General features: G+C 39.3%; 2 protein-coding genes across 2 annotated transcripts; both read left to right on the forward strand.

The window, feature by feature from the left end:
* The first annotated feature begins 22,050 nt into the window (after positions 1–22,050).
* On the forward strand, positions 22,051–29,995 carry LOC133823022 (uncharacterized). Its single transcript, XM_062255585.1, has 4 exons — positions 22,051–22,217; positions 27,031–27,806; positions 28,763–28,803; positions 28,891–29,995. Exons 2-4 carry the CDS (start codon positions 27,485–27,487, stop codon positions 29,752–29,754), a joined length of 1,227 nt encoding a protein of 408 aa, XP_062111569.1. The 5' UTR covers positions 22,051–22,217; positions 27,031–27,484; the 3' UTR covers positions 29,755–29,995.
* On the forward strand, positions 22,235–25,890 carry LOC133823023 (putative pentatricopeptide repeat-containing protein At1g26500). The gene has a single exon (XM_062255586.1). The coding sequence runs from the start codon at positions 23,295–23,297 to the stop codon at positions 23,739–23,741; it is 447 nt and encodes a 148-aa protein (XP_062111570.1). The 5' UTR covers positions 22,235–23,294; the 3' UTR covers positions 23,742–25,890.
* Positions 29,996–72,089: the final 42,094 nt, after the last annotated feature.

Genomic DNA, 72,089 nt, shown 5'->3' on the forward strand with positions numbered 1-72,089 from the left:
CATGTAATAGCTCATGGATTAGTAGTACCTAAAACTGTCTGCACTGGCTTAGGAGGTGTGGCTTCTCCAACAGGAGGCTCGTAACATGTGGGGAGAATGTCGTACTCTACATCCTCTGCTGGAGTAAGTGCAAGAGTAGGTATACCACGAAGTGTTGCCAGCTTCTCCAATACGACTTCTTGATTCTTAAGGACGATACCTAGATTGGCCTTAACCTCATCCACTGCACCTGATAGTCTGGCCATCTCATCCAACACAACCTCATAAGCCCGAGGAGCAGGAGCATAAGTAGGTTCTGCACTAGTATTTGGAGCAGTCTCAGTCGGGGCATCCTCCACAAATATGCTAGCCTCCACAGCTATCTCAGCCACCACAGTAGCCTCTACCTCAGGATCGTAAGGTCTTCCATCCTCTGGTGCAAGCTGAATCATATCTTGCAGCATCGCATACCTAGGAGCATCCCCCTCTGTCCTCTGATATATGGTGCCGAAGAAGTCTCGCTCGTCTGGTTGAGGCCTTAGGATAGAAATGCATGACATCTGTAATGGAAACAAAACAAGCAAATTAGAAACGACATAGGTTGATTAGTAATTCAAATTTTTTTGAATTATTTAAATTTAAAATAACTTACAAGTCTCCTCGCAAGTACATCCTTCATAAGCGAATGCTTCCGCTGGCCTGTGCTCTCCCACTGTAGCATCCTACGGATTTTGAATCCACAAGGCTTGGCGTATTCCTTCTGCAAATCAAGAATCGTCTCGTATGCTCAATATTGCAAGGCTGGTGGATACCCCTTGCAGGTGTACTTTGCCTCCACCTAAACACCCTTAGAAGACTCCACCTCAGTGGTATTCTTCGCCTTCTTACCAGGTATTGTAGCACCAATCACTTTCATATCTCTACTGAATTGTTTCACAATTATATTGAATGAAAGGGATCCCCATGGATACTTCTCAAAATAATCTAAATCCTTGACCATCGACAATGAATCTCGCCAAATAGCATTTTCGTTCTCAGCAGCCAATAGTATCCCCTCCACAAAGTAAACCAAACTGAGCTTGTACAAACCATCAGGTACAGCACACATACTAAAAGCACATTCCAACATATTGAACCTAATGTCTTTCTCGGGTTCCACATTGAAATATGTATCAAGTAGGCGGGAGGACATAAGGTGAGGTTGAATGTCAGGCCAGTCATAATGGCAAACTCGTGCACCCCAAACTTACATAAGTTTGGGCCCATCAAGAAGTGCACCTCATTGCAACGCGAAGACTTCACCTTCTGCAAAAGTAGTGTGTGCACCAATGCCCAAAGAACAAAAAGGCAGGAGTTGTGAAGAATGGTCCAAAAACAGACTCACTCACCCTCCCCAACAATCCATGCTCCTCAAACCTTTTCTTCAATTTAGTTAACCTCTCGGAACCCCTATAGGTCATACGACCGACATAATGATCCTCTATGAGGATCTCAAGTGGGGGGATACATTTGGGTGGCATCTGCAAAATAACCACACAAAAAGAGAGAGAGAGAGAGAGAGAGAGAGAGAGAGAGAGAATTAGTTGAATTCACAAAAAAAAAATACTCAGTCTGCTGTTGTCATCGAAATGCCATCAAATTACCATCGATTTGACATCGAAGCAAAAAACAAAAATCAACATATACAAGTATGCATCAAAAAAACATCAAAATACTATCGATATACCATCGAAACTGATTTTACAAATAAACAAACAAACTTTCGATATGCCATCGAAATAGCATCGAAATGACAACGAAATACATTTAACAAATAACAATTGACTAAGCCACCCTCGAATCAGCATCGAAATAACATCGAAATTGCATCGATTATATACAAAATAAAATCAACAAATATCGATATGCCATCAAAATAGCATCGATTATGCATCAAATATCTTTCAAGTAGATAACATATAAAAGCCATTGACATCACATCGACATAGCATTTAACATCGATGCATCACCTTTAAATTAATGTTCTCGAACAACCATCAAAATAGCATCGACAAAGCATTGAAATTAATAGATTTATCAAAATATAACTAAAACCAAGAAAGCGTCGAAATACCATCGAACTATAATCGAAATTGCATCAAAATCAGCATCAATATATCATCGACATATCATTGATTTTATACTAAAAGAAAACTGAAAACCATGCAAGCATTGAAATGACATTGATATACCATTGATTGCGCATCGATTGACTATCGCCTTCATTAAATGGTCCATCAAAATACCATCGATGGAGCATTGATGAAACAAAATTTCAATTATTTAAAAATATACACATGCACTGAATGTCATTGAATTACCATCGATTAAGCATCGAAATGACATCGACGTGGGATCGAATGAACATCGACCCACAAATTTTTTTTCGAACTTAAACCCAATCTTCCAAAATGATGCACATAGATTCAAACCCATTTAAAGCTACATTTTTGCAAAATAGAGATTAAAATCCTATATTAGGATTAAAATCAAACCCATTTCATCGATTTTATACATTACAATTCAATTTGTTTTTTTTTAAAAAAACATAACAACCGACCTTACTGTTGCCGACGATGGAGAAGATGGTGGCGACAACGGCGATGAAGAAGATGATGGTGGCTTGAGAGCATTTCACATGAGAGATAGTGAGAATGTGAGGTCTGAGAGAAAATTCCACTGAGATTGAAATGAGAAAATACGGTTGTGTTACACCCAGATTTCGAGACCGGAGGTTGTGACCTCGAAACGTGGATTCTTCAGGTGTGAACTCACAATACCTAAAGTGCATGGGTCGTGGTCCAGGTGCCAAACCTCGAGGCAAGGTGGCAATCTCGAAGTTATGTAACCTCGAAATTATTTCTAAGCTCGAAAGACATAGTATCGGAGTATGTTCGTTGTTGGGTATCTTTGGATCAAGTAGCCCGAGCTTGGCAAGGGTGTAAGCTCGGAATGTAATGACCTCGGTGGTATTTACCCACTCCTAGCTGGTCCTGGGGAAAGTTATACAACTCGTAATTTACTCAGAGACCTAGACTGGGATGATGTTGATTGCTGACCTTGAACGGCTTAGTGAGTCACCTGAGGAGACATAGTCCATGCGTTCAAGAGATATTTATTGTTGTAACTTTCCTACAATAAAGGGATATTAACTAGTCGGTTATACGCCCCCTGGTCTTCAGGGGACGTTTCCTTGTATATAGGAGTTACAAACTTTAAATTTATTAATTTACAGAATAACTTCCCGAAATGTGTGGGATTTGATTCTGAGAACTCCTCTATAAATAGAGATGTCATGTACCTTTGGAAAGGACCGAAATTTTGGGATCTTGAGAGAATCTCTGGAGAATTCATCCCTGAAAAATTTCCAGAAATTTCCTAAGTCCTAATAAAAAAGACTCATGAACTAGGTAGAGTTAACTGCTGAACCACATAAAAAACTCTCATTGTTTTACTATATTATTCTTCTTTGCCATAGTTTTTACTGTTTACGTGCTCTACATTTTAAGTTGATGAAAAACGGCGTCAACAGTTTGGTGCTTTCATTGAGAGCCTTAAGCAGTGCAATCCCTGAACAGCTATGGCCGCGAATGATCAAAATATTCCTGAAGAAAACTATCCACGACGCCCTGGGAAGCAGCCAATGGTAAATCCAAAAACTGAAGAGAGAAGCAAGTCCTCCGATTCTCGGGGACCTCCAGCACCTCCGGCCCCAAGGGATGATGAGGACATGTACTATAACCTTGAACGGTACGTCCCCATTGTGGAACTTGAAAACCGACAGCTGAGAAAATAGTTGGCTGAGGCCAATAAGCGGAATGAGGAATTGGCTAGGTTAGCTGTGGAGGCCTAGGCGGCTCAACCCCCACCTCCGCATGAGAACCAAGCCCCACCTCTAAGGGATGTGCATGTTCCTCTCCGCAGGCCTCGTGGGCGACCTTAGAAAAACGCTGCCACAAGGAGACAGGAGCAACCTCCGCCACCGGCGGGGAAATCCGCTCCCTCGAGACCCCGAAGAAGTACTCGGGCTAGGGCTCCGGTTAATTCAACTATGGAGGTACCAACGGAAACTGGGAATAACTGAGCCCCTGCAGAGGCTCGGACCCAGATTCCTGGTAACACGCAGAATGTTACCGAGCCAACACAGGTGAACTCAGGACCGTCCAGACCCCAAAATGGGTGGCAGCCACCGTCACCAATACGATTCCCTCCATCGCCTATAAGATACCCTTCACTGCCTCGCAGGAACGCTAAACCAGTTTGAGATGATGAGGAAAGGAGTGTAGGAAGGAAACAAGGAAATAGAGAAGCCTTCAGGGAGTGGAGAGGCGCCCAGCCTACGAGAAGTCAAATGTCTCGGTCTCGCACTACAAAGACGAGGCAGCATGAAAGAGATCCATCTCGGAATAATCATGTAACAAGCCTCGCCAGTGATGACTCAGGAGACACTATATCAGTCAGCATGTATGATCAAGGTCGAAGAAATACCAGAAACCATAGGAACCGCTCCGACCTGCGGGAACGTCTGAATCAGAATCGAGGTAGTGGTAATCCATCGAACCCAAACCTGAGAGATCGCCTAAATGGGCGCAAAGATCCCCTGCGAAGGTGCGAGCCTCGAATTGTGATCAATGATAGCCAATTTCAGGCAAGACCCCCTGCGGACCCGGTTCAAGAAAGAATTGATCAACTGGAAAAGGCCTTTAGGCTCTTGCAAAATGAGCGAGGTCGGAGTCGGGATGAGGATTCTGATGAGGAGCTCGAACCATTCCTCCCCATATTTCCAACACTCCATTTCCTCAGGGGTTTTGGATCCTTCATGTCCTGCCTTTTGAGGGGAAGTCCGACCCGTACAGCTATCTGAGTACATTTAATACCATAATGAGAGCAAGTAATGTGGGTTACGAGCTCAGATGCATGTTATTTTCAGCATCGCTCACAGGACCATCAAAAAGCTGGTTCGAGAAATATAAAAGACATTCGATCACTTCTTGGGATCAGCTATCAAAGGATTTCAAGAAACAGTTCAGAGCCATGACGGGGTAAGACCCGAGGCATCAACTCTGACCAACGTTCGGCAACAGCCAGGCGAAACGTTGAAAAGCTACCTTACGAGGTTTAATCTGGAGGTTGCCCGAGCTCAAAATGTGGATGACAGCGGTCATCTAATGGCTGTCCAAGCTTGGGTAATGCCGGGAAGTCCTCTTTCAGACGATATGCAGAGAAAACCTGTGAGGTCCTTAACCGAGTTTAATAAGCGAGCTCAGAGGTTTGTCAATGTAGAAGAGGCGAGGTCAACACTAAATATGACTTCTCATCCCGTAACTACAACGATAAACGTAAACTCTGCCTTGACCTCGGCAGACCCAGCAGCTTCAAAGCCTCCTACGGAAAACCCTTCCAAAAGGAAGAAGAACGAAGGAAGTAACCCCGAGGCAAAAGGGGGAAAGAAGAAGAAGGGGGAAAGGTATTTCTCCATGTACAAAGTGTACACCGAGCTCAACGAGTCTCGGGAGAATATATACCTGGCTAATGAATACCAGGTCCCTTTCAGGCGTCCAGACCCCATGAGAAATCAGAAGTCCAAGAGGGACTCCAGCAAGTACTGTTGATTTCACCGAGACACTGGGCACACTACTGATGAATGCAGATAGTTGAAGGACGAGATCGAAGGACTGATCTCGAGAGGATATTTCAGACAGTATGTCAAAAACCAGAGTAACAATCAGGCTTCTACTAGCCAGAGGGCAGCTGCGCTGCTACCTGCTCAAAATAATAATTCCCGAGCAAGAGAAGAAGATAGGCCGCCTCCAATTGATGGAGAAGACGTGATAACCATCTCGGGTGAGCCTCATCTCGCAGGGACGGGCAGAAGTGCCCAAAAGCGATATGTGAACGAGCTAAAAACTGGGGACGGGTCTCCCTATGAACCCGAACCTAGAGCTCCAAAATGCCAAAAGATTGAATCTCAGCCGATAACCTTTACCGAGGACGACGCGTCCCATGATCAGTTTCCCCACAATGACCCACTGGTCATCACTATCCAGCTCGCAAATAAGAGAGTTCACCGAGTTCTCATAGACAATGGGAGCTCAGTGAACATTCTCTATAAGGCCACCTTAGAAAATATGGGAATCGCGCTTCGAGACCTAAAATCTTGTGCAACGACCTTGTATGGTTTTTCAGGAGAGGGGATTGCCTGTATGGGGTCCATCGAACTCCCGGTAACCTTGGGAGACTACCTAGTCTCAGTAACCAAGATGATGGAGTTTGTAGTAGTGGACTTGCCATCGGCCTACAACGTGCTGCTCGGAAGACCCGCCCTGGTAGGGCTTGGGGCAGTCTCGTCTATAAGGCATCTGGCCATCAAGTTCCCGACTTCTGGTGGCATCGGGACGCTGAAGGGAGACCAGTTAGCCGAAAGGGAATGCTATAGCATTTCCATAAGAGGAAAGAAGCAGGCGAGCGCACAAGCACTCGTCGTTATTCAGGCTAAGGATGGGACGGTATTGGAGATAGATGAAGATATCGATCCAAGAGTGGAGGAAAAAGCTGATCTCGAACCATTGGAAGAGCTCGAAGAGTCAGATCCCTCGAAAATAGTAAAGGTCAGGAAAAATCTCCATGAAGAAACTAAATAGCAATTAATTTGCTTTTTGAAGAAAAACCAGGATGTCTTCGCGTGGTCGCATTCGGACATGGTAGGAATAAGTCCAAATATAGTGAGCCACGCGCTAAATATCGATAAAATCTTCCCACCGAAGCAAAAAAAGCAAAGACAACTGGATGATGACAGAAAAAAGGCCCTAAAAGAGGAAGTCTGTAATGCCCTACTTCCTTAGAGCCGTTACTAAGTGAGTTTAAAAACGTACTTTTAACTCGCTAATCGAGGTTTAAAATCAAATAGTGTAATTAAGCCATAAATAAAGAAAAGACTCGAGAAATAGTAGTTTCCATAGATAAGTATAAAAAGTTTACACTTGGGATCCCAAAATACAGTTTAGAAACATTTACAACATAAAAACTGTACTAAGTCGGCTAAACGACAAAATCTAAGTTCATTTACAAGCATCTTCCAAGATCCCCTGGCCGTGGCAGCTAGGCTGGCCAAACATGTACACGCAGCCTCACGCTTGCTGTACTCATGGTTGGTTGATCTTTTCCTTACCCTTACCTGCACCACAGAGCATCTGTGAGCCGAAGCCCAGCAAGAAAAACCCACAAACAGATAACATATGCAACACATAAGTCAGGCATAAAAACAAGCCACCAATGGCTAAACACATACGGCCTAGCCGTCCCAGGCGTTTACCAAGCCCTGGGTTCGCGAACAATGCCATAAGGATATCCCAGGTATCCCTCTAGGGACTCGCCCTGGCAACTCGCACTCCACGTGCTCAACGCTGCTACCGGCCCCTTGCCATTCTCGGCCTTGCACTCAACGTGCCTGACGCCGTTCCTGGCCCCTTGCCGTTCTCGGTCTACACCGTTCCCGGCTCTTGCCGATCACTCATATAATATCATACATGATATAGCAACAAGTACATAATTCTAGCATAAACAGGTAAAGGGCTATGCCCTGCAATTCTAACATGTTGGGCTCGGCCCTGCATATCAATTCCATTAAAACACATTGGGCTCAGCCCTGCACACAAGCTCTATGGGAACAGGGGTTTTCTTACCTGAGTTCTAAGCTTTCTGAGCACCGATGCCCCGAGCACAGTCCTCTAACGTGAGCCTCGCTGAAACCCTAGTCACAACACATTAACAGTGTCCATCCATTAAATTCTAATCCAATAAATAACTTCGAGCCATAGCCCTAACCTCCGGGTCCTTGAATTCTATCAATCCGGGTGACAAAATCCATCCCGAGCCTTACCCCCTTGAGTTCCCAAGCCTAAAATACCCTAAAAACTCAAACTGGCACTAAGGGGCGCGGCCCCACCCACAAGAGCCGCAGCTAGCCTCGAAACAGAGGCTAGCACCTCACTGACCCCCACACAGGCCGCGGCATGCCCACCAGGTACCGCGGCGCACATGAGCTTCTCGGCCTCCCATGGCCGCGCGCGCACGCGGGCCGCGGCTCTCACCTCCGAACCCAGAATTTTCCATCTTCTTCCCTACCTTTTCCTCAAGCTAACACATTCAAAACCTTCTTAATAAACCCAGATAGATAACACATGAATACCAGCTCAATATCAACACTAAAACCCACCAGAAATCTGCTCCAAAATCCAACTAGAACACCCAAAACAGATTAAGCTTAACTAACATGCATGCTCTAGCAAACCAGCAACAATTCTCAATATAATCCCAATAATTAGAGCTTACCTTGCTGAACTCAATCCCAGAAGTTGATCCTCAATCCTCAAGCTTTAAACTTCCAAGTTTCCTCAGCTAATTCCTTGCTTAAGCTAGTTTCCACCAAAGTTTCCTTGAGTTTTGTCTTAGGGAGTGAATGAGAAAAAGAGATAAGGTTTATCTTCAGCTGGGAGAAGGTGAGTCAGTTCCTAAGCCTTCTAAACAACTCCTTCCTTTGTTTTACTAACTTAAGTCTAAAGGATTACCTCAAGGCTCGGGGTACCAAAACGTCCCCGAGGGCAAAATGGTAAATTTCCCAAATATTCCCGCCTAGACATTCTATCCTCAAATATATCTCCAAATATTTATTTCTATGTCCCGATAATCCCATAACTCATCTAATACCCAAATTACCCCTCGACTCGCCCCGAGTCCAAATCTCAACCCCACTGTGACTCTCTGGCTGACCGCTCCCCAGGACGGTCTCAGATCGTGCTGTACAGACATATCACACATATACAACATATATCTCATTTATCACACTTATGCCCCTAATATCCAAACGGGGTCCACATGCACATTTAACTCAATTAAACATGCATCATAATCATATATACACATAAATTCACATATAAGCATATTAAACCACTTATTGCCCTCCAGGCACACTAATCAAGGCCCTAAGCCTGATTAGCAAATTCGGGTCGTTACAAAGTCGACAGGTTAAAAGTAAATCGATTCATTAGGGATGCTTTTTATCCCGATTGGGTAGCCAATCCGGTACTGGTCCCGAAGCCTAATGGGACGTGGCAAACCTGCATTGACTATTCAGACCTCAACAAGGCCTGTGCTAAAGACTGCTTTCCTTTACCACGAATTGATCAGCTCGTGGATGCCACAGCAGGACATGGACTAATGTCATTCATGGATGCCTATTCTGGATATAACCAGATCGCCATGCATGCCCCCGACTAGGAACATACGAGCTTCATAACAGATAAAGGGTTATATTGTTATAAGTCATGCCATTCAGGCTCAAAAATGTTGGGGCTACATACCAGCGGCTCATGAACATGATGTTCTCTAAGCAAATAGGGAACAACATGGAAGTTTATGTTGATGACATGTTAGTCAAGTCTCAACTTAACGATAACCATGTTGATGATCTCGAAGAATGCTTTGTCATGCTCCGGAAATATAACATGAAGCTTAACCCTCATAAATGCTCCTTTGGAGTATCTTCAGGAAAATTCCTGGGTTTTATTATAAACGCTCGAGGAATAGAAGCTAATCCAGAAAAGATCCAGGCCCTGATCAATATGCCCTCACCTCAAAAACACTAGGATGTCCAGAGTTTGACCAGCAGAATGGCGGCACTAAGTAGGTTTATCTCGAAATCTACAAACCGTTGTCTTCTAGTTTTCAACCTGTTGAGGGGAGGCAAAAAATTTGAATGGACAGCGGAGTGCGAGTTGGCTTTTCAGGAACTCAAGAAACACCTTGCAAAACCCCCTATACTGTCAAAACTGATTACGGGAGAAGTTCTGTACTTATATCTTGCCACTACCGAGCACGCCATAAGTGCAGTGCTCGTGCGAGAGGAGGAAAAGGTGCAGAGGCCCGTATATTACGTCAGGAAAAGGTTGCTGGGGGCAAAATCGAGATATCCCTTGATGGAAAAGCTAGCTCTCAGCTTAATTCACTCGTCACGAAAACTTCGACCCTACTTTCAAGCGCACCCCATCCATGTATTAACTAATCAACCACTAAGACAAGTCTTGTCTAAGCTAGAAGCTTTAGGTCGACTTCTTAAATGGGCAGTTGAACTCGGGCAATTCGAGATCACTTATCATCTAAGGATGACCATTAGGGCACAAGCCTTGGCAGACTTCATAGTGGAATGTACTGGTATGACGAACGATGAAGTTATAACCCCGGCCCATGAGCTGTGGAAACTTTACGTTGATGGGTCATCTAATGAAAATGGATCGGGGGCAGGAGTAATTTTGATCACTCCTACAGGTAGCAGATTTCACTCTGCCTTGAGATTTGGCTTCAGCGCGTCAAATAACGAGGTTGAGTACGAGGCTTTACTGGCAGGACTTCGCATAGCCAAGGAGCTCAACGCTAAATCAATACATTGCTACAGCGACTCCCAGCTAGTGGTTAACCAAATTTTGGGAGAATACCAAGCTCGTGGTACGAAAATGGCAGCTTACTTAGAAAAAGCAAGGTCAGCATTGGAACATTTCGAGTTTTATGCGATCGACCAGGTCCCTTGAGAGCAGAACTCGAATGCGGACGCCCTGGCCAGGCTCACTACCTCTACCGAGAGTGACGAGCTGGATGTCGTACCAATTGAACATCTCTCGACGCCTAGTATTAACGAGCCAGAGTAGGAAGACGTGCGTATGATCGATTCCGAGCCTACCTGGATGACTCCAATAATTGAATATCTCGATACCGGCGTCCTTCTGAAATATCGGAACCAGGCTCGAAAGTTGATGTATCAAATCCCTCGTTATACCATTATGGATGGAAGGTTGTATAGAAGAGGATATTCCATGCCATTACTTCGGTGTGTGACTCCACCCGAGGCCAAGAAAATCATTGAAGAAATTCACGAAGGGTTTTGTGGAGACCATACTAGGGGGCATAGCTTGTCCAAGAAAATCATACGCCAAGGTTATTTCTGGCCTACCATCAAGTCAGATTCTTTTGAGTATGTACAGAAATGTGATAAGTGCTAGCGATTCGCCACAATTCCTCGAGCTCCACCGTCCGAGCTGACTATGATGACCTCCCCATGGCCATTTGCGGTATGGGGAATCGACCTCATAGGCTCTCTCCCAACTGGCAAGGGCGGAGTGAAGTACGCAGTAGTCGTCGTAGATTACTTCACAAAGTGAACAGAAGTTGAACCTTTGGTGACCATAACCTCCAAAAAAGTCCTTAACTTTGTAGTGAAGAACATCATATGTCGATATGGGATGCCGAGGAAGATTGTGTCCGATAACGAAACCCAATTCGACAGCGATCTGTTTACCAACTTTTGCGAAAAAAATGGAATAATAAAGAGTTTTTCGTCGATGGCCCATCCTCAGGCGAATGGCCAGGTCGAGACTGTGAACAAAACTCTAAAAAGTTCATTGAAGAAAAAGTTGGAAGAAGCTAAAGGAAGATGGCCCGAAGAATTACCCCAAGTCCTATGGGGATATAGGACTACGGCCCGTACATCGACAGGACATACCCCGTTCTCTCTGGCATACGGTTGCGAGGCTATGTTGCCAGTCGAGGTCGAAATTCCCACAATTCGAGCCCTCGCTTACGATCAAGCCTCGAACCACTCTTAGCTCAAAGAAACTCTCGACCTGATCGAAGAAAGAAGGAACGAAGCTCAGCTAAAAAATGCTGCATACCAACAGCGAGCTACCCGGTATTTCAACAAAAGAGTTCGGGATAGAAAATTCGGGGTGGGAGATTTAGTGCTGAGGCGTGTATTCTTGGCAACACGAGATCCAGCAGCTGGCGTGCTCGGGCCAAATTAGGAAGGACCCTACCAGATATAGTCAGTCATTCGACCCGGTGTTTACAAGTTGGAGAGATTGGATGGAAGTCTAGTGCCGCGAGCATGGAATGGCGAACACTTACGACCTTACTATCAATAGTATAGGAAGGATGTTGCCTGTAGCCATGCTTGTTTATCTATACTGTTTTTTCTATTTTTGGATTTTGTCAAATAAAGGTTGATTTCATTTAATATGTTATATTTTTTGCAATCTCTCTTAATTTAATAACCTACGGTCACACTCATAGGATATTAAGGGGGCATTAGTGGTATATATACCATCGGCTTGAAAAATAAAATAACATATACAAAATACATACAAGTGTTTGGATATAACCAAATGCGCGAGCTAAGATAGTTTGGATGTAACCAAGCTATCAAACAAAAAGGTACAAGTGTTTGGATATAACCAAATGCGCGAGCTAAGATAGTTTGGATATAACCAAGCTATCAAACAAAAACGTACAAGTGTTTGGATATAACCAAGCTAGCAAAAAGATAAAATGTTTGGATGTAACCAAATATGCAAAATGTAAGTGTATGGATTACAAACCTAACACAACCTTAATAGGTTTGGAACAAACCAGTCGGTAGTAAGTTAAAGCATAACCCACTTCTGATAAGCCGAGACTGAGGCTGGAGTATCTTGCAAAACAATAGTTTCGACCTCATAACCTCGGAGAGATAACCGAGGATGAGAAAAAGTAACTAAAAAGTAAGATATAACTAAACTGTTTGCATTACACACCATACAAGTACTTTCGGGTGCATGGTTAAAGTAATATCCGACCTTGAAAAATAACGAGATCGGAAGCGGATAATTCGAGCAAACTGTGCATGAATGCATTGAATCTCGAGCCTAAATCCAAACTATGTTTGTGTGATTAAACAAGCATATACGACTCTTTAATATAAAATGTGCAAAATATTTCAAACTGAGAAATGTAAAGCATATATATTAAAAGAAAGTCAAAAAGAAAGAAAAATTGTATCAGCCCTATGGGCATAAAGTAAATAATTACAAAAATAAAGGGACGCAGCCCCGAGGTAAGATTTATGAAGGGGCAGTCTCCTTAGCCTTCTCAGCATCAGCAGTACTAGATTCACCAGGACGAATAGCATGACCACCCTTCTGAGCCTCCCGAGAAGCCTCCTCCGCTTCAAGCCGAGCATGCCATTTGGCCATGAGTCCTGCCTCGAAAGAGCCTAGGAAGCTGGTGTCGAGGTCGGTGTTGCTGGCCCAGATCCTATACATGGCTAGATCAACCGCCTTGTCCTTCTTCTCTTTAAACTCGGCGAGGAGACGAGCCTTTTCATTCTCTATTATCTCGAAAGTGGCGGCCTTCTCTTCCTCAAGCTTGGCATTGGCCTGCTCCAGCTCCGCAAGCCGAGCATTCGCCTTTTCAAGCTCGGTTGTCTTAGCCTCGACCTCTGTCTTCGCAGCCTTGAGCTCATCAGCTGTAATGCCCCGAATTTCCTAATAAGGGTTAGGACCTTGATTAGGAGGCCGGGTGGGCCATAATTGAATTATGATGCTATTTAATGATCATATGCACGTTTATGTGAATTATATTATTATATGATGGTAAATGCATGCACATGGGAGTATTTATAATTATGAGGGCATTTTGGTAATTTGGCCATTGTGGGCGTAATTGTGTATTCTGGTGCATGTTTGTGATTAATTAATATAGCCACATTATAAGGTGGATTGGTTCGAGCTATTCGGCATGAGACGATCATGGAATGCAAGTGTTCGGTCTGGTCATAACGGGTTTAAGTTCGAGGCTCGGGGTGAGTCTCGGGGTAAATTTAATGATTAGAGCATTACCGGGAATCAAAGGGTAATGGGATATGGATTATTAGTGTTTGAGGTTATTGAGAATAGCAGGAATTGGAGGGTGTTAATTGTGATTAATGAAATAGGTGCGAAAGGACAGTTTTGCCCTTGGTGGCTGTTAAGGTTTTATTTTAGACCTAAGGGCATTTAGGTCTTTTCACCCTAAGAGATTTATATCAGCCATTAAGGCTGTAGAAGAGTAACAAAAATAGAGTCTCTTCTCTCCTTCTCTCCCGATAGGTTTTCTTCCTCATTTCTCTTTGGATTTTCAAGCTTTGTTTGAGGAATCAAGCCGAGGAACCAAGTTGGGATAAGCTAGGGTTATGCTCCACCATTGAAGAGGGTGTGTTGCTGAGATTGAGGTGAGTTTTTAGCCACTAGAACTCTTGCTTTTGCTCTGTTTTCTAAGTTAAGTTCCAGCTGGTTTTTGGGTTGGAAAGTTGGGAATTGATTGGAGTTTTGGCTAGGTTTCTTGGGGTTATGGTGCCTAGGACATGTGAGGATGGTTTTTGGGTTCATTTAGCACCAAAAATGGGATTTGGAAGCATTGGAATCGAGTTAGAACTGAAGGAGTCGAAGAAGAAAGTTTCAGGGGTGGCTCAGTCTGGGGGTAGCACTACAGCGCCCATCAGAGGGCGCCATAGCGCTACACAGGGCTTCAGTTAGGGCAGTTTGGTTCTGAGTATAGCGCTGGGGCGCTATTGAGTAGCGTTGTAGCTCTACTCTGTTTCTCCAGAACCCTGTTTTGGGTGTTTTTAAGGGTTTTTGGCTCGGGGTTTCAATCCTTAAGGCCCGGGATCGAATCTACTCACCGTGTGGGCATGTTTTGAGGTCCCGAGAGTGGGGTTTAGGTTAAGACCCTATCTTTGGTGATTTTCATTAATTGGAGATTGTTTTGGTTTTGACTAGGTGACCGCTAAAGGATTAAGGATCGATCGTTCTCAAGGGTCGTTCTTGTTCTAACTCTCACTCGAACAGGAGGTAAGAAAACTGCATCCTGTGTATATATGACATGCATGGTTGTACTTGATGCATGTTGGATGTTTATATGCGATGCATGTAATGCATGAGAAATATGTGATTAGGACATGCTTTGTATATTGGTATGATATTGTTCAGAGCTTGAGCCTCTGTGTTTATGCATGATCCTAATTGTACTAGTATTTGTTAAGTAAGCATGCTGAATGCCCTGTATTCGGATATTGGATATGTGATATATGTTAGTGGCAATGCTTACTTGTTTATGGCATTGACTAGTCAGGGATACTGACCTAAAAGTCAGAAATGGCATAGCGTCATGAACGTCGAGCCAAATGAAGATTAGATCTAATCGATATCAGCATTGAATGACTCGTATGGGGTATTAATGCTGGACCGACCTTAAGGTCGATGAAACTTATAAGCGCTTGTCTAGTCTAAGACTAGTTACTAGAGCTGGGGCCTAGGGCCCAGGTGACTGCTTGTCACACGGTTAGGGAACGATGTTCCAAGGTTATGACTCTATGGTCATGAGGAAGGTTATGTTAGTGACTAATCACCATGCACTTATCCTGTTTAAGCTATGGAAGGTTTACTTATCTGTTAAGCCCTGGTGACCCTATCGTCACATGGCTAGAGGGGGTTGTACCCACTTTTGTGACTTTTGCGATTGTCACCTATTTGTTTGGACTAAGAGTCCTGGATGATTATTATGATCATTGGTTGGTGTATTATACTCAACATTGCGTTTCTATATTGGGGCTAAGAGTCCTGGATGATTATTATGATCGTTGGTTGATGTGTTATACTCAACGTTATGTGGATCTGTTGCCTGCTGGAATAGGGCTATATCTGCTAGGCGTGTGCCTTATAATTCAATGACATGTTATAACTGTTCATGAGCATATTAAGTTTTCTTGCTGGGCTTCGGCTCACGGGTGCTATTTGGTGCAGGTAAAGGCAAAAGAAAGCTGGACCATCCTTGAGTTGGAGAGCTTAGGTGATGAGGTGTACATATGCAGCTGCTCGACCACCACGACCGAGGTTTAAAGAGGAACTAGGGTTAAACCCTGTTTTGCCGCGTAGAACGGCCTGTTGTAAATATTTTCTTGGAGTAGACTCTGAAATTATAATTTTGGGATCCCAACATATATATTATACGTTCTAATGAAACGTTACATCTTAACCAAAATTTTTAATCCCTAAACCGCTAATCATATTTAGTACACGATTTTGGCCAAATGACTCGATTAGCGAGTTTAGCACTATTTAGAAGGCACACCGTAACAGTCCCTGGAGTTTAGGGCGTTACATCAGCCATCTTAAGCTGAAGGTCCTTCAACTCTTGGGCTAAAGACATGCTCAAGTGCACCTCGTTGGCCAGCTTATAATTAAGCTGAGCTGAGACAACAAGAGCCTAGCACACAAAGAGATTGAATTAGAACATATGCTAAGGCTCATAAACAATTAAAAGTAAGTTGTGAAAAGTTACCACGGCAGTAAGCTCAATACTCTTATCATAAAGAGTATTGCAGTCCTGAGCTTTATTCAAAAACTCCCAATGCTCAGCGTCGAAACCACCAAGGCTCTGACCCACCCGAGACAGGATATCCGAGCCGAGTATAGCTCTGTGGGCACCAACAGCATTGTCAATCACGAACTCATCAGCATGAGTACGGATCGACAACATGTGTGACTTGGAAGTTGAGGGCTTCTTCGGGAGTGGGTCAAGTGCTGGGTGGACTGTGACCGAGGGAAGCATGGAAGAAGGGGCCGAGATGGATGCTTCAACCTGGGTAGTCGGGTCCTCGGCTGTGCTCGTAGTAGTCGGAGCTAGTGGAGGAGTCTTCTCAGTGCGCTTGAGGACTTTGGAGGGTCGGTCCGACCTCCGCGAGCCTATCGGGCGCTTACTTTTTTGAGCCCCCTCGCCACTAGCGAGCACGACATCAAGGTCAGAATCCACGGCACCTGCACAATTGCAATGAAGATTTAGCATGGTGCTAATAGACAAAGAATAAAAGACAAGTAAAGAAAAAACCTAACTGGAACTCTCCCTCGAGCTCGTGCTCAGCGACCAAGAAATCCCTCTATCTTCAGAGGAGGCTGGGGGAGTACCCTCCCTATAGGTGGAAGTCAATCTCGAAAGGTCCCTATAGTCATTAGTTCCATACTGAACGGCTACTCCATCCCACACCTCGTTCAGGCTATACATGGTGTTGTATTTCCCGAGCCAACTATCAAACCTATGTACCTTATCATCTACCCAAGACCATACATAGAAATGATCCCTATCATCCTTACATAATACTAACCTATCAGGTTTATGTTTTAGCAGTGAGGGAGACCACATATTCGAGCGAAGGATGACTGTACCTTGCTCATCGGAGCCCGAGCTTGAGGCCTCATCGTTGGCCTCATTCCCCGATTGTGGACTCCTATGGCAGGCTAGAGATGGGGGCCTTGCATCTCTTCTCAGGGGGAGGTTGCCAGTTGGCAGAGGGACGAGCTCCCATCGGGCGTATTTCTTATTGGACCAGTCCGATGTAGACTGATCTTCCCCTAAGAGCCCGCATGCCCGGAGCTTGTTTTCGTGCAAGAGATAGGAAATGGATCTCCTGCTGTAAGGGAGTTGGAGCAGAGTCTCTCTATGCTCCTTCATCTCATCAGTGGGAGCAGGGCGATGATAGTTGGCTGGAAAACCAAACGTATTTCGACTAAGTACGGGCCTAAAAACAAAATTCGAGCATATAAAAGAAGGAGGTTGAGATACTTACGAATCCGTCTGAACGAATAGTATCGAGATGGGGCTAGGCCATCTGTCCAGAAGAAGGCCTTCTTGAAGTCAGGAGGATGATTGGGAAGATCCTCGAACATCTTCTTCTCCTTGGGATAGCTGGAGAGATAGTAGAAGCCATCTCCTCCCTGAGCTCGGGAGGGATTACTTTTCAAACAAAAGAGATATAAGATCTCTTCAGGCGAGGGCCCTTCCTACTTCAGCTCGTGGTAAAGCGACCTTAGGGCAGACAGAACCCTATAAGAATTGGTATTGAGTTGGAAGGGAGCCAGCCCAACATAGTCCAAGAAGCCTTTAAAAAAGGACTTCAAGGGAAAGACAGCTCCCCCCTTCATATGCTCCTGGCTCCAAGCCGCATACCTCAGCCTGCTGTCAGGGTTTCCATCCCCCGGAGCACGACAGCTCCGCTAGAGGGCAGTCGGAGCTCGGCACCTAAGCGAGCCCGACAACCCTAAGCCGTGAAGGGCCAGAATATCAGATATTTGTCCAAGCGACGTGACCGAGCTCCAGTAGTGTTCGGCCTCGAATAATTCCCTCCTCGGCTGCGAAGTGGAGGGTTCCCCCATCAGTGAGAATCGAAGATCTCCCGGCTTGTACGCGACTGTCACTTTCAGCGTGGGATCAAGGGGGATCGGTCTAGGCTCGGAGTCAAAATCCGGATAAAGAGCCTCTCGAAGGATTTTTCTCTTCTTCTCTATGACCTCGACGATTTGATGTCGGTAGTGAGCTCGGGTTTCTTCTTGTTCACGAGCTAGCTCGTGTTCGCGAATCAGACGCTGGTTCCGGGTAAACAACAACTCTGGGCTCAGAGTTTTTGGCGAATATGGGATGGCAAGCAACGACCCCCACCGTCTTTCCAGATTCTGTGACATCTAGCAAGAAAGAAAAAATGGTGAGGGCCATGCATGCAAGGAATCAAGAATAACGATCTCGGTGGTTCAAGATCGAAAATGCTTGGATACGAGATGGGCTCGATCATGGGGACCCGATTAGTGTCATGACGTGTATTTCACGAAAAAGAGAGGAAAGTGGATTTAATTTTTGAAAATCTCGAAATATCAGGGGAAAAAGGTGGTGGTTATTCAAAAGTGGTATTCTTGGGAATCGTGCATTCTTTAAAACCCTGATTTTGTACCCAATATCTTGGTGTGCAAGATACGTCTTCCGAAATTTGAAAACCCAGAAAAAAAGACCATATTTGGGTCTTCCTACATATGTACTGGATTTAGAACCAGTAATGTGGAAACCTAAACCTAATATCAATTGATCAAAGCATCCTAGTGCATTAAACTAAAAAATGAACCAACACAGTTCGAGTGACTAAGATGCAATAGAGGCAGAAACACACGTAAGAGAGAAAAAAAAAAATATAAAGCCAAGATCAGATACTTACACAATGTAATCGGTGGGAACAGAGAAATGGATGACTGAACGTGCGGTTGCAAGTACGATCTCACCGATTCAAAGAGTCCAACCGTGTTTTGTCTTCTCGGCTTCGAGAACATGCAAGAATTGGACAAGAATGGCTCTGGTATTTTCTCTCTAAATTTTTTTTGAATGTAAGGGAAAAATGAAGAAGACGACCGGAAGCTTATTTATAGGCCCATGGAGATGTTGAAAGTCGAACCAATCTAGGCCATTGGCCAGATTCCGTGTCAAATCCGACGCCCAGGGACAAGTGACATGATGGTACCATAAAGGTGGCAGGCGAACGGGCATGTGCAGATTTTCAAGGCACTGAAGTACCTTGAATAAGCAATACTCAACTGACGCATGTCCATACTCGAGTGTGTGATGGAACGGTTCCCAAAGAAAGTAGTTCAAAAGTTTCCTTCTCATAGGATTCGAACTAATACTTTTGAGGGGGCAAAATGTTACACCCAGATTTCGAGACCTGAGGTTGTGACCTCGAAAGATGGATTCGTCAGGTGTGAACTCGCAATACCTAAAGTGCATGGGTCGTGGTCCAGGTGCCAAACCTCGAGGCAAGGTGGCAATCTCGAAGTTATGTAACCTCAAAATTATTTCTAAGCTCGAAAGACATAGTATCGGAGTATGTCCGTTGTCGGGTGTCTTTGGATCAAGTAGCCCCGAGCTTGGCAAGGGTGTAAGCTCGGAATGTAATGACCTCGATGGTATTTACCCACTCCTAGCTGGCCCTGGGGAAAGTTATACAGCTCGTAATTTACTCAGAGACCTAGACTGGGATGATGCTGATTGCTGACCTCGAACGGCTTAGTGAGTCACCTGAGGAGACGCAGTCCATGCGTTCAAGAGATATTTATTGTTGTAACTTCCCTACAATAAAGGGATATTAACTAGTCGGTTATACGCTCCCTGGTCTTAAGGGGACGTTTCCTTGTATATAGGAGTTACAAACTTTTAAATTATTAAATTTATTAATTTACAGAATAACTTCCCGAAACATGTGGGATTGGATTCTGAGAACTCCTCTATAAATAGAGATGTCATGTACCTTTGGAAAGGACCGAAATTTTGGGATCTTGAGAGAATCTCTGGAGATTTCATCCCTGAAAAATTTCCAGAAATTTCCTAAGTCCTAATAAAAAAGACTCGTGGACTAGGCAGAGTTAACTGCTGAACCACGTAAAAAACTCTCATTGTTTTACTGTATTATTCTTCTTTGCCATAGTTTTTACTGTTTACGTGCTCTACATTTTAAGTTGACGAAAAACGGCGTCAACAGATTGGGATGGGAATGTTTAATGTAAGGGATGTTTTTGTCCAAACAATTAGAAATAACATATGTTTGGGAGAGTAAGTTATGTTGACATTTTAAAAAAAAATAGCTATGTTATATGGCATATAGTGTAAAATTTCCCTATAATATTTAGAATCAGTTTAAAATAACCAAATTTGTTTTATTCTTTTAAAAAAGACATGTAAATGGAAAGAATTTAGAGATAAATGAGAATGAAATGAGTCATTCCTTTTTAATAACTAATCAAATTAGGAGTTCACATCACCCAAATTTGTTTAAATAAGCACATAAGTAGACCAAAATTTCCAATACAAAAAATATGGACCAAATTTTAACACCAAAATAAAGATGAAAAAAATTCTTATTCAACTCCAAAATTGAAATTGGAAAATTCCTTCTCAATAACTAAATGGGATAAATATTCAAGAATAAATAACATTTTTGCCCCCCCGAACTATGACCATTATATGAATGTGCACCTTAAATGATTCACGTTGTTAAAAATTCCCCCTAATTGCACGTTACTGAAATATGAGACTTCTGTTAGATTTTGTCATAGGTGGCTAACAGAGATGGTGTGACATTTTGACGGTTGATGTGGCACTGCCATGTGTAAAATAATTAGCAATTTTGCCCCTCAAACTTTTAATACTACTAAATTGTGCCATTTTTATTAAAACTAATTTTTTTTAAGAAAACCTCATTTTTTCCTTAAAAATAATAATTATATCACTCAAAATTTAAAAAAATCATTTAAAAAGATTAAGAAAATAAACAATACTTAAAGTTTCAAACTAATTAAATAAAATTTTTAAATATTCAAAAATTAAAAATCTAATTAATAACAATTTTTTTTTACTTTTTCTTTTCTTTTACAATATAAAATAAATATATCTTAAAATAAAAATTAAAAATAAATCCTAAAACACACTTTGTTCTCTTTCGTCCTTCCTCCTCTTAAATTAAATTTTTTTTTTTATTTAAGTCATTCATCATTCATCATCCTCTTTAATTACATATTTTTTCTTTGTTTTAATATTTATTTTAAGTTCATTCTAAAATAGATTTATTTTATATTGTAAAATAAAATAAAAATAAAACTAAAAAAGAGTTCTTTGTTATTAATTAAAATTTTAATTTTTTAAGGATTTATTTATTAATTTTAGAAAAAAAATATTTTTTTTAATAAAAGGGGTATTATTTGCTAGCGATCAAAATTTGTGGGGCAAAATTGCTAATTATTCTACCCATGACAATATCACATCATCAATCTGTTAGCTACCTATGACAAAATCTAACAGAAGTCTCATATTTTAGTAAAGTGCATAGTTCAGGTGAATTTTTAACATCGCAAAAGTCTCATATTTCAGTAACGTACATAGTTTGGGTGAATTTTTAACATCGCGAATTATTCAGGGGCACGATCATATAGTGGTCATAATTCAAGGGTAAAAATATAATTTATTCAATATTCAATAAGCACTTGAATAGTAAATGGAGAAAAAAAAATATAAACATCTATTTATTTTACATACCTATTATAAATTAACTCAGGAAAATAGTTTCAAGTGGCAATCTGACATGTAATGAAGGAAGATAATTTTAAATTAGTGCAAGTGATTAGGAACTTTTTAATTTTATTATTATATATTTAATGGTTTTTTTTTTCCAGCTGATTATTATAAAATAATGATCGGCCAATGGGAAGAGGAATTGTTTCAAGGATTGCAATCATATCATGTCATATCATTATAACAGTAATAATTAACAACTAATTGGCAGAGGAAAACTGAACAAAATGTGGGTTTAAAATGAAATTAGAGATACTACGGAGGATCTCATTGCAAAAGGAAAAGCCCCCAAATTTGTTGTCGTCTCCGTGCTCGCTCACTGACTCACAGTCTTATATTAGGGTTTTCATCTCAATGTGGCTGGGGACAGCTACTCCAGTGTGCTTAGGCCAACGCTGTCGTCTTCCCTTACTCCTCTCCGACGCGTAAGTGCTATCTTTCTCTCTCACTCCTTTCTTTCTATTATGCTGTTTATGATTTTGAGTTATGTCGATTAAAGCTGTTCCTTCCCTTCGAGTTTTGTACTGATTTCACCTGTTTTTTCATTATTTTTTTCCTGAAAAAAAAACAGAATTGTGGGTGTTATTTCGAAGTATGTGTCCGAAATATTTAGTTTGTTTATATTATATTGAAATATACGAGAACTATTGCTTTGAATTTTGGTTTCGAAGACTCTTCATGTTTCGGGTATAACAGTAGTAAGCCAAAAAAAAAATAAAAAAAATCGCTGACACTTGTGTTTCTTGTTTATTTGGCTTCTTGATCATAAGGGCATGTTACCTGTGGATACGATGCTGTAAATTTTGCTTATTTGCTTCCGTTGGGGTGTTGTTATTTTTTTTCCCTTTCAGTATAAAATCTTTCTGTTTTGTTTTCATGGTAGGTTTTTGCAAGATAAATTTTAATAAAATAGGAAATTTATCCCTGCGTACTATTTGTTTTTGCATGATATCATATTTTGCCCCAAATGTGTCATAAGTAAACTAGAGAAAACCAAAAATGATACTAAGATAAAGTAGAACCCTCCTTGAAATCTTCCACCTCAACTTCATTCGTCTCTCATTGACCAAATCAACTCATACTAAACAGCTTGCCTGTCCATCCCCAGCGAACTCAGCCCACCTCTTATGTGTCTGCATCATCTATTCCTCTCCCACCAGCAAGACACCTGAGTCGTGGCTTTTTCCAAACCTCAACTCCTCTGACTTCCATGTCCCCCACGAATTCGACCTTTAGGTCAGCAATAAGTTCCCTTACTCGACCTGTTTATTGGTTCTTCGAATCTACTCAAACTGACCCACGTTTTAGATATTCCATGGCCTCCTTCTAGAAGATACTCATTGTGATGGAAGTCACTAAACATTGATCTCTTCTTGGAAGTTCTCCATGAGATGGGATGTCGATGTTTGGTGAGCAACAAGACTTTTAGGATCGCATTGAAGACCTTAGCTGGGCGAGGAGGTCGAAAAAAAGTGCTGAGCTTTTCCACATCATGAAAGATTATGGGTTTTAGGACTTTGAAGGAAGTAGTTGAGAGACTATGTGGGAGTAAACTTGTGGATGAAGCTAAATTTTTGGTTTTCAAATTGAAAGATTGGATTAAGCTTGATGGGGTTACGTATAAGTTTTTGATCAAGGGGTTTTGCAATGTGGGTAATTTGATTGAGGTTTCAAAGATGTGGAATTTGAAGATGAATGAAGGGCTTGAGCTGGAAAACGATCCTGTTGAGAAAATGATGGAGACCGTTTTCAAGATGGATCAATTTGATGAGGCAATAAAGCTTTTACAAGCAATGAGGTCTAAGAGGATGGAAGATTTGTGGATCTCTTATAGTTTTGTGATATATTGGATGTGCAGAAGGGACAAGGCTTCTCAAGCTAATAACTTAGACTTTGGGGTCACTGGTATTCTGGGTTTTACCAAGAGGTTGAGTGAGTATAGCTTATAAGGTCATGGAAGGGATTGAGAAATTGGATGTTAGTGGGTGACATGGTTTGAATAAGGGTTTTTGAGATTGAGAAGAGCAAGTGAAGCCACTCGGATATTTCAAGAGATTACATAGAGGTTGCGAGCCTAATATGCATATGTATATCATGTGGGAAAATGAGGGAAGAAAGGATCATATCCTCTTGTGAATTTTGATACGATTTTTGTTGGTGCTTTTGGTTTGGTTAGGTTGGGAAGTAATTGGAAGAGAGCGACAAATATGTTATAATGAAGTAAGGGTGTTCGTAGTGTTTGTGGTATAATTTAGAGCCTTTTTATGGATTGTGTTGTATATTTATGCGGATTGAGTCCTTTCTCAAACCGCGCGATTTAAATCTGACTTCAATCTGCATTGAGTCATGGGCTCACCTTTAAGGCAGTGGAACATCCGTGCGGCACATTGACTCCTCTGAGCTAAGGTCATCCTTCCATCCTTTCGAGTGACAAGGAGCACATTTTTTGCGCAACGTGTGCCTTGTGCACACTTCTGTTCGTTGAACAACTTTGTTCGTTGAACAACTTCCACTGAGTTATGCTGACAAGCATCTATGAGTGCATTCATGCATCAAGGCTCTCTACCCGAGATTCTCAAACTGTCCATAGGTTCCCACTATGGAAAGACAAATCCCAACACCGATGCTCGCCCAAGCACGCACAAGCTAGGTAGTATGTGTGGCCAAGTGCCAACACCAAGCTGACATGCCAATGCCCTTCGTCATGCCCCATTCGATACTATCTAAATAGCTCCTCTTGTGGCCCAAGGACTTTCATACGCCCATGGCTCAATCCTCAAGGCACCATGTTTCCTCGCATGTCAACATGCCCTCGAGAGTATTCGCCTAACTAGTAGCATACATCGGACCTCTATCCCTCTCAAGCATGGTGCAACCTTCCTATGCGTGCGTGCCAACAAGTCCCACGAATGACTACCAATGTCATCTCTTGTTGAGACTCGTGGCCATTGCGCACCACGTCTCTCGGAGGTCTAGGCCACATTTCATGCAAACGGCATCCCGACAAGCCAAGGAGAACGTACCTCTGAACCTCAAACATCATGCTTCAATGCTTTACCAGGTCGGTCTCGTAATGTCCTTGAGTATTCCTACTTATGAACACATATGAGTCTTGATCTTCATATGTCCGCCCTACTAGCTCTCATGGACAGTAATAGCTCACTTAGTGCTCATGTGTCAGGGGTGGTGGAGAGCTGACACTTGGTCCTCCCCCTTCACTAAGCATTATGAGCTTTTAGCATTATGAGCTTTTAGCTTTCTTACCACCATCATATATGATTTTGGCTCTATGAGCTTTTAGCTTTCGTACCACCATCATATATGATTTTGGCCTGGAGACATATGGTTATCACCACATACTAATTTTTCGAATCTCCAAAATTCAATCGCACTTTTACGTCCATTGACCCTTAAATATGAGAAGTCCATTCCTCATACTTTTCCGAGCAATATTAAAGATACTTACAAAAATGTCACTCCGTGCCAACTAGGCATGCACATCAGCATGCGTATCTACATGGGTGGGTGTAAGTACTCTCTAGGTCGACACGTTACAAGCTAGGTGGGTGTAAGTAGTGCAGTGTTGTTCAAATTTCATTGATAAATGTTCAAACCACAGTTCGCAAACCATCCCGCATTGTGCGGTTTGAGAACAATACAACCCAACAGCGAAGAATTCAAGACCATATGGTGTGGTGCAGGCTATTTCAGTGATTCAACTGATTTTTTAAACACCCCTAGAAGAGAGGAGTAGAGGTATTTAGAATTGATTATAGTAAGTTTTTTGCTCTATTACTCAAATGAGGAAGGGTGGAGGTGGGATACAAGGGAGGTTGGTTTGGTTGATTTGGGTGATATATTCCTGAGTTACGGGGAAAACATGGCTAATTGGGATAGAAGTAGAAACAATGAGTCATGACATAAGAGATCTTTCTATGGCTCAATGAATCGCATTGAAGAGATATATATATATATATCTTTTTTATAAAAAGTATGTAGATAACGAAAATTATTACTTTTAACGGATTGTTTCATTAATTTTGATGGAATATTTTAAATATTTAACGGAATATTCCTTTAAAACTAATTAAAATAGATATTTATTAATTATATTAATATAAATTCAAATGTTCTAAAATATCATTATTATAATAATATTTAATATAAAATTACATATATAATAATTATATTTATATAAATTCAAATATTATAAAATATTATTATTATTATAATAATATATAATACAAGACTAGATGTTTAATAATTATATTAATGTAAATTTAAATGTTATAAATATTATTTTGATAATAATATATAATTCTAAATTTTTTACTTATTATATTAATATGAATTCAAATATTATAAAATATTATTATTATAATACTATTTAATATAAAATTAGATATTTAATACTTATATTAAAATAAATTTAAATATATAATACATAATCTTAATTTTTATTAAAAAAAATTATAATTTATGTTTAAAAATGTTATCATATTATATATATTTAAAAATATCATACGCAATATTTTAATTTAATTTTTCATTTAATATGTTTATGTTATTCTTTTATATATAATATTTTTTATTTATTTGAAATTTATACGATAGTGATATAAATTTAATAAATATAATTGAAAAATTCTATAAGTAAAACTAAGTAAACAACGTCCATTGCACTGCTTGTATCTAGTATATATTTATTTATGAGAAATGTTAGAGATAATTTGTTTTATCTTTGCCCATTTTGAGTTCTCCTTCCCTCCATTGGTAAAGTGAGAGATTTTGAAAACATTCTGTAGAATGTTGTTTTCTTGTGAGTAATGCAGTTTACAAACTCCCAAAGTCTGATGGACTTTGTAGAAGTCATAGCAGGTCAAAAAGGTGTTCAATAATATTGGCTTTTACAATTATTTCACTTATTATGTCTTTGTTTATTTTTTATAAAGAAGAACTGTGGCCTTGTGTGTGTTATTTTGAATAATGTGTTAAACATTTAGTTCATTGTACTATCTTGTAATATATGAGAAATACGTTTTTAAGTTTGTTCTGAAAAATCCTTCCTCTTTTGGGACCAACAGTAGTTAACAAAGGAGAATAATCATAGCTAATTGCATGGTCATGATGAAAAATGAATATGATGTTGTAAGACTTGTTTTGTTGTGTTTGTATTTATTTATTTATTTTATTTGGGTGGTCGGTATCATATCTTATTAATTTGTTTTTTCATTGTAGGTTGTTATTGGCCAGTATTTAACATTCAGAGAATGTCAAATTTGTTGAAGCTGTTTCGGAAGCTTGTGCAGTGTTTTTAACATGTGCTAGTAGTGTCATGAGTAAATGTTGAGCACTCAAAAACTGGAATTGCCCCTTTTATGTGTAAAGTAATTTGAAGTAGCTCAAGGTCCTAATTTTTTTGATGCTTGGGTCATAAATGTATTGCTCTTTATGTATAGTTTGGTTGTAGCAAGATGCACTTAGCATAAGCAGCAAGAATAATTTTTCTGTAGAATGCTGCCTTCTTGTATGTAATGCAGTCTACAGAGGCTGTTTTCTGGTGGACTTTGTAGAGGTCTAAAGCAGGTGGAAAAGACCTTGGTGAGTTTTATAAAACATAGCTAAAACGGGGTCGCTTTGTTGTGTGGCTGCAAGGCCACATGGATCTCATACAGCCAGTAGGGACTGGTCAATGGGTCCACACGAGCCTTACTGGCGAACTAATACAAGCTTCTCCCCGCCCCCATCAAGATGGGATTTCCAGTTCCAATCTGAAGGACTACAACATGGTTCACATGATGGAAATCAACAGTATGGGTCCTCTTCGTCATCAAACAGTAAAGAAAGTAGGAGCTGGTTGAGAGGCAACCAGCTTTATAGTCACCAGTACGCATCTGATGGTACTGGAATGTTTTTGAGTAGTTCATCTGACCTTTCTCAGGGTCCTCAATGGACGCCTCCTGCAATACAGGAAATCAGAGTTGATGATTTTGAATCTGCCTCTGCAAGAAGAGGTAATCCAATTAGCCGGGCATTATTTTATCTTAATATTACAAATTGAGGATTAATGATTCTAAAAATCTGAGTACGTATAATATTTCTGAGGCCTTTATGATTTATTACTTTGTGATCTTGGGTTTGGAATAGATAAACTTGGCATTTTATTTGTCAGAAAGTCAAGCAGTCATTTTTTGGCCCAAAAGTTTTGATGAGTATGAATTCGGTCTATATATGTCAAATATAATGTTTATGTTCATGTGAAAGCAATATGCCTGCTTGCATTCTTGAATCTTTTCATAGATGAAATTGTGTAAGTTTAATCGTTTTGTTATAATTTGAAAAAAAATATTGGATACAAATGAATGTGACATTGTTTCACTAAATGTATGAACGCATACCCAAAGCCCAAGAGGCTGCCAGATTGGCAGTGACCAGTGAACATACTCTGTTTTTGGAAAGATTGCATGTTACCATGTTGATCTGTTGAGGGTAAAGAGTACAGCAAAATTCTGTCCTAGGGATTTCAAATGTTCCATATGATTTTCATCTTCCAAGATTTACATTTTCTACCTATAAGATGTATTATGGTTTTGCTTTGCGTCCACTATGCAGCTTACATGCTCTATCTATGAGTTAGATGTCATCTTGATAATGAGTTAGCTATTTGTTCCTTTATATAAATAAGTTTTTTTGGAGACTGACTGGATAATGACAGTTAAATTTGAACATACCGTAGAAAATCCAGACAAATCTTGTTCCAATTTCTCATTCAACATTATATGCCTAAATTATAGAGAAGTCGTTATTTTGTTTAGATAATGAAAATCTAAACCCTATTGATTGCCAATCCTGTTCTTGTTTTTTTTTTTTTTTTTAAATTTTTTTTCCCCCACACAATTGTCATTGTTGCTACTACTATTCACACTATCCTATTTTACTTAAAAAAAATTGTCTCTTTCTAATTTGCTAGGTATGGCTTTGGGTGCATCATCATTTAGACCTACCATGGAGGTACTTCATCATACTAAAACTCTTTTGGATCAAATCCACTGTTAATCTTTCCATTGGACATAATGTTATACTGTTACAATTTTTCAGGGAACATCAGAAAATCAAGATAGTGGGGGCTCCACCTCGTTCCGTTCAGACAGCAGCGAGTCTGAACCCAAGTCACGCTCATCCTCACATCGCACCTTTTCAGGGCGTCGATCTTTTATGTCTAAACCTGTTCATCCCTTGTCCTTCCCCAGACAAGGAGAGGTTTCTGACTTCACTGCTGCTGGGTTGCCAGAGTTTGATTCTGCCACTCAAAGAGATGCCCAGAGCTGGAGCAGTGCTAGCAGCAGCATTGATTTTGCAGATGTTTCAGAAACATTTGAATCTGAAATGAGCAATCGGTCTTATAATTTGTCCGATGGTGTTAGATGTGGCTTGTGTGAAAGGTTTCTTACCCAGAGGTCCCCTTGGAGTTCTCGTAGGATTGTGAGAAGTGGAGACATGCCAGTTACTGGGGTCCTTTCTTGTTATCATGTTTTCCATGCAGAATGCTTGGAACAAACAACACCCAAGGCCCGTAAAAATGATCCGCCCTGCCCCCTGTGCCTGAAATTGGAGGAGGAAAACTGCCCTGAACAGAGAAGCTGTTCAAGATCAAGGGCTGGTTTTCTGAGGCTTAGATCCTCTAATGAGGATGGGCCATCAAGACATTGGGGCTGTGTGCAGGTGGGAGATTGTGTGGAAAGTGCTTTGCATGTGCCGCCGCGTAATGCTATGCTTTTACTTAACAGGAATCGGATTAAAAAGAATCTTTCCTTGAAGGGTAATTCGAGCAAAGAGTTTCCTGGAAAGTTAAGGAAAAGTGGGTCCTATTCTTCACAGCAACTCAGTGTAAGATCAATCGATCAGGGAGCTGTTGGGTGTTCAACATCAAAGGTTATAGCAGGGCCAAGCATGAAGAACTGAACTGAAGCAGTTATGTAGATAAAAGGGGAAAACATGAACATAACGCTGCTCTTCAAAAGCCATTTTTCTCATACACGTTAAAGTCTGCTTGCTTCCAAGTCTTCAGTGTAGATGAGTAAATTCTTTTTAGCAATGTGATTGGTTAACTTGGTTATGATGTACTTGTATAGATATATGATTGTGTTAACTGTGGGCTGCAAAGTAGACAGTTTTTACATTTTCAAAATGTTCGTTTGCCTTCGTTTCTTGCCTTTGTTGTTTTTTTTTCTTTACAGCTTCAGCCTTACATGTGCGGAGAATTACTACAATTAGGAGGGCATATTTTCCAAATATATTGTTTGCTAGGTACATCCCCCCCCCCCCCCCCCCCCCCCCCCCCCAATTTTCTAAATAGAATTTCCATAAAATTTTAAATTTTCTTTTTATTTTTCAATGAAAAATTACTCATCAATAAATATATATTTCATTAAAAAATAAACTATCATATTTTTTTTTTTCATTGGGCTAGTTTGACATGGTTTTTCAAAGCCCTTCCAAGACCTTGAACTATTTTTGAGTCTTCGGTTTTTTTTAAGAAAGAAAGTTAATATTTACCTCAAGGAAGCTCTTTATAAAGATAAAAAAAAAATAAAAAAAGTTATTTATTTGAGTTTAGATAAAATTCTATATTTATTATTATTCATATTCCATTAATAAAATTCATATTATATATTTATCACAATTAATAAAAATTAATAAACATAAATGTTCTTGTTATCATTTAAAAAGTTATAAATTATAATTCAAACATTATCTAAACTGCAAAACATTATAATTCAAAAATTCATATTCAAACATACTTTTACTTGTCTTATACTTTTACTTGTCTTATTGTACTAATGTCTAAAAGTAACTGCAAAACGAACCTATTTGGGAGAAAAAAACAGTTGTTGGAATTGATAGAGAGATTGTCTCTAACCAACCAGATTTGTTATCAACGAAAGTATAAACTTGGCTAATTGAAGAACAATCTAAATTATATATGGAAATTGACAAACAAGTAACGAATAATATAAAAAAAAGTAATGTTGAGCATCCTCATTATATATCTCAAATTGTATCATTATCTTTTTGTTTGAAAATTAGTAACACAACTTTAGCATCCATGCCTAGCTAAAAATAGAAAAAACAAAATTATAAACTCAATGTAAACTAAAAGAAATAGGGAAGATTCTTGCCGAATAACTAGTTATTTTGTTGTTGGTGCAAATAGAAAGATGGTCTTGCTGTATTTGTAGCCAACTAATATAAAAGTGAAAGAAAATGCTAAAGAATTACAGCACTAATCAATAACTAATAACTCAACCAATAATTAATAAAAAAATAGATATCATAATATGTTTGTATTATGAATAAATAAATATATAAGATAAATAATAATGATAATAATAAATTAGTAATTATAGAGTTCATATTATTACATATTAATGAGCAATAAATTAGAAACCTAACTTATAGTTATCTTTTTTAATTTTTTTAAAAGGAGATTAAAAAAAAACTAACTAGTCATCCACTAAAATTAAGAAATAGTTATCTCTCAAAATCTGTATTTTTTTAGCAACGACTAAGACATTTATCTTACAATAACTAATTTTAAAAAAATACAAAAAAAATTGACTATAACGTTCAAATGAATCTGATAAAATTAACTTTTGAAAAAAATAATATCGGTTGAAGAAAATAAAAAATTAAATGTCAAGGAAATGGAACAAAATATAACCAAAAAGAAAAAACAGAATTGAACAATATTGACGCGATTTTTCAGCAACAGTGAATTAATAAATTTGAGAAATAAGAATTAGGCTTTATGTTAAATCGAATAATAGTAATAGTAAGAACACCATGAATTTAGTGTGGTTCAGTGTTTAGAATTCACCTAGTCCATGAGTCTCTATTATAGCTTTTTGTCTTCGAGGAAATTGTTTATGACAATTTCGGCAGAATTTTTGCATACAAGAATTCGATCATTTGATATGTCCATTCCCCCTCTATTTATAGCGGTTCATGAGACAGATTTGAGAACCGTTTGATACATTGTAATGTACAAGTTTGAGTTATTTCTCAAACATATAATTGAATACACTTAAAGGCATAAACTGCCTGGCGTTATATGTTCACTAGGCAGGGGTTACAAGACAATAATTAAGCGTTTAAGTCTCCGAGTCTTCAGGAATTCAATTCTATGCATTCCACGCATTAGCAACGAGTTGAATGCATGCTACGCGATCTAGAGGTTTCTAGACTTCTACTAGCTCGATCATTAAGATGCTCGGGCTACTTGTTATACGACCTGAAGATACGTTGGGCGATCTCCTTATTATCTGGTCAGATAGTCTTTAATCGAGCTACTAGTTTAGGGAGCTTGTATCGCATTCTCAGAGCTATGAAGAACTTCTTTAAATGCTTGACACCTGCACCACGAACATGACACGTCAGCTAGTGATTTTCAGGTACAACATTTGCCCCAAGCCTTTTGCTAGTGTATGACGTCACCCCTACTCCTGACAAACACAGTAGAGGCTTTTCCACTTTTGCTATGAGAAACGTGCCTACCTACCATCTCGAGTACTGGACATGTGTCTTATTTTTATAGGCATCTGTTCGAGTTCCCGAGTACAATGATAGTTGTCATATCACCTTTTTTCTGCTGTTTTGTCTATTTAATTTTGGCCATTCGATATGAAATTATCTCGATCGAACGACCCCAGATCTCCCTTTGGATTCCCCTATATATACGCCTTCTCTTCAACCCCAATATTACCTTTTTCGATTTTCCTTTACAAACTTTCTCTCTAATTCTCTCTTTCTCTATAGAAGCCCTCAAGAAGCCATTCTCTGTATTTAGTATCTCCAATCCTTCGATTCTTCAAGTCTAAATCTCAACTACAACCTTCAACAACTGTAAGTTTTCACGATTCATTAAAAAAAATTATTTCGAGCGATTTTTTTCTTTGGATTCCTGCGTATTATGAGTTTTTCACATACTTTTCTTTTCTGAGAGTATGGCTTGGACTCGTAATGCATAGGAATACTTTTCGGGGTGATTTTGAGGAAGCACTTAGGTTAGACTTCGAGGCCTTTTATGGGTCTTTAGGCTTTGATTACGGAAAATATGAGTGATCTTTTCAGGAAAATTTGGGTTCTGAACCCAGAAAATATGTAGCTTAGAGGTTACGCAAAATGAGCGATGTGGATACCAAAAATTCGACGCGTGCCCGAGACGGCCTCCTTGTTACCAATACCCCACAAGGTCAAATAGTGAGACTCTTCCTTCCTTCAACTTTGGATACCTTTTTCATGAAGTCCCAGACGAGACCACCTAGCAAGACCCATGTATCGCACCAAGTAGGCGCCTCACGCCCAAGAGGGGCCGCGCCTCGCGGGACAGCTACCGCGCACCAAGTAGGCGCCTCGTGCCTCACGAGACCTGCATCTTGCGCTCAATTGATGCCTCGCGCCCGCCTCGTGCCGAGGGTGGCGTGACAGTATATGTGATTTTGAGGAAGCAATTAGGTTAGACTTCGAGGCCTTTTCTAGGTTTTTAGGCTTTGATTAGGGAAAATATGAGTGATATTTTGGGAAAATTTTGGGTTCTGAACCCAGAAAATACGCAGCCCTTGTATAACCATCACCAGGCCTCATAATCTGCCTTGAATGTAAATCTGCTGATTGATTCTGCAGTCAATAACTTGACCCATTAAACTTGACGAGCATATCAAGAGCTTTCCCCCACGGGATAAATCTTACCACACCACAATCATAAACCATTTGCAGTGCTAGAAACATGCCCATGGCATTCATACACTATTCATATTCCCTGCTCTTCCAGTATTCCCACCATGCTTCCAACTCCAGCATGCAAATATCACATTTAAATAGATTCATAGAGCAGGCAATCATATGATCACATTCATATACATATATTCACGAAGCATATAATCATATAATCAAGAGCCAAGCTCTATCAGAATCTCATGCTCCCTAATACAATGTGCAGGTAAAGCATTTACATTCTATTTAAGCAGCTATGCACATAACTACAGAAATAGTTACCATTCCATGAGTGAAGCTATCTTCAGTGATGAGTGTACATGCCCAGCTTGTCTTCAGGAACCATAAACCTTGGCTCGCTCTGATACCAAGTTGTAACGCCCTAAACTTCAGGGACCGTTACGGTGTGCCTTGTAAACAGTGCTAAACTCGCTAATCGAGTCATTTGGCCAAAATCGTGTACTAAGTATGATTAGCGGTTTAGGGATTAAATTTTTTGGTTAAGATGTAACGTTTCATTAGAACGTTTAATATATATGTTGGGATCCCAAAATTATAATTTCAGAGTCTACTACAAGAAAATATTTACAACAGGCCGTTCTATGCGGAAAAACAGGGTTTAACCCTAGTTCCCCTTTAAACCTCGACCATGGTGGACGAGCAGCTGCATATGTACACATCATCACCTAAGCTCTCCAACTCAAGGATGGTCCAACTTTCTTTTGCCTTTACCTGCACCACATAGCACCCATGAGCCGAAGCCCAGCAAGAAAACACAATAGAGCATGGTATAATATCAGCAATGATCATAATAATCATCCTGAACTCTTAGTCCAAACAAATAGGTTACAGTCGCAACAGTTACAAATATGGGGACAGCACCCTTTAGCCATGTGATGATAGGATCACCAGGGCTTAACAAATAAGTAAGCATCTCACTAGATTTAGCAGGATAGGTGCATGGTGATTAGTCACCAACATAACCTTCCTCCTGACTCTAGAGTCATAACTATGGAACAACGTTCCCTAGCCATGTGACAAACAGTCACCGGGGCCATATGACCTGGCTCTGAATAACTAGTCTCAGACTATCCAAGCACTTATAATTTTCATTGACCTTCCGTTCGGTCCAGCATTAATACCCCATATGAGTCATTCAATGCTGATATCGATTAGATCTAATCTTCATTTGGCTCGGCGTTCGTGATGCTATGCCATTTCTGACTATTAGGTGAGTAAAACACGACCAGTGTTCAACCCATTGTGAACTTGACTAATAAATCACAGCTTCACTGATGTATCTAACACCATTGCCGAATCTGTAACGACCCAAAATCGCTAATAAGGCTTAAGGGCCTTGATTAGTGTGCCAGGAGGGCATGTTGGGATTTATGTGTGATTTTATGATTTAAAGCATGTTATATGACTAATTGAACATTCGAGATGCATGACTACGTGGTTAGTATGTATGTTAGGTGAAATAAATATGCATGTGGACCCCGTTTGCATGATAGGGGTAAATTGGTAATTTTAGCCCGCCGAGGGCATATATGTGATAATTGTATCCTGTGAATTGTACCACGTGAGTGTGGTGTTATTATTGTGATGCACGTGCCGAGACGGTCCTAGAGAGCTAGTTTACTTAAAAGTCACAACGGGATTTTATACCCGGCTCGGGAGGAGCCTAGGGGTACCTTGGGAATTGTTATGGTTAAATTGAGATTTAGCGGGTAATGGTTATTGGTGATTGAGTAACCTGGGTAACCATTAGTTACTGCTGAGAGTAACAAGTTTAGGTGAAAGAAATGGTAGAATTGCAATATAGGAGAAAGGACTAGAGTGCTCTTGAGGTTTAGTTAGCAAAGGGTTTTGATGAAGGGGTAAAATGGTCATTTGGCTGGGAATTAGATATGTTGCAGCTGGGTAATAAGGGGTACACGGTTTGGGGCTTGGTCATATGTTGGTTTTGATATAATTGGAAGAGAAGAAAAGCTAGAAGGAAAGCTAGGGCAATGAGAAGAAGAAGAAGAAGAAGAAGAGGAGTGATGGAGCTGAAATTGGAGACTTAGGAGATGAAGGAAGCTTAGGGTTGGATTCTTCATTCAAGGTAAGGATTCTATGTGATTTAAGGCTTGTTTCTGTTATGGTTTGAGGAATTTAAGCATGGTTTGAGTTTGAGTTTTGGGTTTTTTATTTTCTGAAATTGAAATCAAAGATGTGGATTTTGGGGATTTGATTTTTGTGTTTGGGTTTCTTTGATGATGTTTCTGAGTTGTTAGATGGTCTAAGTGGGGTTTTGATTTGGTTTTGGGGCTTGGGTACCTGCTTGGGATGATTTGGAATGGTGTTAGCTCGGGGAAAATGCAGGGAAAAACCCAGAAATCTGGGTTTCGCGTAGGAGCGCCGCGGCCCTGTTCTTGGGCGCCGCGGCGCGAGGCTATTTCTGGGCAGGGGGAGGCTTCTGACTTGCTGGGCGCCGTGGCCCTCTTGGGTAGCGCCGCGGCGCTAGGCCATTTTCAGGACTTGAAATTTTGCATTTTTGAGCTTTTACTCCGGGGGTTCGGGGGATGTTTCCAATGTATTGTTTTAGGGAATTAGAGGTCCCGAGAGTGCGGGATTGGTCCCGGGAAGTGGTTTTGGGTTGGTTAGTATTAAAAAGTGTTTTATGTGTGTTGTGACTAGGATTACGGAGAGACTCGTGCTTGAGGACCGTGCTTATGGCCTTGGTGCATCGGAAAGCTCGGAATACAGGTAAGAAAACTATAACACCCGTAGGATGGGGCATGGGCCCATAGTGTGATTGCGGGGCACGGCCCTATATTGCATGTTGCATGATGAGATGATTGCAGGGCATGGTCCTATATTGCATTACATGTTAGGGTGCAGATTTAAATGAATTGGTATTTGTTTGAATGTTATTTTGAGATATACTATATGTGTGATTATAGTGAGATGAACGGCTATGGCCGAGGGCGGCAAGGCCGAGAACGGCAGCGGGGCCGGAAGTAACACTTAGCACATGGGATGCTTATAGTCAGGGTAGGACCCAGAGGATACATGTGAGATCCTTACGGTGAGGACCGAGACCCCAGGCTGTGGTAAGGGTGCTGGGGTGGCATGGTCGTGTTTGCTTAGTCTAATGGTTGACTTGTTTATCTGTGGACTATCTGATATGATTAACTGTATATTTTGCATATGTTATGAACTGCATGAGTTTTCTTGCTGGGCTTCGGCTCACGGGTGCTCTGTGTTGCAGGTAAGGGCATAGATTGAGTCAACCAACCATGAGTACGGAGAGCGTGAAGCGACGCGTACATGTTTGGCCTGCCCGACTGCTTTGGTTGGGGGTTTATTCGAAAATGGCTGTAATAATCTATGATTTTTAGAACTGATCAACTGTAAACTTATTTTAAGATGTAAATAGTTTTCAAACCTTATTTTGGGATCCCAAATGTTTAATACTAGAAGTTTTAATGAAACGACGCATTTTCAAAGATTATAGCCTTAACTTTTTATTAGTCACACTTTTGTTTTAAAAACCTCGGTTAGCGAGTTCATTGCACTGTTTTGTCTTAAAACTCACTTGGTAACGGCTCTAAGGTAGTTGGGCGTTACAAAATCTGATTAATAAGTCAGTTCCATACACAAGTAAGCCATGCCACCAAACATATATCACATGTCCAATATCCATAACAAGGTATTCATCATGCTTACCTAACAAGTACTAGTACAATTAGGACTATGCACAAACACAGAGGCTCAAGCTCTGAACAAAATAATACTCAATGTGTAAAGCATGTCCTATTCACATGTTTCTTGTGCATCATATGCATTATATTCAACAATCCAACATGCACCAATAATAGCCATGCCTGTCACGTTTAATAATCAACCAACATGCATCAAGAATAGCCATGCATGTCACATATACACAGGGTGCAGTTTTCTTACCTCAGATTCGAGCTAGAACCAATATAAGACCGACCCTTGAGAACGATCAACCTTTAAGCCATTAGCGGTCACCTAGCCATAGCCAAATATGGGATACCATCAATAAAATGATCAACATAGGTTTCCAAACCAATATCTAGCCTCCGGGACATCAATCCAAACTAATCCAAGTAGTAGGAACACTCCCGAGGCCTATAGTTAAGTTCCCGGGGTCAAAATGAGCAAACAGGGTGAAAATAGGGCAAGGGCTGCAGCCCTGGCACCTTGGGTCGCGGCCCCCAGAATTTTCTGAGCCAAGGGCTGCGTCGCCCCTCATCAAGGGCCGTGGCGCCCAGCAGGTTCACTTCCTCCACCTGCTTCTTCATGCAAGGGCTGCGACACCCCAAGAACAGGGCCGCGACCCCCATCTGGGCCATTCCCAAACTCGATTTTAACACTCCAAAGCCTCTAAAATCATACCTAAACATTCCCCAATCATCAAATCAAAGTTCCCAAGCTTCCCAATACTCCAAAACCCTCAAAACCCAAGATTTAAACCAATCAAAAACTCAACAATTCACAAAGTCCAATTCTAAGCTTAAAAACTTTAGAAACTCAAAAATTCAAACTTAGATTACCTTTGATGGGGTTGTTTTTCCGTCAAATCCTTTGGTTAAGAAGCTTATAATCTTTCCTAGGATCGCTATGCCTTGACCCTCGCTTGATTTCGACTCCTAGAACTCGAAATTCCTTTAAGAAAGCTTCGAACAGTAAAATAGGCTATCGGAAAGGGAGAGAGAGATTTTGTAACATACGTTCTTATCTGACAAGCTACTTCTAGCTTAAGTAACCTCAAATAAAACCTAAGGCTCGGGGTCCCGAAAACACCCCCGGGGACATTATAGTCAAAACTTCCAGAATTTCATCCTGATCTCAAATACTCCCAATTTATCATCAAATAAACATTTCTATTACCTCAAAATTGACCCTGTTATGACAAAACCGCTAACTCATAATCTATGATTGTCTCTTGCCGAATAGCTCGAATATATCTCCATAATAATAAAATCTCATTCACAAATTACAATATGCACCCAATTTACAAATATGCCCTTATCATTATAAATACCCCCATATGCATGCATTTATCATCATATAATAATATAATTCACATTAACACGCATATGATCATTTAATATCATAATAAATCAATTATGGCCCTCCCGACCTCCTAATCAAGGTCCTAACCCTTATTAGGAAATTCGGGGCATTACAATCTTGACAAAACCCGGCTGAAAATATCTGAGGAATCCTTCGCCACCGGAAAATGGAGGTGCGTCGAAAGTGCAGCAGTTCCATGGCAAGGAAGAAGAAGTATCTTCTCCGCTAATACCACCCTATATGGCTCCTCCCGGACCACCAATTTCTCCTTGCAAGAACTTAGAGACGTCGCCTCAGCCTAGGTCGTCCACGCTTCCCCGCTCGGGCCGATGTGGTCTTGACCCTTTAACTTTCCGTCTAGAGAGAAATACAAACCAGGTGCACTCGGTGAGCTCAAGTTATAGAACTCAAACCTATGAAAGAGAGATATATGAGCTATGCATAAACAACCAAAAGTTAGAAGAAGCAGTTAAAAAAATGCTGGAGGTAATCAAGTGCATAACACAAGCAAAGTTTGATGTACCTCCCACCATGCGCGCAGGGGAGGAACGGAGAAGGAAGGAAACAACCTTCCCCGTTGATGGTGGGAGGACCCAACTTTCAAGGATTAATCCACCACATTCGGAGCTCCCTGGATGTTTCATGCCAATGGTGTGGTCAAGAAGATGGGAGAAACTACATGGTGCAAACACCTTCGCCCCCAAGAAGACACTGATGGACAAGAGAGACACGTCCCAACAAAGAAAAGGTGTAGTAAAGGGAGAGAAGGTTCCTGCAAATTCTTTCATGAAGAAGAATAAAACACAAGCTCTGCCCGCCAACAACCTTCTGAACTCATTAAACAGAAGGAGGAGTGAGCTAGACATGAAAATGAAGGATCTTAGAAGCAAAATAGTAGCCGCGCCAGGAGGACAGCTAGGTGACAATGAATTTGACGAGAAATCTCCATTTTCATCATAGACCTAAGCAGAACCTCTCCCATCCCACTTCAAAGAACCACACATGACACCTTACGAAGGTATAACAGACCCAAAATGTCACTTGGATGCCTTTAATGACTTGATGAAATTGAAAGGAGTCTCTACGAAGGCTAGTTGCCAATGTTTTGCAATCACATTAAGAGGAGCCACCTACAGGTGGTTCAAAGAGCTAGGTCCAAGGACAATTTATCATGGAGGCAACTCGCAAGGGAATTCCATCGGCACCCACCACGAGCCTCGCCAATGTAAAGCAAGGTGAAAATGAAATTTTGAGAAAGTAGATTCAACGCTTCAACGCATAAGTAGTTAAAGTGGGAAAGTTTCCTAAGGACGAGCTAAAAGTGGCCATCACTGCAGGGGTACATCCGAAGAGCAGACTCTGGGATAGCATGATCAAGAGAGAGATAAAGGACCTAGGAGACTTCAATGAAAAGGCTCTAAAGTACATTCGAGTGGAAGATGGCCATGACCATTCGAGGATAGAAAGACTGGAGCTTCACTTTTAGCCACATTTCATAAACACCCGTGAAAAATCTAGGAAAATTAAAGAATGCTACAACATCCCATTATGAAGATGCACCAAGCTTTGAAATCTCATGATATCAATGGTTGCAAAGGGGAAGAGACCTATGATGTAACCCAAATAATTCCCACCAACATACACACCTGAGTGGGAATATCTAGTAAGGTTTTATATTTGATATAATGAATCAAAGAGGTTACCCTAGTTAGCCTCCTGATGTAGTAGTAAATCATCCCTAGCTAGCTTAGTATGTGTTAATCCAAAGAGGTCACCTTAGTTGACCTTATGATGAAATATGCGCATGGTCTCCATAAATGTCCATGCACTTTACTCATCATAAATGTAATATCAAGCATCTATCTTATTAGTTATGTCCTATGTATTCAAATCATTTAGTTCACTCATACATTGTCATTATCGATTGAAATTGTCAAAATGCACATGCGAGCAGAATAATGGAAGTCTTTGATGAGATGAATCCCACCAACCACCTGAGGGGCATAGCGCCAATAAAAAAAAAAAAAAGAGAGCCCATGGCGTCTATAAGGAGTAGCTACCATCATAGATGTCATAAGAGTATAAAAAAATGGAAGCTTCAAAAGTGGTACATTCGTACAAGGGTAGTCACCCTAAAGGATTACCACCCTACACGATGCCCCAGCCTCATGACCCTTGGCTCCGTGAGACACGCCTCAGCCTTATAGCCCTTGGCTCTACGAGATATGCATCAGCCCCATAGGCCTCATAGCCCTTGGCTCATAGAAAAAGAAGGGGAACCCCAAGAAGGGTCCTTAATATAAGTCTAGATCGACTAGCCAAAAATGGTCTCAAAGAAGACGCTTGCAAAAATAGTACTATGCCCAACAATGAGAAGTTTGCTTCTCGAAAGAAAATGAAACGTGAGCACGGAAGTTATAAAAGGATGGCAAAGAACCAAAGGGTTAACATTTCCTTATAAAAATAGTTAGGCGCACTAATAAGACAATAAGCACTGTGTCCAAGAGGACTTGCCAAAGTTCCTCACAAAAAAAGGGCTTCTCAAAGTCCCATACCAAAGAAAATAGGGCTTCTCAAAGTTCTAGACCAAAGAAAACAGGGCTTCTCAAAATCCCATACCAAAGAAAAAAGCAGGCTTCTCAAAGTCTCATACCAACAAGAGAAAGGGAAAGGGTTTTGCACTTCCGTTATACTTGGTTTACAAGAAAGCCCACACACACAAAAAAAAAAAACTATCTCACAAAGAACAACTACACTCCTCACGCGATGGTCACCCCCTCCATGTAAGACCGCACCTCGGGAAAAAGCATCCTTCTATGTAAAACCATTTTTTTGAAGCGCCCTTATACAAGGTCGTGTCTCACAACGCTTCTCAAGTCTGCCATGCGAGGTTCCTATGCGAGACCCTATTTTGATTGGTCTCGACTGGTGATCACATCACAAGACTCACATGCTTTGAGACCCATGTCGCGAGAGATACCCCATGCAAGAGGTACATTGCAAGGGACATCTACATGAGAGATAAACTACATGAAACCCCTATGCGAGGGGCTTATTCTAAGGGTCTACATGAGAACATACGAGGCCTCTTTTCTAGAAGTCGTAGGGTGTTACTGTTCATGTTGCAATACCTCACCTCAAAAGGTCATTGTGCGAGGCCATACCTCGAGAGCACACCTCACGAGACAGTTAGCGAGATGAACATCAATAACCTACCTAGGAAGAGCATGATAAGAGAGTCCACATCGAAATGCTTCTTATAAGGTTGTTGTCTCAAGGATGTCTCTGTTGAGGTTTTATGCCCTAACTAAAACCCAATTTCTTTGTAATATCATTTTATTATCAATAAAAGAATAGAAATCATTTTTTGACTTGGTTAATCACTTTGCTCACATGTTTTATTTTCATCATTATTTGTTTAATATAAACTTCTATTAAATCCCGAGCATATAGCTAATCATATTTAAAGTGACGTAATCACAGTGGAATATAAATATGATTATATGTTCAAAATAAGTTAGTCCTAAGATTAGTCAGCGCACATGATTTACACTAAATTGTCAATCTATGATATGATCTACTCACACATCATGGTGTTATGTTCTTTCTAGAACATTAGTAAAGTAGATTAGATTAGATGTATTTGTTACATCAAATCAGACCGATATTGACAGTAGATAGGATAAGTAAACATACCATTATTATCTATTTTAGTCATATCTAATAGTTGACCATAGGTCAATTCAATCTTAATTCCGAGTGGTTAGTATTCTAAATGATTGTATTATTTGAGTTCTTTGACTTGTTCGTTACCAGCTTACCATACAGACTAGTCCATACTTACATCTTGGGAACTCAGTAGTATAATTGAGTGGGAGTGTTAATCATAGATATGAACATCTATAGCTTCTGATGAAGAAGTGAAAAGATGGTTTCCTTTTAGTTTGGTTCAAGGTGCTAAACGATAGAAATCTCATTTCAGTAATTAATATTAGTTTACTAAAATATCATTTACAAGGAACTAAGTGTTTTAAGGATAAAATACAATGAGGGGTAAAACGGTATTTTAGTCCCATCTTATTGTAGACCGTCTATAGAGGATTGAGTGATAATTATGGTTGTAACAATGGATAATTAATAACGTATCTATACTTGTTATATAGAGTTCTATGAATTCAATAGTGCAATTCCGAGTCTTTAGTGGAGTCACGAGGAATCAATAAGTTAGTAAATTTATTTGTTAGATTTATGATAACTTATTGGAGCTTGATTTCATAGGCCCATGGTCCCCACTGTACCTTGGATAAAATCATCTAGATAGTCTCAATTAATTGATTTAATTATCAATTAGAATTATCAAAGTTGACCAGGTCAATTTTGGATAGTTTCATAGAGTTATACAATTTAGAGAAGAAAAGAGAAATTAGAGCATATTTATTAATTAAGATAAATTGGTATCTAAATTAATAAATAAGTTTAAATCAAGGTTCAAATTATAAATAAATAATTTGATAAATGATTTGAATAATTATTTATTTAATTAATCAATAGATTATAATACATGCCTTGATTTTAAGTCCAACAAACTTATAATTAAATGAGAAATTTCACGGGCCTAAAGCCCATGATAATTTCGACCTAGCCCATGATAATTTCGACCTAGCCCGTGATAATTTCGACCTAGGGCTGTTAATTTGCTATTATTTTATTGATTTTTTAATTAAATAAATGACCTAATTGAGCCTATAAAAGGAATGTTAAGTGGGAGTTGAAATCAGATTTTTGAATCATAAGTTTCTGTAGGTTTTAGATTCTCTCTACTGCATAAGTCATTTTCTAAGCCTTATTGTTCTTTTCTCTTCTTCTCTCTGTATCTATCTCATGTGTTGAGAATTTCCCACCCTAGTCTAGGTGATTCTAAGGATACTTTGGAAGGCTGTGAAGAAAATTGAAGAACGGTTCAGTTTCTTGGTAATACTCTGCGATAGAAAGGATACAAGGGTTAGAGAAACTGAAGGAATGACTCATTCATTCCGCTACGTATAATGTAAGTATTCTTATCATTATTTCTGTTTGAATTAAATTTTAGAAACATGTTTTAGGTTTTCTTATATTAATTTGTTTAATATAAGATCTACATGAAAATAAACAAGATCCTGTATAAGTTTTCCCAACAGTCTCATCACCCCAGCACGTGAGACCCTTACGCAAGGAACCCATGCGTAACTTTCGCACACATATACACATAATTGTTCAGCAGATAATACCACAAAGTTTAGTATATACAAAGCTTACTCTCCATAAGAAGGAAGTCCACCACTTCACCACACATCGAGTCCCATGTTGGAAAGCTTGTTGTCAAATATATGTCCAGGAGACAAAGGGTAGCCTCTAGGTATGAGGTACATTGACATGCCTCTCACATAACTAGAAGGGTAGCAGACCCGTGTTAGCTCATCCTGAGGTCCAGACATAAATTCCTCCCTTTATTCAACATCCTAAAAGGAAGCAAAAGGTTCGCTGGGAACGAAGAACACTAAAGAGCCTTCACCGTGTGGAAGGAACACCTAGAACAAGCACTGCTTCTAGCCAAGCCAAAGAAATGGGAAAAGTTGTAACTCCAGTTGGCCATAGCCGAACATGCCTTACATACAACACTAGTGAAAGGGTAAAATAAGCACCAACAACTAGGTTATTATGTCAGAAGCTCCTCATAGACATTGGGACTTGCTACCACGAAATGGAGAAGCTAGCCATTGCACCTATAACAGTCTCTCAAAAATTGAGACTATTCTTTCATGCCACTCTATTGAAGAACTCACTAGTTACCCCTACGGAAAGTCCTTTGTGGGACCTAAACTATAGGGAGAATGTTAAAATGATCCATGGATCTGAGATGATTTGACATCACTTCTACTTCAAGGGTATCAATCAACGAGTAAATATTGGTAGACTTCACTGTCGAGTCAACCCACTGCTCTGAAAGTGAAGAAAAAGCCAACAAGAAAGAATTGTTAAAGCACTCTTCACTCTGAAATCTGACAAGCGTTGGATGGACACAAGTAGCCCAAGGAAACATCTTAGGAGCACCACATGAGGGCTCACCTTGGCTAGACGACGCTACTTCTTGGGCCTCTCCAAGTAGTGTGCCTCAAGCTCCTTTGTACCACCGGATGTTGTGTACACCAATGATACACATGGGATTTGTACCAAGGAATGATAAGCTTTAATTAAACTTCAAAGGAGTCCTGAGGATCACCACTTATGGAGTACACATTTCCATACCTTAAAAAAAAGAAACACACTTGTACCATACATGTCCTAAAGATGACACAAAAAGAGTCTACAAGAACACCTAAGTGCCTCCTTATGGATTGGGAGGCAAGTGTGGATACCAAAAATTCGACTCGTGCCCGAGACGACCTCCTTGTCATCGATAACCCACAAGGTCAAAAAGTGAGACTCTTGCCTCCTTCAACTTTGGATACTTTGTCACGAAGTCCCAGATGAGACCACCTAGCAAGACCCATGTATCACGCGCAGAGAGGTACCTTGCGAGACCCGCGTCTCATGCCAAAGAAGGCAACTCACGGGACAGCTACCGCACAACAAGTAGGCACCTCACGCCAAGGAGGGGTCGTGCCTCGAGAGACCTGCATCTCGCGCCTGGGGTGGTACCTTGCACCCAGGTGGCGCCTAGAAAGGTGCCTCTTGCCTAGGTGATGCCTCACGCCTAGGAGCGCCTCGCGCCCAAATGGCGCTTCACTCTAGGAGAAAAAGCACAAATATAGTGTCCACACTAGACAAGTAGTGGGAGTACATGGTGATGCCTTCACTATCATGCTTCTCACATCCATACCAGACAAGTAGTGGTGGTACAAAAATAGTACAAAGCCTGGAGCATTCTTGCAGGTCTCTGATATGTACTAGAACCGACCACTGCTTCTTCAGCACCACTACTACTTGCACCACAATCCCTTGCAGTCCGCAGATGTAAACTATTATCCCCTTGAGACCACTATGTAGTATGAGCTAGTAGTGCTCACCTATGAGCCTCCCTTCTCCAAGGAGGGGGGTTGGAAAACACTAGACTTTTCTAAGAGTAATATACAAGAATTCTCCATCTCTTCTCTACAATTCTACTTCATGTTTTATTTCTAAGTTTATTTTCTTATCAATCTTTGAGTTTTTCGTCCTAACTTCGTTGACGAGTTCTCACTGTCAACAAGTGGTTTCGCATTAAAACCAATTTCCAAAATTGGGTTTTTGACGCACGATTTTTGGAGGTGACAATACCTTTTCGAGGACAGGGTGCGTTAATTAGGGGAATGCGTGGATCCACGTAGGATTTTTAGCTCGTAAGACTCAACTAGGTTGGTAGGAGTTTTCTAGTTAGTGGATTTATGATTTCCATCTCAAGTATTCAGGTCATGTTATCCAATAATTTATTTTTGGTTATCATGACCAATTTACTTGATGCTTTAAACCATTCCCCAGAACCATATCCTTAGGTCGTCCACTAACAGCTAGTACTGTTCTATACCCAGGCGAGCTAAATTATATTATCATCAAATGAGTCAAATGAACGTAGCTAGTTCATCTTCTCATGGCTAGAAGGCCACAAAAACCCTTATTCCCCACTTTGGACCAGTGGTGGAGAGGGAGGCCGAGGTAATTGCATAGTCATAGACAGCTTCTACGAGGCCGAGCAGACTGTTTCTCGGATAATGTCTATGCCACAAGTTAATGTCAAAATGAAAGTCCACGACATTCAGACAGACTCCAAATTTTATGCTCGCCTAGCATTCAAGGTGAGCGGAGCTCCACTCCCCTGGAGGAAAACTTTGGGGCTTGGAGCGACGAGCACCTAAAGGAAGGGGCCTTCCTATCGCTCAGCTCATACTTTTATGACTTTCTAAATTTTGTAAAGTTAGCTCCGTTCCAGCTCCCCCCAAATGAGTATCGCCTCCTCGAAGGGTTAAAATATCTATTTCTTAAAAATGAGTGGGAAGACCCCACCCCAGGGATATCCTCTATTTTTCTGCCTCAAGGCCAATCCTGACACCATAACCAGAGGTGATAGGTTCTACTACCTCACCCAGTTTCCCAAGACCGCCAACATCATTGATCTCCCCAGCCACCCAAGAGACTTCAAGGTCCTATTCTTCACGTCGAATGGGTTCGCGACCTGTGAGTATCGGTACTTCAACTGACCTCATAAGTGTCTTTTCTTTTTTAAGGACTTTATAGACATTTTTTTTGCTTAATATTCACTATTCTGATCGCGTTATTTTCTTGTGTAACTATCTATAAGAGGTCTAAGGCTTCCATCGTATGTAGGTACCAATACCTGAAGCTCGCCTCTGTCCCTGCCAAGGAAAAAGACTGGCGAGCGATAATAACATATGCCAACATGTTGGCATGTAAGCTGATCAAGGATGGCTAATCTTTGGCAATCGACCTCGGGGTCTTCCTAGAAAGAGGACCCTCGCCATTATAGATGAGGTTGATGAGGAAGAGGAAGTTGCGCAGGGCCCAGGTATGGCTTAGTCGGGGGCACCAGCCAACACCTCTAGCCAAGATAACAATGAAACCAATAATAATCGGGCTGCTGCCAGCTTCATGCTAGCTCAACATGACCCAAGGAGGATTGTGACCAGACACCCTGACGATCCAGATAAAAACGTTACCCTCCAACAATATGTCGATCTTCTTATTCCCCATCATGATATTGGTTTCCCCAAAATGACCATAATTGTAGGTAATACCTTACACATTAGGCGTACTATTTTCGAGCTGTATGGCACAAATATCCGACCTGGCATACCTTTGGATCTTGGGTTATTCTTCCCCATCTCTAGGCAGCTAGGATATGATATGAGCTTAGATGATGAGCTCGAGTCTGAAATAGTACCTGATATTGTCTTGTTAGATTCTCCTCGACCCTCAATCATCCAGGAATTGACTAGTCCTCCCTTAGTTAGCCCGATCCGCAATCCGGATCCAATTACTATAGTCTCATTTTCTAGCTCTGAGGGTAGGATTTTATCTTTTACTTGTTATTTTCCAAGTTTGATTGAAGTTTATCTAACCCTCTTGATTATTTTGCAAAAGAAAACATGAGCATCGACTTGATCGCCTCCATGACTAGCTCTGGTTTTGCCGTTAAAAGCTAGAGGTTACTGAAAAAGACCGTGTTTGGGGCCGGAGGTGCTTCCATGGAAGCTCAAACCAAGATCAACAAACAAATTTCTTCCAAACCATGATCTTTAAAGAAGGTTGTGGTGACGACCAAGGATGCTCCCTCTCCAGTTCCTTAAACTGATCCTCCAGCTGCTCCTCAAACTTCCGTCTTAGCTCCTCACGTGGACATGGTAAATTTTCAACTCATCTCTGGGGGCCAATCCAGATTCTGGCTAGTGATGTGGTGGGACACGTCAATCAGCTCACAATGCGTGAGGTGGAGAAAATAGAGGGTTCAACTCCTCGAGATGTGATGAATTCAACCATGGGGATGCACCTGATCGTAAGTTCTTTTTCAAATGATTTCTCCATTTATCCCATGCTTTTCCATGATATAATTTTTTGGTTGTTTCTATTGACAGGCATATCTGGCACAGATCCAAGCAGGGGCCAAGATCATTGTCGAGCTGGATCAAGTCATTGTCGAGCTGGAGCAAGCCCAAAACAAGAGCAAGAAGCTCGAGAAAGCTCACTCCCAACTGGGGGAGGCATTCCTCATGCTTCAGTCGAACCTTGAAACGAATTGAGCCAATGAGAAGATTGCCAAGGCACATGCTGTGGAAGTGATCAAAGCTCGGGATCAGCTCCATGCCATAGTTGATGAGCTCCAACCTAAGGTTGATGGCCATGAAGCCTAGATAAACTCAACTGTGAAAGAAATGCTCTACAAAGTGTGGTGCTTCAACCAAGAGGGCAATTTCTTGTTCTTGGATGTCGCCATGGGAGCACTATTGGGCCAAATTCCAAGATCGTCTGGCCAAAGAGCCTTCAGAGACTAAGGACACTGCCTTCAGAGTTGGTGGCGAGGACGAAGTACCTCTCAAGGGTGAGCTGCCTAAGCTCAGTACTAAGGAACCTCTTGTTCTTTATTTTTATTGTTTGTTTTTTTTTGTTGGGGAGATTTTAAAATCCCTTGTAATTAGGCCCTGAAGTCCAAAACAATTAACTTTTTTGGTTATTTTTGAGGTTAATATCCTCATTTTAATTTTACTTCTTCCACATCTTTATATAATTCCCTTCTATCATATTGTTTTTTTTTATCCTACACATGTAGTTATAGGAATTATTTTAGATCGAAGTATGCTTAGAACTTTATGCTTAATAGCTGACCTGATTAGTTCTCAGGTCGCGTACCTGGTTAGGTCCAGGATTTTAATAGCTTAATAGTGTACATGTGAGTTTTCAGGCCTTGTACCTGGTTCAGCCTAGTGTTTTATTGCTTTGATTTTTATTGTCTAACTTAGTTAAATTTAGAATTATTACGAAAAAAACCCAGGCTTTTTCAAGCTACCAAACTTTTTCCTTTCCAAATTCTAAGTTAAAAAGATTTTTTCAAAGACTTAATATTTAACACAATTAAATCCATGGGTAGCTGCGCGACAAAAAATTATTCATATTATAGGTCACTTTTAGAGGTTACAATATACAAATTTAGAGAAATACTGTACCGTGTTCAAACTACACAACAACCATTGTTATTTATTTTTCTTAAACAAAATAAACAAAAGGAAATATCTTTGATAAACAAGCCTTACAAATACACATAACAAACAGACTCAAACTAAGCACTCATTGATAATACTACTTTAAATGCACTGCATTCCAATGCATCTACATTGGTATTCTTAAATTGTTGACACGACCTGAATGAGCTCGATATTTTTTGATATTTCTTCGATGCTTGACTTTTCAAGGAACTCAATGGGGACCACGTTCAACATGTTCGCTTCCTTGTTTGTGGCAAGTTGAGCCAATGCATCTGCATTGGTATTCTATCCGCGGGGTACTAATCAATAGAATAAAACTCGAACTCTGAAAGTAGCTAAATACACATCCATTCTGATTCTGCGGGACTGTTGTGTTGGGAAAACTTATACATGATCTTTATTTATTTTCATGTAGATCTAATATTAAACAAGTTAATATTAGACAACCTAGAACATGTTTCTAAAATTGAATTCAAGGAGAAATAATGATAAGAATACTTAAATTATACGCAGCAGAATGAATGAGTCCTTCCTTCAGTTTCTCTAACCCATGTATCCTTCATGTCGCAGAGTATTACCAAGAAATTGAATCGATCTTCAATTTTCTTCACAGCCTTCCAAAGTATCCTTAGAATCATCTAGACTAGAGTGAGAATCACCTAGACTGGAGTGGGAAATTCTCAACACATGAGATAGATACAGGGAGAAGAAGAGAAAAGAACAATAAGGTTTAGAAAAGGACTTATGTTTAGAGAGAATCTAAAACCTATCAGAAAACCAGTGTCTGTCATTTGATTTCAACTCTCACTTAACATTCATTTTATATAATTATTTAGGTCATTTATTTAATTTAAAAATCAATAAAATAATAGCCAATTAACAGCCCTAGGTCGAAATTATCATGGGCTTTAGGCCCGTGAAATTTCCCATTTGATTATAAGCCCATTTGACTTAAAATCAAGGCCTGTATTATTTTCTATTGATTTAATTAATTAAATAATTATTTAAATCCTTTATCAAATTAATTATTTATAATTTGAACCTTGATTTAAACTTATTTATTAATTTGGATACCAATTTATCTTAATTAATAAATCTGCCCTAATTTATTTTTTCTTCTCTAAATTACTTAACTCTGTGAAAGTATCCAAAATTGACCTTGTCAACTTTGATAATTCTAATTGATAATTAAATCAATTAATTGAGACTATCTAGATGATTTTATCCAAGGTATAGTGGGGACCATGGGCCTATGAAATCATGCTCCAATAAGTTATCATAAATCTATCAAATAAATTTACTAACTTATTAGTTCCTCATGACTCCTCTATAGACTCGGAATTGCACTCTTGAATTCATAGAACGTTCTATAACAAATATAGATATGCTATAAATTATACATTGTTACAACCATAATTGTCACTCCATCCTCTATAGATGGTCTACAATGAGATGGGACTAAAATACCATTTTACCCCTCATTGTATTTTATTCTTAAAACATTTAGTTCCTTGTAAATGATATTTCAGTAAACTAATTTAATTATTGAAATGAGATCTCTATCATTTAACACCTTGAACCAAACTAAAAGTAAACCATCGTTTGACTTCTTCATTAGAAGCTATAGATGTTCACATCTATGATTAACTCTCCCACTCAATTATTCTACCGAGTTCCCAAGATGTAAGTATGGGCTAGTCTGTAGGGTATGCTGGTAACGAACAAGTCAAAGAACTCAAATAATACAATCAGTTAGAATACTAATCACTCAGAATTGAGATTGAATTGACCTATGGTCAACTGTATGATATGACTAGAATAGATAATAACAGAATGTTTACTTATCCTATCAACGGTCAAATCGGTCCATTCCGATGTAACAAATACATCCGATCTTATCTACTTTGCTAATGTTTTGGAAGGAACATAACACTACAATGTGTAAGTAGATCATATCGTAGATTGGTAAGTCAGTGTAAATCCTGTGCACTAACTAATCTTAGGACTAACTTATTTTTAACATATAATCATATTTATATTCCACTGTGATTACGTCACTTTAAATACGATTAGCTATATGCTTGGGATTTAATAGAAGTTTATATTAAACAAATAATCATGAAAATAAAACATGTGAGCAAAGTGATTGACCAAGTCAAAAAATGATTTCTATTTTTTTATTGATAATAAATGAGATTACAAAGAAATTGGGTTTTAATTAGGGCACAAAACCCGAAAAAACTCCCACTTGCACTAATTGAAACTAATGACTTAATTCTACTAATCCCATTTCCTTGATATGCTTATCAAATGTAGCTTTCAGTTGGTAAACACAAGGCTCATCAATAAGATATCATCTACATAAAGAACCAGGAGTACCACTATTTGATTTGCCTTCAGTTGGTAAACACAAGGCTCATCAATATTTTTTTCAAAGCCATAGGTCATGATTATTTCATCAAACCTAAGATTCCAGGAACGAGAAGCATTCTTAAGTCCATAAATGGACCTATTCAAATTGCAAACTTTTTCTTCTTGTCCTGCTACTTTAAATCCTTCTCCCTGATCCATATAAATGACTTCGTCAAGCTTCCCATTAAGAAAAGTAGTCTTGATGTCTATTTTCCAGATCTCATAGTCGAGAGCGGTTACTATGGATATGAGGACGCGAATGGACTTGAGCATGGCTATCAGACTAAAAGTTTACTCATAGTCCACGCCTTCTCTTTGGGTATAACCCTTTACCACTAATCGAGCTTTGTAAATCTCGATATTTCCATCAACACCTCATTTCTTCTTGTAGATCCACTTGCACCCAATGACCCTAAAGTCACTAGGTGCTTCCACAAGATCCCAGACAAAATTTGAGTACATGGACTCCATTTCTTGTTTCATGGCTTCGAGCTATAGTTCATTTTCAGGGATAGCCATTGCCTGTTTGAAAGACAATGGATCATCGTCGCCAGTGTCACAAACAACCATATTGGTTTCACCATCCAAACCATAGTGAACTGGATTCCTTGAAACCCTCTCACTACGATGAGGCTCCATGATTGTTTGCTCAGGAACAGTGGTACTTTCTTCATTTAAATCGACTTGCGTCGGTTGGACATGAAGAGTAGGAATTCTATCATCAACTCGCGTTGATGATGATGGAACATTTGTTGAGTAAATTCTTTAACCATCTCCTCTAAAACTACTTTGATGCATTGTTTGAAGTTTTGGACATAGTCATTTTCCAGAAAAGTAGCATTCGTAGAAGTAAACACTTTCTTTTCTGAATGACTATAGAAAAGTACACCCCAAGTACCTTTAGGATAACCAAAAAACATGCAAACTTCAGTTCGCGATTCTAGCTTTCCTTCCTTTTTCCTCAGAATGTGGGCGGGACACCCCCAGATTCTATAATGGCGTAAACTAGGTTCATGACCATTCCAGCATTCTAAAGGTGTTTTGGGGATTGATTTAGATGGTATGACATTGAGAATTTTGTTCGTTGTTTCAATTGCATGACCCCAAAATGAAGTTGGTAGAGTTGAGTAACTAAGCATGCATCGAACCATTTCCAATAAAGTTCTGTTCTAGCATTCCGCTATACCATTTTGTTGCGGAGTACCTGGGATAGTAAGTTGTGATAAAATCCCAAGTTCAGTTAAATGATCTTTGAACTGCATATCCAAATATTCTCCACCCCTATCAGATCGCAAGATCTTTAACATTTTACCTAATTGGTTCTGAGCCATCGCTAGGAATTCATGAAACTTTGAAAATGTTTATGATTTCCTATGCATTAGGTAAAGACATGAGTATCTAGAGTAATCGTCAATGAAAGTGATGAAATACTCAAAACGACCCCTGGCTTGCACATTCAAAGGTCCATAAACATCTGAATGCACAATTCCAAGTGGTTCTTTGGCTCTATCACCCCAGAGAATGGATGCTTGGTCAGTTTGTCTTCTGGACACGATTCACAGACATGTAATTCACCTAAGGTAAGTTCCCTCAAAGTCCCATCCTTTGTAAGTCTTTGAATCCTATCATAGTTAATGTGACCTAGTCTCAAGTGCCATAAATACGTCATATTATCGTTATTGGTATTTTGACGTTTATTGGTCCTAGATTTAACTACTTTGAATAAATCATTGTTAAGAGTGAGGGGTTTGTTAGGTTGCAGAATATAAAGCCCATTTTCCAAACGTGCAATGCACAATTATGATTCATTGAAAGAAATAGATATATTAGAACTTGTGAAATTCATAACAAATCGTTCTAATTGCAATATGGAAACTGAAATTAAATTTCTACTAAAATCCAGAATAAAAAATACATCATTTAAAATTAAAAATTTATTTCCGAACTTCAGACGAGCTCTTCCTCTAGCTTGGACCGCAACAAAAGCTCCGTTCCCAACTCTAAGCTTTAAGCCCCCTTCGTCCACTTCCTCCCACGATTCAAGAAGCTGTAAAGAGTTACAAACATGGTTAGTAGATCCAGAATCAATAATCCAAACGAATTTATCATTCTCTAAAACACATGTTTTCAAGATAAATGAACTATAATCATTACCTTTGTTTTTAGCTGCTGGAAACTTGGGGCAATCCTATTTCTAATGCCCCTTCTTTTTGCAGTGAAAACACTTACCTTTACCTTTCTTGTTTTTCTTGTTCTTCCCCTTAGGCATCTGTGCATTTGGTTGTGCACTCATCTATGCAGCCTTTGCAGGCTTGGGGTTATTGTTTTGTCCACCTTTCCTCTTGTTTCCAGCTTTCGAAGACGAAGCTTGGTTAGCTTCAGCTTTAGCTGAATTAGCAGCAATAATAGTAGTCTTATTTTCTCCTCCTTTACTAGGTCCACCCATGATAGACTCAAAAATATGAAGCTTGTTCATGAGCTGTGTCAGACCATAGTTGAGTTGATCATGAATGTGCGGACACGATGCCATTCGAGCATTCACGGTGTCATCACATATGTGCGGAGACGGTGCTATCCAAGCATTTATGGTGCCATCACGAGCATTGACAGTGCCATCACGAATGTTTGGACACAGTGCTCGTTCAGGGGATTCCTCAATCATGACGAACTCGGAGTTGTCACCAATCAACTCTATGTTGATATTCTGCTTCCAATTAAGGAAGTTTTCTCTAGTGAGTTTCTCCATCGAAAGTTGAGAAGGGATCGGAGTAGACACATAAACTACTTAACTTAAAACTACAAATTATCAATAAAATAGAAACCCATCACATTTGCTCAATGAAACTCATATTCACACAAATTTCAAGAAATAACACAACATATATAAAAAATATGTAAGATATGAGAAAAAATACCAAAAATTATCATATTTCTATTTCTTTAGGTTTTTAACTAGTCTTTGATATCCTTGTCCCGATTGGCAAGAGTAAAAAATACCACTAGTTGAATAAAGTTATAAACTTATTTAATAATGAACATCATTATTAACAACCTACTATTCGATCAAAGTAAGAAAACAGAATCTCTTATTTTATGAGCTAGACCCACGGTTTCAATAATCATAGATTTAGTCCTAGTAGTCACCGTAGGGGTGAGTCTAGTAGAATTTGACCTATAATTGCTATCTTTCGAAATCTAACCTTGTCAAAATAACTAATGAACACCTTCTGTAGGGGGATGAATCAAAGCGTCTCAAGGCCCCATTAAGATATTGACTTTGTAAACCAACGGTGGAGATCAAATATAATTATTAAAATAAGCTCATTATAAAATTAAAAAAAATAGTATTTTTATTATTTTTGTTTAGAAAATTAATGACTATGGTTCTTCAAAAAATTTTTAAGATTAGAATTTTTAAAACCAAAGTCCTATAATTTCCTATTAATTCTAAAGTATCACATTTAAACAAATTCAATTAATTTAGAATTAATTTGTTGCTAATTAATATTTAGGTTTAACTAATATAATGAACCTATACAATTAAGTCTTCAGGTAAATGAGCATTAACAATTGGGCTTGTATGAAGGAGGGCTGGGTCCAGTATGTCGTTCCCACTACAAACGCCTCCATACTTCCATACAAGGTCCAAAAGACAGGAATTTAAACCTTCATTTTATTAATTGTTATTAATTGATTAGGCCCACAATAGTCATGCAAAGAAAATTGTCATTCACAAGTGGAATCACCGACAAGAGAGGAATTTAAACTTTACATTTTCTAATAGGCCCAAATAAAACCTATCATTTTATGAATATTTTATTGGCAAAATCCATATATCTAACAAACATATGTGCCACTATATGCATCTAAGCCCAATTGCAACAATACCACATATAGTGCAAACATATATGTTATAATTGGATGAGCCTAATCATGTTACTATATGAGCAATTCTATGAATTTATACAAAAATACCACAATTTATTTCATTTGCAACAATATCACAATTAATTATCTAGAATTTATCAAAATTTTGAATTAATTAGATTTTTTACAAAAATAAGTCAATTTAAATGAAATTTATCAACAATTAACAAAAGTTAATCTAAATTTCATTTATCAACAATCAACTTGGTTTTAGGTTAATTTGAAAAAAATATCAATTTAATTTAAATATGATTTATCAAGAATTAACCAAAGTTAATTTAAATCCCATTTATTAAAAAAATATTTTATTAATTGGTTGAAAAAAATAATATTTTTCAAAATTTAACCAATTTTAAATTTTAAAATCAATATCTTAATTGTTTTTAAAAAATATCTTGTGTTGTTACAATAATAAGCTAATATTTGAACCATTTAAAAAAATATTAATAGTTATAACAACCCTAAAATATCTTAAAACAATTAAACAAATTCAAATATCCATAAAAATATCTAACTAACAAATTTCAAATAATTTTAATATTAAAAACTATAGAATAAACAGATATTTATATTTTCAAATAAAGATTTAATAAAAAATATCAAGTATTTAAAAGAAAATATCTTAAATATCTGATATCTTAATTATAATATTTCAATATTTTAAAAGATTTAAAATTAAGTTGTTAGTCTATTTTTAAATTTGAATTTGAATTTTTGTAGAAAATATCTAATTGTTTAAATCTCAACTAACAAAAATATCTTATTTAAAAAAATAATTTTAAATGATAAAATGAATATGATATTTTTGGTTTTGTTATAAATAATCAATTTCATATTTTTATTTAAAAAAATTATGGGATGAACAGTGACGCACATGGGCAGCCAGGCCAAAAAAAAATTCGAAATTTTGTGTGTGCAATTTTTCAAACAAAAAACATTTTCTAATTTATTTTTACTATGTTTTACACAAAATAAATCATATATAAAAGTTAATGGCATAGAAAACACAACAAAATAACCTAAAAATGGCTAATAATCACATAAAATCAATATGCTTCATAAAAACATAAAAATCGATCCAATTATTCAAACATATCAAATAATTCAATTTTTAACATGTTCATGCATGAAAATAAAGATTAACCCGGCTCTCAGGCCAGTTGTTGGGAAAACTTATACAAGATCTTTACTTGTTTTTATGTAGATCTAATATTAAACAAGTTAATATGAGACAACCTAGAACATGTTTCTACAATTGAATTCAAGGAGAAATAATGATAAGAATACTTACATTATACGCAGCGGAATAAATGAGTCATTCCTTTAGTTTCTCTAACCCTTGTATCATTTTTGTCACAGAGTATTAGCAAGAAACTGAACCGATCTTCAATTTTCTTCACAACCTTCCAAAGTATCCTTAGAATCACCTAGACTATAGTGGGCATTTCTCAACACATGAGATAGATACAGAGAGAAGAATAGAAAAGAACAATAAGGCTTAGAAAATGACTTATGTTTAGAGAGAATCTAAAACCTATCAGAAAACCAGTGTCTGTCATCTGATTTCAACTCTCACTTAACATTCCTGTAACGACCCAAAAGCACTAATAAGGCTTAAGGGCCTTGATTAGTGTGTTGGGAGGACATAATTGGTTTATGTGTGATTTAAATGATTAAATGCATGATTATGTGATAAGCATGCTTATATGATTATATGGATGTATGAAATGCATGTTTATGAGTATTAATAAGCATGTGGGCCCTGTTTAGCTATAATGACCCAACTACTCTAGACTTTGGATCATTAACGAAAACTATACACAGACACTAATGTTTTAATAAACTTACAAGTGAAATAATCATTGCTTCATTAAAACTTGTACAACAAATGTTAAACTTACATAAAATTTAAAGTAGGATATGGGATCCCATTGTTTTAAAAGAAAAACATAACATAATTGTAAATAAAATTGATTACATAATAAAGTGCGAAAATACATATAAAACCATAATTAAAGAAACTTCATCCTTGAATCGAACTCTCAGTCCTTCGATTCCATTCCGCCTCAATACACATCCCCAAGCTACCACCAAAGCTATTTTCCTGCACATATAAACATAAAGGAGTGAGCCTAATGCCAAGCAAGGAAAATCTAACACATAAACCATATACATAAAATTCATAATGAAACATAAAACATATCATAAACACATGTTACACGTACTATAATGGCCATTATTACTTGGGGTCCTATAAACTAAACAAGTCATATGCCCATTAGATTTGTGGGGCTTGCTAGCTAAGCAAGTCATATGCCCATAAATTTATTGGGGCTTGTTAGTTGTATAGGTCATATGCCCAAGTCTACAAACATACATAACATCATAAATCATAGGTTAACATAGCACATAAATCATAAGATAACACATAACATAAGATATAGAATCCTATCCTATTTTCCTTACCAAAAATACCGGGATATGAGAACAGATTTGAGACTTTGGAACACTCCTAAAAACCATAAATGGAAGGGTGAGTATACTAAAGAGAATAAGATGAAAAGAATGGATGAACTATACCATCAAGAATATACTTACCAAAAACCTTATGTTCAAGATCTTAGATTTCCTATCCAAAAATAAAGAATAAAGTTTGGGTGCTGAATAGAAAACTATAAGAACTTAAAGAAAAATAATACCAAATGAACTAGAGTTTGGAATACCTTGAATGCTTCTATGAACAATCTAAACCTTGAACCGAAATGTGCTATAAACCTTACTTCCCAAGTGTTTGGTAAGCTTATAATGATTAAGCGTATAATCCCCAACCCAATGTGTTTACACTCTCAAAAATAACCTAGCAACTTGCAGCCTCTGAACTTAGCTTGATGAATAAATAAATGGCTGGGTACTAGGTCCTATTTATAGAGTTCAAGAATGAAAAGATCTTCATTTAGCTTGAATAAAATAATGGCTTTTTAAGTGAAAAATATTTGAATTATCATTCAGCAGAGGCTGAAGACTCGGTCAGAAAGATGATGGACATATCAAGAGGTTAAAGATTAAAATGGGAACGTTTTCAAAAATATTCAAAAGTACACTAAAGGAGTCGATATATCGCCCCTTGTAGGCAATATATCGCCTAGGCCAGCATGCCCGAGGCTCGTTGAGGTGCTCGTGCGAAGTTACGTGTTTTTCGTATCCCCGTACTGCGATATATTGCCCCCTATAGCTGCGATATATCGGCATACGCTGAATATTTAAACACGAAATTGCACATTTTAAGCTTAATTTGAATTGAGTAAACAGCCTTGACTAAGTCCTCGAACGTTTTCAAATCTGCTGACAGTCCCTAGGATATTCAAATATTACTCTTAATAAACTTATTCCTCAAAAATACTTAATTATCATTAAACATACACATGGCAAGTGTTACTTTCTTATTGGGTCTATCTAAACCTTATAATATAATAAAAATCACCATCAATATCAGTCATATTAATCAAACCTTAGGTTAAAATTAATATTCTTAAACTATATGTTAAACTTAGAAAATCTACAAGTGTTACTATGAGTGTCCAAATAAATCCCGGTCTGAACCAAAGTCCACAGTCATAAAAATACTACTACTATTACTATTATACTACTATCTAACTAGCTAAGTAAACTTCTTGGACTCTACATTAGCTTATAGGGGCATATTTGTAATTTTGGCCTGTTGAGGGCATAAATGTGATTATTTGTGGTTAATTGTTGAGACCACATTATTATGTGGATATATTTGCACCATATGGCTCGAGACGATCCTAGTGAGTGGTTTAGCAAAATAGTCACGACGGGGGTTTATACCCGGCTCGGGGGAGCCTGGGGGCATTTATGGGAATTTGAGAGATATATTGGAGATTATTAGACATTGGGGAAAATAATTGGTGATTAATTAGATGACATGATTTAAGTGGTAAAGAATAGGGACACTCGAGGAATTAGCAGGAATTGGGAACAAATGACCAAAATACCCTTAGATTGATTAAAAGGTTTAGTTTTTAGTTGGGAGGGTAAAAGGATCTTTTGATTATTAAGGAGGATAACTGATATACTCAGTTCATTTAGAATTTAGTGGAAAGTAGTAGAAGTGTTAAAAGTTGTGAAGGAAATAGAGACACTCAACTCACCATTTCTCACCCATGCGATTTGTTCTCTCTCTCACCCTCTCCTGTGGATTTTGAAGCTGAGAACTCAAGAGGAGTCTAGGCTAGGCTTTGGGGCTTTGATCCTTGGAGTAGCTAAGGAATTCAGCTAGAATTAGCTTCCAAAGTAAGGTAAGGTTTAAAGTTTTGTCTGAGTTTACCGAGTTTTGTTGAGGTTGATCTCTGAATTTGGATTTTTGGATGGGAATTTAAGGACTTAAGCTTGGGGATTGGAGGAACTAAAGTTTGGAATTGCATTGAAGGCAACCTAGGGTCAGACTCACTCAACTGAGGTAACAATTTCTGATCTTGATTATTTGGGTTTTCTGGTTTTCAGATGAAGTTCTTGAGCTTCAAGCTCTATTGGTTTTCTGTGTTTGATGATGCTATTAGCTAAGTTTTTGATGCTGTTAAGTGGTTTTGGGTGAGATATTAATTTTGAGTTTGGTTGAGGTTTGGGTTAGATGTTTGGAGTTTTCGCTCGGGGAACTTCGATGGAAAAACCCAGAATTTTACATGTTCGGGTTGCAGTGCTGTAGCGCTAGGTTGGGAGTGCTACAACGCAAGGCTGTGTTCTTGGGGGGCTTGGTTTCTGATTATAGCACTTTAGCGCTCCTCTAGTGGCACTGTAGCGCTACCCTGTCTCCAGAAATTGGTTTTTGGGAATTCTTTTAGGGTTTTTTCTTGCGGGGCTCGGGGGTCTATTCCACCACCTCGTTTGGTGGAATTAGGCTTCCCAAGAGCTTGGGATTGGTCCTGAAGTTGGGTTACGAAATTGAATTTTAATAAGAGTTCTATTTTACGGTTGTAACTAGGTGTACGCTAAGGCTTGGATGGGATTGTGCTCGAGGGTCGTCCCTATTAACCAAAGTACTCAAAATCAAAGGTAAGAAAACCACACCTGTGTGTGATTGGTGGGCCTAAGGGCTCCCTATATTTGAATGTAATTGTTGTATGTTTATGATATGCCATGAGAGCATGAAATAAATGACCTAAGAGTGCCGGAATTGATATTTGCACATAGGACGCGGCTCGACCATTGGTAGCTGAGGTTAATTAAATAATCACTGAGCTTGGCCTAAGCGAGCCAGAGTCAGTGGGTTAAACACTGGGCTCGGCCTAAGTGAGCCGGAGACAGTGGGTTAAATAAAGGGTGCGGCCTAAGGGCACCGACCCTGAATATTGTATGATGAATATTGATATGTTATTATTGTTGTCTGATGATTATAACTTGTTTAATATTGGGATGATTGGTTTAGGAATAATTGTTTGACCTCTCTGAGTAAATGACTGTTATGGAAAGCTAATTACCTGGTTAACAACCTTGTGGATTATTTGTTTGTCTGTAACGTTTATGCTCTGCATTATGGTTTTCTTGCTGAGTCTTGGCTCACGGGTGCTACGTGGTGCAGGTAAAGGCAAGGGCAAGATGGACCAGTCTTGAGTTGGAGAGCTTTGGGGCAGAATGTACATGGTCAGCTACTCGGCTGCCACGACCGAGGGATGGTACAGGGACAGGAGAACCTAAAGTGCCTATTTTGCCATTAGAGTGGCTTGTGATTGTACATAAACTTAAAAATTTGTAAACTGTCCTTTAAAACCTGTTTTGGGATTCCATGTATTAAACATTTATTTTAATGAGAAATTTTCATGTTTTTGGCCAAAATCTTTTAACCCTAACCTGATTATGACTTTAGGGTCACGTTTCCAACTATATGACTTGATTAGCAAGTATTGCACCTTTATAATCACTCATTGTAACAACCTTGGTTATCCAGGGTGTTACAATTCCTTTTATAGAATTATTTAGGTCATTTATGTAATTAAAAAATTAATAAAATAATAGCCAATTAACAGCCCTAGGCCGATATTATCATGGGATTTAGGCCCGTGAAATTTCCCATTTGATTATAAGCCCATTGGATTTAAAATCAAGGCCTGTATTATTTTCTACTGATTTAATTAATTAAATAATTATTTAAATCCTTTATCAAATTAATTATTTATAATTTGAACATTGATTTAAACTTATTTATTAATTTAGATACCAATTTATCTTAATTAATAAATCTGCCCTAATTTCTATTTTCTTCTCTAAATTACGTAACTCTGTGAAACTAGCCAAAATTGACCTTGTCAACTTTGATAATTCTAATTGATAATTAAATCAATTAATTGAGACTATCTAGATAATTTTATCCAAGGTACAGTGGGGACCATGGGCCTATGAAATCAAGCTCCAATAAGTTATCATAAATCAAACAAATAAATTTACTAACTTATTAATTCCTCGTGACTCCACTATATACTCGGAATTGCACTCTTGAATTCATAGAACGCTCTATAAAATATATAGATACACTATTAATTATCCATTGTTACAACCATAATTGTCACTCAATCCTCTATAGACGGTCTACAATGAGATGGGACTAAAATACCGTTTTACCCCTCATTGTATTTTATCCTTAAAACACTTAGTTCCTAGTAAATGATATTTCAGTAAACTAATTTAATTAATGAAATGAGATCTCTATCATTTAACACCTTGAACCAAACTAAAAGGAAACCATCGTTTCACTTATTCATTAGAAGCTATAGATGTTCATATCTATGATTAACACTCCCACTCAATTATACTACCGAGTTCCTAAGATGTAAGTATGGGCTAGTCCGTAGGGTAAGCTGGTAACGAACAAGTTCAAGAACTCAAATAATACAATAAGTTAAAATACTAATCACTCAGAATTGAGATTGAATTGACCTATGGTCAACTATATGATATGACTAGAATAGATAATAACGGTATGTTTACTTATCCTATCAACTATCAATATCGGTCATGTCCGATGTAACAAATACATCCGATCTTATCTACTTTGCTAATCTGGAAGGAAAATAACACTACAATGTGTAAGTAGATCATATTGTAGATTGGCAAGTCAGTATAAATCCTGTGCATTGACTAATCTTAGGACTAACTTATTTTGAACATATAATCATATTTATATTCCACTCTGATTACATCACTATAAATATGATTAGCTATATGCTCGGGATTTAATAGAAGTTTATATTAAACAAATAATCATGAAAATAAACACATGTGAGCAAAGTGATTGACCAAGTCAAAAAATGATTTCAATTCTTTTATTGATAATAAATGAGATTACAAAGAAATTGGGTTTTAATTAGGGCATAAAACCCTAACAAACTCCCACTTACACTAATTGAAACTAATGCCTTAATTCTACTAATCCCATTTCCTTGATATGCTTATCAAATGTAGCTTCTGGTAGTGTCTTCGTAAATGGATCTGCAAGATTGTCTTCAAATGAAATCTTCATAACCTTCGCATTTCCCCTGGCCACATATTCTCGAATAATGCGATACTTCCTTTCTATATGATTACTCCTCTTGTGACTACGAGGTCCTTTTGAGTTGGCTATTGCTCATGTATTGTCACAAAACAACACAAGCGGTGTATCCATTTCTGGAATAACACCAAGATCCGAATAGAACTTCTTTAGCCAGACTATTTCTTTAGCTGCTTTTGACGCAGCAATGTACTCAGCCTCCATGGTGGAATCTGAGATTGCAGACTGCTTTACGCTACTCCATTTCACAGCTCCACCCCCAAGAGTAAACACCATTCTATAAGTAGACTTCCTGTCATCGACATCAGTCTGAAAATCTGAATCGGTGTAGCCTACAGGGTTTAGAACACCACCAATGTAGACTAACATATAATCCCTAGTCCGCCTTAAATACTCCAGGATATGCTTAACTGCCATCCAATGATTTGGTCCTGGGTTTCACTGATGCCTTCTCACTACTCCCACTGCATAGCAGATATCTGGTCTAGTACAAAACATGGCATACATCCGACTTCCAACTGCAGATGCGTAAGGAACTTTTCTCTTTGCATCTTCCTCTTCAGGAGTCTGGGGAGACTGCTTATTTGAAAGATGAATTCCATGGCGGGACGGTAAACGTCCTTTCTTGGAATTTGTCATTGAGAATCATTCAAGCACTTTATCTATGTAAGCTACTTGAGACAGATCTAAGAGTGTGTTCTTTCTATCCCTGATGATCTAAATACCTAGAACATAACTTGCTTCACCCAAATCCTTCATGTGGAATTGAGTGCTCAGCCAATTCTTCACATCTGATAATTTCTTAACATTGTTTCCAATGAGTAAGCTATCATCTACATAAAGAACTAGGAATATCACTATTTGATTTTCCTTCAGTTAGTAAACACAAGGCTCATTAATATTTTGTTCAAAGCCATAGGTCTTGATTATTTCATCAAACCTAAGATTCAAGGAATGAGAAGCTTGCTTAAGTCCATAAATGTACCTATTCAACTTGCAAACTTTTTCTTCTTGTCAAGCTACTTTAAATCCTTCTGGCTGATCCATATAAATGACTTTATCAAGCTTCCCATTAAGAAAAGCTGTCTTGATGTCCATTTGCCAGATCTCATAGTCGAGAGCGACTGCTATGGATAGGAGGATGTGAATGGACTTGAGCATGGCTACCGGACTAAAAGTTTTCCTCATAGTCCATGCCTTCTCTTTGGGTATAACCCTTTGCCACTACTCGAGCTTTATAAGTCTTGATATTTCCATCAACATCTCGTTTCTTCTTGTAGATCCATTCGCACCCAATGGCCCTAAAGTCACTAGGTGCTTCCACAAGATCCCAGAAGAAATTTGAGTACATGGACTCCATTTCCTGTTTCATGGCTTCGAGCCATAGTTCCTTTTCAGTGCTGGCCATTTTCTGTTTGAAAGACAGTGGATCATTGTCACCAGTGTCACCAACAACCATATTGGTTTCACCATCCAAACCATAGCGAACTGGGTTCCTTGAAACCCTCCCACTACGACAAGGCTCCGTGACTGTTTTCTCAGGAACAATGGTAGTTTCTTCATTTAAATCGACTTGCGTCAGTTGGACATGAAGAGTGTGAATTTCATCATCAACTTGTGTTGATGATGATGGAACATTTGTTGGATTCAATTCTTTAACCATCTTCTCTAAAACTACTTTGTTGTGTGGTTTGAAGTTTTGGACATAGTCATTTTCTAGAAAAGTAGCATTCGTAGAAGTAAACACTTTCTTTTCTGAATGACTATAGAAAGTCCACCCCGAGTACCTTTAGGATAGCCAACAAACATGCTCTCGCATGTTGAATTTAGTGAAATCGTTATGGTTTTTGCACCTCTTCGTGCCTAACCAATTTCACTTTGTATTTAACCAATCATAACATCCCCCCACTTGGTTAAATATATCCTCAATCCTCTAGACCGAATATTATAGGTGCATAGAATAAAGTACCTTTTGGGTTTGAACTTTATCTTAGTGAAAACACTACAAAAATTCTATCAAAATGCTAAGGTATTCTTAAAAGAATGAACCCAACGTTCCCAGTGATAAAAACTAGTTTTGCCTCACTCACCTCTACCTGATTACTCATGTATTTCCCACTTTTCGCGCTTAGCACTTTTATGGCCTTATACTCATCTATTCATGGTCATCCAGAGAGATAACTCCTACTCTCTTGAGAGGTGGCACCACCTCTAGATTCACATAGGTGAAATTCTTAAAGCATCTTTGCTACCTTTAGAGATGCTTGTTACTCTTCAACTAATTTTCATTAAAAGCCTATGGCTTAACCCTCATGCTCGGTAGCAGCCAACATCGACTTATCCAAGATGAGATTTTTAAGTTGTTAATGTTGTAACTATTCCCTTATCAATGACTTGTTCTTACCCATTGAACTCTACACTTGATGTATACATGTTTTGAGTTGGGTTGCCATCATTGGAGAATTTATTGGTCAAGGAGTTTTAGTCCCATATCTTTATTTGTAGAACTCACCAAATCTCTACCAAGAGGTTTGGTAAATGGATCAACCAAGTTCTCACAAGATTTAGCACACGAAATTTATATGATACTCTCATCAATCAATTGTCTCACGTAGTCATGTCTTAGACTTATATGTCTAGACTTCCCATTGTATATTTTGTTGTAAGCTCTAATCAAAGTGGCTTGATTATCACAATGTATTGAAATCTTCGATACATCAGCTATAGTTTTTGGTATCTCCAACATGAGATCTCTTAGCCACTCGACCTCTTTGCTGTTGCCACTAGAGCTACAAACTCGGACTCCATGGTCAAGTGACACATACATGTTTGTTTCTTAGATCCCCAAGAAATGACACCCCCACCAAGGGTGAACACCCAACCGATTGTGAAGAGATTATCTCCTACACCGGATAACCAACTTGCATCACTGTATCCTTCAAGTATCTTAGGAAACTTAGAATATTGGAGGAATAACTCTTTGTGTAACGCCCTGGATAGCCAAGATCGTTACTCTATGTGTTTATTAAAGTGCAAGACTTTCTAATCAAGTCATTTAAATTGAAATTTGTCATTGAAACTACAGTTGAGCTAGGGTTAAAAGATTTTGGTCTCAAAAGCTTCATTTCCTATAAATAAACATTTTCTTTACATGGGATCCCAAAAGTAGTAAAGTTAAAAGACAGTCTAAAAAATTCTAGGATTAAAATACAGTTATTAGCCACTCTAAGGCAAAACAGACAATTAAGCTTTTCCCGTCCTATTCCACTCCTCGGTCGTGGCGGCTGAACAGCTGATTATGTACATTCAGCCCCAAAACTCTCCCTCTCAGGACTGGTCCAACTTGGCCTTGCCCTTACCTGCACCACGTAGCACCCATGAGCCAAGGCCCAGCAAGAAAACACAATAACAGAGCATAATCGTTAAGCAGACAATCAGATAACTCATACCATATAAACATGTACACAACAGTCTAAGCATTCATGTTATTCAAGTATTCAACATACCAAGTATATCATTTCATATCAACAATCAACTCACATATGATAACCAGGGTTAACACCCTTAGCCCGTGCCCTCTATTTATCCCACTGACTCCGGCCCGCTTAAACCGTGCTCAGTGAATATTAAGCTGTCCTCAGCTACCAGTGGCCAAGCCGCGCCCTGTGCGCAAGTATTATTTACTGCACCCTTAGGCCATTTCTCACATGTCCCACGGCATAATACCATCTATGACATCATACAAATATAGGGAACTCTAAGTCCCATCACAAACACATAATCGGGTGCAGTTTTCTTACCTTTAGATTTCGCTAGCTTTGTTCAATTTGATCCTCAAGCAAGATCCCGTCTGAGCCCTAGCATACACCTAGCCACAGCCATAGATCAAAATAATCACCAAACCTCAAATCCAAAACCCAGCCTCGGGAATCCCTAGTTCCACAAAACGGGGTGGTGGAATCAAACCCCGAGCCCCTGGGCAAAAACCCTAAGAAATAACCCAAAAACCCTTTTTGGGAATAGGATAGCGCAACAGCGCACTAAGGAGAGCACTATAGCGCTACAAGCAGAGCCAAAAGGCTCTAGAACTTCAAGGCCTAGCGCTGTAGCGCCCAGTGACTAACGCTCTAGTCACAACACATATTTTTCTCCTTCAAACTTTCCCGAGCCATACCTTTCCAAAACTTAACCAAACCTCAACCAAACTTCAAAAAAAGCCTTCAAACATCCTTAACTCATCCGATAAGACCCAACCACACAAAACTCAATCACATGCACCCCAAATCAAGGAATTTACCATAGCTGAACCTAGAGCCCAAAAACTCAACAGAAATCTACTGAAATCACAGAACTTAAACCAGAGTTTCTTACCTTTGATGGATGAGTTCAAACTAGGTTATCCTCCACACTAGCTTAGCCTTCACCTCCTCAAAGCTTCAGCCTCAACCCCCTAGAATTCCCACCAAAACTCAACTCAAAATCCATATCTACTTTAAGAACCAGAAACTGAAAAGCAACCTTAAACCTTACCTCAAATGGATGGACTAATCTTGCTAACTCCTCAAGCCAAACCAAGGACCCTAGCCTCAAGCTCCTGCCCAGACTCTCCCTGAGTTACAACTCCAAATTCCTTCAAGAAGTGAGGAAGAAACTTAAACTGAAGGGGAGAAGAAATGACTCCTGTTTTCCTTCTTTTTTTTTTCCTTCTTCTGTTCTTTCAGTTTCCTTCAGATTCTAGACTTTCCACTAAGGCATAAAGCAACTTAACTCTTATCCCTTATAAGCCAAATGACCATAATACCCTCCCATTAAATTTAAGCCCTTAATCCTTCCAAGGGCATTTTGGTCATTTATTCCTAATTCCCGCTAGTTCCTCGAGTGTCTCTAATATTTACCGCTTATTTCTCGACACCTAACTAATCACCAAATATATTCCTCAATATCAAAATAAACTCCAATATATTCTCTAAATCCCCAGAATTATCCCCAAGCTCGTCCCGAGCCAGGTATAAATCCCCGCCGTGACTTTTTCGCTAAACCGCTCACTAAGATCACCTCGAGTCACAGATTACAGATATATCCACATAATAATGTGGTCTCAACAATTTATCACAAATATATACAGTTATGCCCTCAACGGGCCAAAATTATGAATATGCCCTTCAAACCTGGTCAGGGCCTACATGCATACTAATACACATAGTCATGCATCACATATATTCAAATAATCATATAAAATGCTTTTAGTCATTAAATCACATACAATCTAGTTATTCCCTCCTGTCGCACTAATCAAGGCCCTTAAGCCTTATTAGCAAATTTGGGTCGTTATAACTATCCCCTACTAATGAGAATTTCGTCCTCGAAATTTTCCTGAACAACTTGGGATACTGATCCTGCATCGCAGTCTCAAGTTCCCAGGTCGCCTCCTCGACCCTACTATTCCTCCACAATACTTTAACAAGAGTAATCATCTTATTTCGTAGTACCTTGTCCTTCTGATCCTAGATCTGAACCGGTTGCTCCTCATAGGCTAGATCTGTCTGTAGTTCCAAGTCTTCATACCTTAGCACATGTGTCGCATCGGAGACTTACTTCCGGAGCATAGAAACATGGAATACGTCATGGACTCCTGACAATGATGGTGGCAAGGCTAGCCTGTAAGCCACCTGACCGATCCTTTCCAGGATCTCAAAAGGTTCGATGAATCTCCTCACCCCTCGCAATGGTGAAACTCGGAGGAACACGTGGTCCCCAACCTGGAACTCCACGTCCCTACGCTTGGGATCAGTGTAGCTTTTCTGTCTGCTTTGTGAGGCAAGCATCCTAGCTCGGATCTTCTCTATAGCTTCACTTGTCCTCTGAACCATATCTGGCCCCAAATACTTCCTCTGACCCATCTCATCCCAATGAAGGGGTGATCTACACTTCTTTCCATATAACATCTCGTAGGGAGCCACTCCAATCATTGATTGGTAACTATTGTTATACGGAAGATACTTACCCCATGATCCCTCAAAGTCAATCACACACGCTCTGAGCATATCCTCTAACACCTGAATTGTCCTCTTAGACTGTCCAATAGTCTGAGGATGGAAGGCTGTGCTGAACTTCAGCTGAGTTCCCATAGCTTTCTGCAAACTGCCCCAAAACTTGGAGGTAAAAATAGGATCCCGGTCTGACACTATAGACTTGGGAACCCCATGGAGACGTACAATCTCCCTCACATACAACTCTGCATACTGATCCACAGTATATGTGGACCTCACTGGAAGAAAATGGCTGACTTGGTGTATCTGTCCACTATCACCCACACCGAGTCATGAAGCCCTACCGTTTTGGGTAAACCTCCCACAAAATCCATCGTAATATCCTCCTATTTCCACTCGGGAATACCCAAAGGCTGAAGCAATCCTTCTGGTCGCTGATGCTCAGCTGTACTCCACCACGTCCTTCTTCATTCTGGGCCACCAATATAACGTCTGAAGATCCTGGTACATCTTCGTGGTACCCGGATGAAGTGAGTACGGTGCATATGAGACTCATCCAGTATCTCTCGTCTGATCCCCTCATCATTCGGAACACAAATCCGTCCTTGATACCGAAGCAAACCAACCTCAGAAATAGAATAGTACTTAGCTACCCCTGCTAAGACATTCTCTCTAACCTCCTGTAATTGAGCATCTACCAATTTCCCTTCTCTAATCTGCTCTAGCAGGGTCGACTGCAGAGCAATATTGGCTAACCGGCCCACCACCAATTCTATCCTCGCTCTGACCATCTCATTAGCTAACTCTCTTGAGATCTGGGTGGAGCTATACAACTGACCTGGGCCCCTCTGGCTCAATGCATTCGCCACTACGTTGGCTTGTAAAGAATATCACAATCGTAGTCTTTCACCAACTCTTTCCAACGCCTCTGCCTCATGTTCAGGTCTTTCTGTGTAAAGAAATACTTCCGAATTTTGTGGTTAGTGTATACCTCGCACTTCTCCCCAAAAATATAATGTCGCCAAATATTCAATGCGAATACTACCACTGCTAGCTCCAAATCATGGGTAGGATACCGTTGTTCCTTCAGCTGTCGTGATGCATAAGCTATGACCTTCTCATTCTGCATCCACACACAGCCTAAACCCAACCTCGACGCATCGCAATAGACAACAAACTTCCCTTCCCCCGAAGGAAGACTCAACACGGGTACAGTAATAAGTCGTCGCTTCAGCTCTTGGAAACTGTTCTCACACTTGTCTAACCAAATAAACTTCAAATTCTTCTGTGTCAATTCTGTCATCGGTGCCGCTATCTTCGAGAAGCCTTCCACAAACCGTCTATAATAACCTACTAGACCAAGAAAACTCTGCACCTCTGAGGCGTTCCTTGGCCTCGGCCAATCCCTAACTGCCTCTACCTTTGATGGATCCACCTAGATCCCATCTGCACCCACAACATGTCCAAGGAATGTCACTTCTGGTAACCAAAATTCACATTTCTTAAACTTGTCGTACAACTGATGCTCCCTTAATCTCTGCAGAACCTGTCGAAGATGAAACTCGTGCTCTACCTCTGAACTGGAGTACACTAAGATGTCATCGATGAAGATAATAACAAATTGATCCAGAAAGTCTTTGAACACCCTGTTTATTAAGTCCATAAAGGCTGCTGGGGCATTGGTCAAACCAAACGACATGAACAGAAACTCATAGTGACCGTACCTCGTTCGGAAAGCCGTCTTCGGTATGTCCTCGTTCTTGATCCTCAGCTGGTGATAACCAGATCGAAGATCAATCTTCGAGAACATCGTCTTACCCTACAACTAATCGAACAAATCGTCAATCCTTGGTAGGGGATACTTATTCTTGATAGTCAATTTGTTCAATTCTCTATAGTCTATACACATTCTCAAAGTCCCGTCCTTCTTCTTCACAAACAAAACTGGACCATCTCATGGTGAGTAACTAGGCCTGATGAACCCCAAATCCAGAAGCTCCTACAACTGTATCTTCAATTCTTTCAGTTCTTCCGGTGCCATCCTATACGGTGCCCTCGACACTGGCTCTATTCCTGGCGCCAACTCAATGACAAACTAAATCTCCCTACGCGGTGAAAACCTAGGCAAGTCCTCAGGAAACACATCCAGGAACTCGCAAACCAATTTGGTCTCTTCCGGTCCTGCTGGAGAAACCTTGGTGGTATCCACCACACTAGCTAGGAAACCTATACATCCTCCTTGTAATAGGTCCCTAGCTCTCAACACTAAAATTCTGGGTTTGCGAGGTCCATGCACCTCTCCCACAAAGACAAAGGGATCCTCGCCCTCCGACTCAAAGGTCACCATCTTCTTCCTGCAGTCAATAGTAGCTCCATATCTAACCAACCAATCCACACCTAAAATCATATCAAAGTCCTCCATACTCAAATCTATCAAATCTACTACAACTGTCTACCATCAACTATCACTGGCAGTGCTCTAATCCACCTCCTAGATACTATCAGTTCCCCTGTAGGCAAAATAGTCCCATACCCTGAAGTACAATACTCACTAGGCCTACACAGTCTATCAATCACCTTACTAGAAACAAATGAATGTGTAGCACCAGAGTCGATCAATACAGTAAAAGGAGAGCCAGCGCTAGAAAGCTGACCTGTCACTACCGAGGGACTAGCCTCGGCCTTCGCTTGCGTCAAGGTGAACACTCGAGTTGGAGTCAAGCTGTCCACCTTCCCCGCATCTCCCTTCTACACAGTCGAGCAGTATTTCTTGAGGTGTCCCACCACCCCACACACGTAATAGGCCTTAGC

Source organism: Humulus lupulus, chromosome 3 (genome assembly GCF_963169125.1).
Source record: "Humulus lupulus chromosome 3, drHumLupu1.1, whole genome shotgun sequence".
Classification (NCBI taxonomy): domain Eukaryota; kingdom Viridiplantae; phylum Streptophyta; class Magnoliopsida; order Rosales; family Cannabaceae; genus Humulus; species Humulus lupulus.

What these genes read in the sequence shown, in the direction of transcription:
- LOC133823022 (XM_062255585.1), top strand. Translation starts at nt 27,485, where the DNA reads ATGGGTCCACACGAGCCTTACTGGCGAACTAATACAAGCTTCTCCCCG. An exon ending in ATCTGCCTCTGCAAGAAGAG is followed by an intron (nt 27,807 to 28,762) that starts GTAATCCAATTA and finishes CTAATTTGCTAG; the next exon opens with GTATGGCTTTGGGTGCATCA. An exon ending in CATTTAGACCTACCATGGAG is followed by an intron (nt 28,804 to 28,890) that starts GTACTTCATCAT and finishes ACAATTTTTCAG; the next exon opens with GGAACATCAGAAAATCAAGA.
- LOC133823023 (XM_062255586.1), top strand. Translation starts at nt 23,295, where the DNA reads ATGGGTTTTAGGACTTTGAAGGAAGTAGTTGAGAGACTATGTGGGAGT.